Below are 72,089 nucleotides of genomic sequence, written 5' to 3'. Positions count from 1 at the left end.
TGTCCTGTAGCAAAAGTTTCCTCACTTTCCATTGCCAGGATTGTATATACACCATGTCTAACTAACCACATGGCAGCTGGGAGACAATTCTCCATGGTGGTCTCATGTTTCTGCACATATTAAGAGCAGAGGTACTGACTGTCCTCTGCTCTGGACTATTCTTTTGAAGGATGTTTGCATAATGAAAATCCTTGAAAGATAAAAACAATGTGTCTTTCTAGAGCAGAGAATAAGTTTACTTACATTTTTGGCAAATAAGGATTGTGTCCTCTTTGGGATTAAAGGCAGTCTGCTTATTGAATATCATAAATGGCTGAGATTCCTTAAGTTTGGGTTTCTTCTTCTGTAGTCTATCCTACTGTGATCACAGGCACCAGCTGGCCTTCTTTGTATCACCCTGTGGTGATCAGGGTGATGTGAAAGCTACTAGTATTCTGGCTACTGATAATGCAGTGAGTATTAAACTGTGCTTCATCTGACATAGAAATAACATGTCTTCTGCCAGAAAGTATGGAACTGTGGTGAGCTAACTTGTTAGCTAGGAAGTCAGGGAAACACTCAGACCTGCACAATTCATGAGACAGAGGGAATAAAAAGCTCAAAAACATAAAGATTTACTCGCTGAATCCGGTAAGAGTTTTAAACCATTTCACTTAACAAGAGCAAAGAAAATTACAATTCTATTTATAGAGAAGTAGGTATTTGGAGATGGCTGTTGGACAAATAGCAACGACAATAACTACAACAGGAACACATGTACAAACTGCTTTCCACAAGGCTAATGAAGACGTTGTAAAATCATTTTGACTATTAGATGTGTACTTAATAATTCTAGCCATTTGATGGATATTTAATAACTGCATAAATCCTTTTATAAAACTGTATTATGGCATGACTATTGCTTTTCAAAATAATTTATTAACATACACACTAATATATAAATATGTTAAAAGAGCAAATACACAATGTAAGTTAAATATCCAATTTTGCTTCACAATGGCTGAATAAATACAAGTTTTTAAAAATCTCTCTTCTCTTTCAAAATCTCATTGAACAAGAGAAGAAACATAAAATTTAAAATAAATCTTTAGCAATATTAAGAAAAGTGGAAGGGGCATTTGGGTGGCTCAGTGGGTTAAGCGTCTGACTTAGGCTCAAGTCATGATCTCACAGTCTGCGAGTTCGAGACTCAAGTCAGCTCTGTGCTGACAGCTCAGAGCCTGGAACCTGTTTCAAATTCTGTGTCTCCCTCTTTGTCTGTCCTCTCCTCCTTGTGCTCTGTCTCTGTCTCAAAAATAAATATTTAAATTTTTTTTTTTAAATTTCTTAGAAAGAGGTGCCTGGGTGCCTCAGTTGGTTAAGTCCCAGCTTCAACTCAGGCCATTATCTCGCGGTCCAGGTGGGCTCTGTGCTGACAGCTCAGAGCCTGGAGCCTGCTTCAGATTCTGTGTCTCCCTTTCTCTCTACCCCTCCCCCACTCACGCTCTGTCTCTCTCTCAAAAATGAATATATGTTTAAAAAGTTAATTTTTTTTTAATTTCCAGGAAAAAGTAATAAAACCATAACTATTCAGTTATCTATACTATATTAAGCACATGGAGTATAGTGATATAAAAAGAAAGATATCAGGAAAGAATACAGTCCTATACATTTAAGAACAAAACTAAATAGAACCTCTGAATGAGGTCACATAGATTTCTTTGTTTCTGTAGAAAACTTAATGACTCTAAGTTTCTTTAGAAAACTTAATTACTATGAACACTTATCTGAAAAATAATTCTTATCTATAGTGTCCTTATAAGTGATACTTGAAATAAGGTTTTGGTCACACACATGATTTCCTTTATGTAACTGCATTTCTATGATAAAACGAAGGACTCATTATAATCCCTCCTGAAAGTTTATTAGATGTATACATGAGACATTTTTCAAGCAATCAAATGCCAAATAATACATTTGCAAATGACATACTTATCATTAGGTAACACTGAAGTCTAGATAGTTTAATCATTCATAAAGTTAAATTATGAACTAGAAAACCAAAGCTTAGAAACATGTCTAAAGTAGTCACTATGATATGTGGTAATAGTGTCATGATGTGTAACGACAAATATGGTACTTGAAATATGGGTTTATCTTTAGTATCTCATTTATTTATTTTTGACTGACCTGTTTGATGGTTTATGTGAACTTCATAGAGACTTGCCATTTCAGGTCTGCCAAGGTTTACTCAAGTCCTTCAATTAATAGGTGTAAAGTTGATATTTCATAATGTCTTTCAGTTTTCTTTGTATTGGTTCCTTCTTTTGGTACAATAAGAGAAGTCAATATGTGCCTGCAGCAAATACCTTTAATGAGTTTCTACCAAAAGAGAGAGAGAGAGAGAGAGAGAGAGAGATAATGCTGTATAATCTTTATTTCCATAAAAATCTATTGATTAAAATTACTTTGAACTTGGAGATTGCTCAGGACTTGCAATGAGGATAACATTGTCATTTCCTATAGCTGTCATTTCTGAAGTTAACAACAGATTTTACAAAGAGAATGCATGACATAATTCCAAGGAAACATATTTCTGGAATGTCTATACTTAATAGAACCTGAGTTTTGATCTTTATCCTATGGCTTACAAACTTGACTTTAGTCAATTTATACAATTTTTCTAAGCTTTGGTTTCCTTGCATGTAAAGAGGGAGAATACACACTTTACATACATGCAGTTAATACATACATACGATATATATACTGGTTCCTATCAAGAGTTATGTATTAATGAGATAAATGAAGTATGTAGTGTGGTTTCAGACCCATAGTAATCAAAAACTTCTACCCATTTATATTGTCTCAGGAGTGGAAAAATAGATGTTTGCCTTCTCGGTTGCCTTTGAAAATTGTTATTTGTCTTTCACATTTTTATTCTCAGAAATTCTTTACTATTTATTCAGTCTATTGGCAATGCCAGAAACTAGAAGGGTATTCGCACCACTTTTAATGTTGCCAATCATCTCTCATTAACAGAAGATTCTTTTAATCCACACAGTTTTTATTTTAAGCATATATGATAGCAAAATATAATCTAATTGCATTGTTATTATTACTGTAAGTTCTAAACATTGAGGTGACTATCAAAATTGTATATAGGACTTTTCTAAAATGTCATAAAGTTCTAACAATAAAATAATGTTCATGACTATGAATATCTGAAAAGGCATTAAAGGAAATATTATTTTTCCTTCTGCATCTTTTGTCTCCCTCCTAATAGCTTCCAAGAAGTGTTGAAACCACTGAGTTAATGTTTGGAAAAATAAACAACCCTACTTCATGCCATAATTCAAAATAATTTAATTTTCAAAGGAATTAAATTTGTAAACAAAAACTTTAAGGAATAAAAGGAAATATTGGCAATTAGTTATGAGACTTAACAGTTGTAAATGTACTTTCTAAGTGTTATGGCTAATCTGAAGAAACAAAATAGACCCTCAACCATAATTTAGTTCAGATGTCAAGCCAGATGGTGCCACACACATTCCAAAAGGATATGAGTCTCTAAGATATGAGTTAGTCTCTAATGAGGCTTTTGGGGAAGGGTAGGACAGTCTTCCCAAGCTGATCTGAAAACAGCTTGAAAGAGCAAGAAAAGGAGATTGGCTTGGGGTTTTTATTATGGTTAGGGAGTGGGACTTGGATGAGGATTCCCATGGGCAAACAGAGACTTGCAGTGTTTGAGTCTCCCGTGCCACACACCAAAGGAGAAGTGCAAAGGCTTGGTGCTAAAGGAAGAACCAAAGGTAGAAGCACCCAGATGTAGCGCAGAGGGAAAAGAGTGAGATCTGAAGCTTGAAACTTGTCATAAGTCAAACACCACAAGGCAGAATCAGAACCCTTATTGTATTAAGGACTCATCCAAACATAGATATCATAAAAAAGAAATCACCGGTATATAGTTTTGTAACATTCAACAAACATGAAAACTCTCCATAATTAAAATGAATGGTATTAAAAACTGTAGTATATTTTCAATGTTTATTAAAATGTTCATAACAAAGATTCACCGCAAATGGATATGGAACAGATGAAAATTACTAAGGAAAAATAGCCAAAACACCATATATAGCTAATTCACAAAAGAAGAAAGGCAAATGGCTAAACACACACACACACACACACACAGGACACCCTCAATTGCATCAAAGAAATGTTTTTTAAAAGACTAAAAATTAGAGGGGCGCCTGGGTGGCTCAGTCGGTTAAGCGTCCAACTTCGGCTCAGGTCGTGATCTCACGGTCCATGGGTTCAAGCCCCGCGTCAGGGCTCTGTGCTGACAGCTCAGAGCCTGGAGCCTGTTTCAGATTCTGTGTCTCCCTCTTTCTCTGACCCTCCCCTGTTCATGCTCTCTCTCTGTCTCAAAAATAAATAAATGTTAAAAAAAAAAGATTTAAAAAAAAAGACTAAAAATTAGATATAATATTTTTCTTCTAGAAAATGGCACAGATATACAAAAAAAAATTAGGTCAAGTCATCATCCTGAGAAATGACTCTTGTAAACTACTGATAAAAGTTGTGATGGTGCACACTTTGGGGAGCAGTATTGGTACAAAGTGGCATAATTTTCAAAAGCATAAAAACTCTGTGATCTGGCAACTTCATCTTTGAAAATTTTACTCAAGGAAATAAAATAGATATGCATAATTATTTATCTTCAAGGATGACCAACATAGAGTTATAAGTAATAAAAACAAAATCCAGGAACATAGGAACAATGACATGCGCAGCAATACATGAATGATTGCATATAAAGTTTACTGCATTTATGTAATGTATATCTATGTAGTCATTAATATTATATTTTGGAATTAAATTATATAATTATGCTCATGCACCAACATAAGACCATGGTATGTGTATACATATATCCATATATATAAATATATGCATGTATACATATATACACATATATAGTGTGTGTGTATGTGTGTGTCTATATAGAGAGAACTATTTGATACTTCAATTTGAACATCTAACAAACATCTTTTGAATGTAGTATTTTAAACAACAACAACAATATCTTTGGATGGAATTCTACCCCTCCTAATTTTTTTTTTTCAATCTTACCTCTTCTCTGTAGGTGACACCACCATCCACTCAACCTAGGTGGCGTTCTAGATCCATCTTCTTTTTTAATGTCCTCCTGTCATCCATTCCATCCTTAAATCCTGTGATTCTACCTCTAAAAAGATATTCTTACCTCCTTTTCTTTACTTTCATTGATATTCCTCCAATTCAAGATACTTTTCTTCTTTCCTCTGGACTAAAGAATACCCCATAATTCATCTCTCTGCCGCTGCTTCTCTCCCAGCCCACCATGTTCCTGTCTCCACCCAGAAGTTACATTTTTTTGTAAAGAAAATCTAACATAACAGTCTTCTGCTAATAATTCTTTACTTTTCCTTAATTAATTCTTTTACTTTTCCTTAAATGAAAAGTAAACCATATAAAGTAAGTAAATCAGCAATCTAAAAGAATTAAAAGAGATATCTGTGCTGTTGTGTTTATTGTAACACTATCACAAATCCAAGACATGAAAACACCTAAATGTCCATTGGCAAACGAATAAAGAAAATATGGTATATACATACACTGGGATATTATTCAACCATAAAAAAGGAAATCCTGCCATATTTGAAAACATGGTTAATCTGGCTGATACTATGCTGAGTAAAATAGGTCACTCATAGAAAAAAAATACTGCATAATTTCATTTGTGTAAGTAATATAGAATATTCAAACTTATAGAAGCTGAGAGTAGAATAGTGGTTGCCAAGTGTTGGGGAAGACAGGAAATGGAGAGTTCTGTTCAATGGGTATAAAGTTTATTATGCAAGATGAGTAAGTTCTAGAGACCTACTGTACAACATTGTCCCCAACAATATTGTATTTTGCACATTAAATTTTGTTAAAAAGAAAGATCTTTTGGTAAGCACTCTTACCACAATAAATTTTTTTTTTAACAAAATAAAATCCAGACTTCTCACCATCGCCTACACAGTCTGGTAAAATTACTTTTGCATTTTCACCTCATCATCAGTCTCTCCCTTGCTCAATATTTTCCATAATTTCTGATGTGTTTTTTGCTGTTTCATTACATTGAAGACTATTCCCACTTCAGGGATTTGCTTTTTTTTTTTTTTTTTTTTTTTTTTTTTTTTTTTTTTTATGCTGCCAGGAAACTTTCTCTCATGAATGGCTACATCTTATTATTCTGGTTGTAGTTCAAACATCACATCCTCCTCCTTTCTTGACCATGCATGTGAATTACATGCCCTTGGCCCTTCTCCTGCGATGCTTTATGGTATCCTGGTTTTTTCTTCCTATTATAACTATCAGACATTTTGCTGTTCTTACATTATTTTATTTTCATTTTCCTTCCTACCAAAATGTAGACTCCAGAAGCAGAAGGTTGACTTCTAGAATAGTGTTTGCACATAATAGATGTTCAGTTAATACTTGCTGTTGAATAAATATGTAAGAAGCAGAAGTATTGAACATCTATATGTTATATTTATGTGTAAGTAGAGTAATTTATGTATAGGTAGTAAAAGAATAATATTTCCTTCTTTATCCAGTCCTGAATCCTCAGGATTTCCCCCAATCAATGCACAACATATTTGTATAAAATACATTATAATTTTTTATATTTTTTAATTTTATTTTTGAGAGAGAGAGCACAAGCAGTAGATTGGCAGAGAGAGAGAGGGGGACACAGAATCTGAAGCAGGCTTCAGGCTCTGAGCTGCCGGCACAGAGCTTAACGCAGGGTTTGAACTCACAGACAGTGAGATCATAACCTGAGCCAAAGTCAAAAGCTTAACCAACAGAGCCACCCAGGCTCCCCTGTATGAAACACATTATAAAAATTATGCAATTTAAAACCTTTAAAATGCCATGATTTATTCTCTTATTTTAAAATCCCATGTAACGAATTTAATTTAATCTCTTTTATTTATTTAGCACTATGAGTGTCTCAAAAAAAGAGAATAGTAATTTGATGTGCTTAATGACTTTTAAAACATTTTCCAGATATTGTGATCGGATTCCATAGTAGGTGATTAGTCTAGTAGGCGAAAGAGATAAAATTAATCTGTACAGATCATATAATCTGGATTTAACTTTTATAAATTACCAAAAATATAGTTACTGTGATTTCTCTCTTGTTCACATAAATTAAGGGAAAACATTTAAATAATCATTTGAGGATTTCCATTTTTGCTTCAAGGGATCACAAATTGTTTCTGTAGGGAAAATAGAATACTGATAATAGCACAAAAAGTATTATGAAAATGAAATTTAAACATTTTCCCCTTCCTTCTTTTCTTGGATCTGGGAATTGAGCATCTTGCTTTAAACTGCATATTTTCCAACATTTATGAAGTGAAATAAAATTAATAGGAAAAAATTATAGTAGCAAAATCCAAGATACAGTCTGTGAAAATCATTATTGGTGTTCTAATTATTGACACATGCCACATTACTTGGCCAAACGTATAATTTTATTAACATTGTTCTATATAATGAATCATTAGTTTCATAGAAATATGAATTGAGCCCTCAAAGACAATAAATATCTCAAAGTGAGTCATTTTCCATGCTTAATAGCAATTTGAGAAATGTAAATTTTAGAAATAACCTAATAAAATATATTGCCATATTACTGGTAATTTTTGATGTGTAAAAGGGATTTCTCTTCTATGAAAAATTACAGGTTGTTCAGAAAAACTTTCAACATACTCATGGAGATGAAATAATTTATAAATAAGAAACATTATCCTTATAAAATCTTCATTATTCACAGGAATTCTTTATACCCTTTATTATCAATTACCTTGATTCTCATTTGAATAGTTATTAATTTGGCCTAATAGTTACATAACTTCCTATTTACGCTGTATAATATGGAATGGAAGATTAATAAAATCGATAATGGATACAGCAGAGGAAAGAAGAAAAAAATGCATCCCAGCAAGATTGTTCATGGATGTCAAAACAAATCACCAAGAATACAGAAGGCTCTGTTTCAATTATATTTAGAGGGAGGGCACGAGAATGGGAAGGGAATTAGTTTCCTCTCCTTTATTGCTTAAACTATAAAACTATGAAGCATTAAATATCTTCTGGGAGCTCACCCAATTTTGGAAAAATAAGCTTGATTCTCTGGAATTCGATGCATTCATCTCCAGAATATAAGCTCATCCAGAGTTAGTGTGCTAAATAAATGCTGCAAACAGGGAAAGAGAGAAAGTGGAGAGAAAAAAATCAATAAAATAAATTATGATGAAAAGATAATGCACAGTGCCGTGCACATTAATAACACTTATTTTGAAAGGTAATATTTAAGTAAGCATGAAAAGTGAGCCGCTGGGGAATTGAGATTAAAATAAATCACATGCTTGTTCAATAGTTATTTGAGTAGAAGCTAAACACATTCATTAGCAAATGCAAATGATTCTTTTAATTAGACATCAACAAATGAGGTCCAGTAGCAGAAGTCATGCTGTTTGGTCTTGATAGGTTTTTATTCTAAAGCTCCAGCATCTCAGCTTTTGCTGAGTTTCCTCTATAGTTTCACGCAAAGAATGCGAATTTAAAACTTTTGAAAACTATATGTCTTCATTCCCCCAACTGAATATTTTAAGAATAATTTATCTTGTTTTTTCTCTTATTAGTCAAAGGGCAAAAAAAAGAAAAAGTGTTCATCAAGTATCCAATAATTTCCATGACAAAAAGTAAAATTATAGTCTGAATATTGCATGCTATCTGTGGTGACAGATACAATGAAAAGTATTTTATACAAAATTTATCATGCATGGACACTGATAATGAGTTTAACTCAAAGCAAAAGAGATTTGTTTGTTTGTAACCCACTGAATTCATATTCCACAAAGAAAGGAAAATAGTATATGTATATCTACATACAATTGATGTAGCATCTACTGTATCATGTGCTTATATTTTTTTATTTCATTACAATTTCTCAGTAACTATGCAACATCAGTGATATTACCATATTTTATGACTGAATAAATAGTATTCCATGAGAGTAAGTAAATTGCTTTAGTTTACACAGCTACTAAGTAACAGAGCTGAGATTTACAGGGCTATATGACTAAGATGGGACACCTGGGTGGCTTAGTCTGGTAAGTTTCCAAGTTTGGCTCAGATCACGATCCCATGGTTCTGTGGGTCTGAGCCCCGTGTTGGGGTCTATAATGTCAGCACAATGCCCACTTTGGATCCTCTGTTCCCCTCTCTCCCTGCCCCTCCCCTGCTCATGCTCTCTCTCTTTCTCTCACAAATAATAAACTTTTAAAAAATTACAAAAATAAAGGGTTGTGTGACTAAGCATCTCATATCACTTATCCTAGAACAATCTAACACAGAGAGAAAAATAACTTATTTTTTATCTGTATGGTTAGTTTTAAGCCTATTTAATCAACTTTACATTATAATGGGATCTCTCCCCATGAGTCTGTACCAAAGTGAACTGTCTCTGCTGGCGTATCTAAGACTGTGTCTTCTCCGACATCTTCTATCTCAAGAAGTGGCACCACCTCTCATCCGATTCATTAGTTCTGAAATCTCACTCTCCTGCTTTCTGAATTCCCCAAATAAGAACAACTCTTGTTACATGCCTCCAAAGATCTTTGAATGTCTTAACTGCCCTCTGTTCCTTATCTCTGCCTCTGCAGTCTAGTAGATAAATGGGATCCTTTATAATTACAAATTTCAAAATGTAGTGAAATACCAACTCTAGACAAGTTAAACAGTCATTTACTCTATTAAAATAATTCTTAATTTTTGCTTCCTAAGTCACTGTTTTCACTAAGTGCTAAAACTATTAAAATATTTCTTGGGGCGCCTGGGTGGCCCAGTTGGTTTAGCGTCCAACTTTGGCTGGGGTCATGATCTCATGGCTTGTGAGTTCGAGCTCTGCATTGGGCTCTGTGCTGACAGCTCAGAGCCTGGAGCCTGCTTCACATTCTGATTCACTCGCTCGCTTTGCCCCTCCCCCACTTATGTTCTGTCTCTCTGTCTTTCTCAAGAATAAATAAATATTACAATTTTTTTTTTACTATTTCTAGGCATAGGTATAAGTTTAATTAAGAACTAAATTGCTTTTGAGGCATCTGCATGGCTCAGTCACTTAACCCTCTGACTTCGGGTCATGATTTCACAGTTTGTGAGTTTGAACCTCACATTGGGTTCTGTGCTGATAGCTCAGACCCTGGAGCCTGTTTGCTTTGATTTCTCCCTCTCTCTCTGCCCCTCCCTTGCTCATGCTCTGTCTCTGTCTTTCTGTCTCTCTGAAAAGTGAATAAACATTGAAAACAAAAACTAAATTGCTTTCAGTATCCAGAGTAAAATGATAATTTCTAATAATTTTAAATTGTAATCAATAAAGAAGTTAAGGACAATGTCTCTGGCTAAAATTAAGATAATTAAGTAAAATTTACTTCACTTTTAAAAATTCTATTTTAAAATTATCATTTAAAATTGACTTTGGGTTGCCTGGGTGTCTCAGTTGGTTGGGCATCCAACTCTTAGTTTTGGCTCCAGTCATGATCTCAGGGTTCATGGGATCGAGCCCTGCAGTGGTCTCTGCTCTGACAGGGCAGTGCCTGCTTGGAATTCTCTCTCTGTCTCTCTGCCTGCCCCTCTCCCACTCATGCTCACCCTCTCTCTCTCTCAAAATAAATAAATAAATAAATAAATAAATAAATAAATAAATAAACATTTAAAAAATAAAAAATAACTAAAACGTGACTGTTTCTGGGTGTAGTACAAAAGAAATGGTGTACAGATAAATTTTAATATATTTATAGATTTGTTTCACTTCTACCACAATTAAAGTTAAAAGGAAAACTTTGTTCCTTTCTAACTAGTATTTTATTGTGCCTATATCCCAGAATTTGTTTATCCATTCACCCATAAAAGAATATTTGGAGGTGATTTCAGTTTTTGGTACTTACAAATATAGCTGCAATAAATATTAATGAACAGGTCTTTTTTGGAACATAACCCAGAAGTGGGATTGCTGGGTCATATGGTAAGTATATGTTTAACTTTGTAAGAATTGCCAAACCTTCTTCCAGAATGGTTACACCATTTTGCACTCCCATCAGCAATGTATGAGAGTTCCAGCTGCTGTAAATCTTAGCCATCTCTGGCTGTATCTTAGCTGTAAATCTTAGCCAACTCCATTCCTGATATTCCAAGTTTGCTTCTGCTATCATTTCCCTCAGTCTGAAAATTTTACTTTAGTAGTTTTTCTAGAAAATCTAATTGCCGTGGGGTGCCTGGGTGGCTCAGTCGGTTGAGAGTCCAACTTCAGCTCAGGTCATGATCTCACAGTTCGTGGGTTCGAGCCACGCATCAGGCTCTGTGCTGACTGCTTGCTCAGAGCCTGGAGCCTGCTTCAGATGCTGTGTCTCCTTCTCTCTCTTCCCCTCCCCTGCTCACAGTTTGTCTCACTCTGTTTCTCAAAAATAAATAAGTGTAAAAAAAATCTAATTGCCAAAAAATTCTCTCAATTTTTCTTTGTGAAAATTCCTAATTTCATCTTCATTCTTAAAGGATATGTTTTCTGGACATAAAATTCTAATTTCATTTTATCCTTTGAAAATATATTATTTGGTTTGAAGAATCCTTAAAGAAAGCTGGAATCATAGTAGTATAATGTTAGACAGCTATAAATTAATAATTGAAAAGAGCTTAAAATTTAATCAGAATGAAAGATTATAGATTAAAAGGATGTGGACAAGTTATTTCATATATAATATTCAGCATTCAGTAAAAGCCTATTCAAAAAAATAACCAAGAGAAAAACCAGAACATTAAAAGAGACCCATAGTTCACCTGGATAGTACCATTATCAGACACTGAAATAGCTATGAATAATATTTTTAGGAAAATGTATGACAAAACATAATCTGGAAAAGAAATACACATAAATAGAACAAGATTAACAACTAATTAAGAATTCAGGGGGCATCTGGATGGCTCAGCCAGCTAAGCATCTGACTCTGGATTTCCTCTCAGGTCATGATCTCACAGTTGTAAGACCAAGCCCCTTATTGGCCTCTGCATTGGGCATGGAGTCTGCCTCAGATTTTCTCTCTCCCCTCCTTCTCTGCACCTCCCCCACTCGCGCTTGCTCTCTCTCTCTCAAAAAAAAAAAAAAAAAAAAAAAAGGAATTCAGCAGATGGACTCCACATGGCCACTGTGCAGACTGCACTTTGCTCCATCCACTTCCTCTGCAACCAGGTCCGACAAACCCGATATGACTGAGATTCAGAATATCAATAAAATGAAATTGTAGAAGACAGAACACAAGAGAAAACTCCACTGCCTTTAAAAGAAGCAATAGACCAGGAGGAGCAAATAGGCGGAGTGTAATGAGTGCTGTGCTGCCAATATGCACTGTACATTCCACGAACATTGCCTTCTTATTTTACTATTTTTTAAGTTTATTTATTTTGATAGAGAGAGAGACAGAGAGAGAGGAGAGAGAGAGAGAACAAGCAGGGAAGGGGAAGAGAGAGAGGGGGAGAAAGAATCCCATGCAGGCTCTGCAGTTTCAGTGCAGAGCCCAATGTGGGGCTCAAACTCATGGACCGTGAGATCATGACCTGAGCTGAAATCAAGAGTCGGATGCTTCACTGACTGAGTCACACAGGTGTCCCTTATTTTACTTCTTTTAGTTAACTGTGTAAGATGCAAAGAGGCTAGATCAAATTTAAATGACTGCTGCCCCTTTTCTCATCAAAGAATATATGAACTACCGTCCATGAATGCGGGGACCTCTCTCCCATCTGCCTGGCTGGCTGGCAGGGAAGGAGAAGAATTTGCAACTCGGTGAAGGAAGAAGCTGAGTAGGGACAACCAGTAAAAAGTAAGTTGGTCCAAGGTGTTCTACAGGCTGTAAAATGCAGTTGAACCAGAATGCCATTTTTTAAAAATTGAAACGATTTTAATTATTGCAATGGGCAATTTTTAAATATGCAAATAAAAAGTTTAAAATGTGAAAAAACAAAAAAAATCCAGTAGCTGGATTAAAGCAGATTAAACCCAGGAAATAAGAATAATCGTGAGTTTAAAGCGGGATCAGAAATATTCAGACTGAAACAAATACGTATTTAGAAAGTAAGAGAATAATGAAAGAGACATGTGGGTCACAGAGTAAAAAGTTTAAGAAGTGTGACCAGATCCCCAGAAAGCAGCGTTGCAAAGAACCACAAGTTTAGGGAATCAAATATTTTATAATGAGCTGAAAGCAAGCCTGTTGAAACTTTGACTGAAAGGAGACGTTATTTTTTATTATACTAGACAGTAAAACATCTGCCCTTTAGTATCTCTTTCTCATAAGGCTGTTCGCTATGTAAACATTTGTGAAGCTAGTAGAGAACAAAAGTACTGGGGTCCCTACTTGCAAGATGTGCAGAAACATGAGACACCCAAGAATAACTGCCTGCCGACAAATAAAAACCTAAAATACGTATGAAAAAAAAAATTGCGTCCATACTAATTGTCCCTAAAAGAAAGCTTAGACCCAGATGTCTTACCTGATGAGTTATTCCTACATTGAGTAATTTTACACCAACTAGAGAGAAATGGAAAAGAGGAATATTTCACTCTTTATTTTGAGATCAGCACATTTTTGATACCATGCTAATATGGGCACTGAAGAAAAGAATTACAGAATGATGTTTTATCATAAACATAGATGAAATAATTTTAAGCAAAATATTAGCAAATGTCTAACAATGCATTAACAGAATATGATTTCAGGGGAAAGTGAGTTTTTCTAAACAGAAGAAAATTTGTTGTGATTCAAAATCCCTATCAATCACCACATCGATGGAATAAAGAAGAAAAATGCACACCAACATCTTAATAGATTCCAAACATCCTTTGATAAATTTCAGCAACTTTTCATGAAAACCTCTTAGCAAGCAAATGATAGCAACTTCCTTAATTAAATTAAGGCTTGCTACAAAACATTAATATGTAATATCTTGCTTATGGTAAAATATGAAAAGATGCTGCTATCATAACTTCTGGCTCATAAAATAAGATTTTATTTAATTTCTTAAATAGGATATGCACATCATTAGCATAAGAATATGACACTGATAAATAGGTTTCACTAAAATTAAAAATCTGTTCATTAACATCATTAGGAAGATGAAAATGTAAGTCAAAGTGGGAGAAAATTTGCAAACATATCTAAATTCAGGATGTGTATCAGAATATACAAACAACTGCTACAAACTAATAAGAAAAAGGCAATCCAATTGAATATAGGCAAGATACAAACTAATATGTACAAAGATTTCGTATAAATGACCATGAAGGAAATGAAAAGGTAACGATTTTCATCATGCTTCAGGGGGATGCAAAACAAAACAATGAGCTATCACTACAGTCTCCAGAATGGCTGAAGTTAAAAACAAAAATAGGTCACGTAAGTGAAAGGCGATGCAACTCAATCGCAAAGCGCTGATGGGAATGTCTTTGATACAGTCAGTTGGGCTCATTATTTGCCACTGTCGACGAAAACTGAACATATGCATACTGGCACTTCTACCTATAAGCTATTTTCCCAAGAGAGATGTGTCTGTCTATGTGCAAACATATATGTATAGGCATGTTCATAACCACATTATTCATAATATCCAAACTCTGGAAAAATCTAAATGTCTATCAATACTAGAAAGAATAAATAAAATGTATATTCCTGTAATAGAAGACTGAATAGTAATGTAAAAAATGTACTAGGGCTACATGCAACTAATTATGGAAATAGTTTGGTTCCATTTTAAGTATTTATTCTCCCTTTGCTTAGAAAAAGAAACGAATAGATTTGACATCTGTTTTTAATTACCATGAACTTCACATCAAGCATGTTAGAGATCAGTTTGGGCATTATTGTTATGAATTCTCCACAACTTACAATCCCCAGAATCAGCATTTCCACACGGTCCTTATTTTAGGAATTTTGGCTATACTTCAGTTTTATTTCAAATCATTTTTAGGGGGGAAATCCTTAGATGACTTTATCCCTTTATGAGGAATATCTGAGGCTGTATCCTGGAAGTGACAGGAAAACTGGTAAGAAAATTTTATTTCTGTTATTTGTCTCTTGCTTTCGAGCACTTGAAACTATTTTTGTAAGAAAGAATTTGAGGGGACTTCGGTGGGTCAATCGGTTGAGCTTCCGGTTTCGGCTCAGGTCATGATCTCATGGTTTGTGTGTTCCAGCCTTGCATCAGGCTCTGTGCTGACAGCTCAGAGCCTGGAGCCTGTTTCAGATTCTGTGTCTCCCTCTCTCTCTATGCCCCTCCCCAGCTCACACTTTGTCTCTTTCTGTCTGTTTCAAAAATAAATGAACATTAAAAAAATTTAAAAAAAATAAAGAATTTGAAATTATTATGCTATTTTGTTTACTCATTTATGCAATCTTATTAATTTATTTACTGATACTTTTATTAAAAAATTACTAATACAAGAGTATGGATTTTGTTGGTGTGCAAACAATTTATAGAATGCTAAGTTCTGCAGTATTATATGTGTATCTAACGGCTCCAGTTACAGGACATGACTTGACTGATTCACTATATTCCCCATGTCCTCACTATGATCACTAGCATATAAATTGCTAACATATTCTACTAAACACACTGAATTGCTTAAGATCACTGGTTACTATCTCAGGTAGAATGGCAATAATTATTTACTTACTACTCCCAACACAATTCCAGGATACCTTTTGCAAAGCAGAAGTTGAACCATAAAGTAGATATTTTTATTCCAAACTAAGAGTGCTTTAAAAACATTTTGATTAAACAAATATAAGGGAAGTTTTCATCATTGGTCTGGAATGACTGACCAAAGAGCAAAGCATAGCTTCCTGCTTTAACAACTAAAATGAAAAGGAACACTAGTTATAGGTAGAGTGGAAGATAAAATGACAAATCAACTTGGTACGACTCCATGTTAGCTTTCTCAGAATAAATCCATGAGGTGAGGCGTGTATCATATTCCTCAACCCTTTGGGCATTCACTTAAAATAATTGTACTTAATTTGGGAGTCCAATGGAAAATAATTTGTTGTGGACCCTTGGATGATTAAATTTAACAAGGATCAGATTTTTTTTAAATGCCACAATGGTGGCATGTATAATGGTGTAATGTATACAATACAGACATACCTATCTCTATCCATATGTGTATACATGTATGTGCATGTATGTATGTAAATGTATACTTATCCATCTTCATATCTTCTTGTTGCTTGTATCTGAGGTGTTACAATCATTGTTTTGTTTAAAAGACTTCATATACTTGAGAAAAAGTAATAGGCCCTTTTGAAAGAAACAGTATTTGAGCATATTTTCCATGATAATGTTTATTAAGTGGAATGTAGTCCACCTTATCTCTTCTTGAGATTGAGATTCGTAAGTCATCTTTCATCAGCAAAACTGAGGGTCATAAACTTACAATTCCTAGTTTTATTGAGGTCTTGGTTTTCATCTTACTTTCTTCTCCTGAGAATCCCTTCATGAGCTCTCACTGAAACTATTACTTAGTTAAATCGTCCCCAAACGTGGGATCATTGCTAATTTATTCATTCAATGGCTATTTATTGAATGTCAACTATGCGCTATGCACAATTATTCTAGATTCTGGGGTTATATCAATGAACAAAACAAACGGAATCTCTTTTTGAAGCTTGCATTCTTGTTAGAGGGTGGGATAGATCAGATGATGAGTGCCATCAGGGGAGGGAATAAAGTTGTAAAAGTAAGAAACTAATCTTACCAGCTTATCTATTAAAAAGAAAAATCTCCCCCTTTTTCATTCAAAGAGAAACATTTATGAGTGATAAATTAATTAATAAAACCTACAACTTTTCTAAAACACATGGTACTTCAATAAAATCCAGGTAACTATAATTCATTGAGTTTAGTGGAGAACGCTAAGAAAGACAGTGAGCATGCAAACAAATTTAAAACACAGTTCCCTTGCCCCTAAGGAATTTCTGTCCATACTGTATGGCATCATTTAACGATCCTATGAGTCTAGCTTTTCTGTTTCTTTAAGGCATACAGAGTGAGGAATAAGTACAGTGATGACCTTGCACCACCAGCACCCTGGATGGGCCATTGGCTCAAAACAAATGCCTTATTACAATGTTTTAGATATTTGGGGAACATTTATTTTGACTGAAAACATGTTTCTCTTCTTTGGCAATTGTATGGCTATCCCAATTGAAACTGATTTTGAGTAGCCTTTGACTTTTAGCTAAATAAAATGAGTTCTGCAAAATATGAAAAACAACAGTCATTTTGATTGAAGCCAATTGTGGTAGGAAATCAGAAGCTTTTGAGGTCTTTCAGTCTCCTGTGTTTGCTTGTTATCAAAATAGCTTTTGAGGCCTGATACTTAAAGATCGCTATTTAAAACAGATGTAACTGTTCTAAATCTTCATGTGAAAAGCTTTGTCTATAAAGAGCTCATTTAAATTTTTTTTAAATTTTTTTTATGTTTATTTATTTTTGAGAGAGGGACAGACAGAGTGCACGCTGGGGACGGTCAGAGAAAGGGAGACACAGAATCCGAAGCAGGCTCCAGGCTCTGAGCTCTGAGCTGTCTGCACAGAACCGGAGGCGGGACTGGAACTCACTAACCGCGAGATCATGACGTGAGCCATGACCTGAGCGGAAGTCAGATGCTCAACCGACTGAGCCACCCAAGCGCCCCTATAGAGAGCTCATTTTAAAATGTAACCATAATTACTTTTAATTTATTGAATAACCCAGAAAGTCTCAGAAAATTCTACCACCACCACCCCCCTCTCCGCCCCGCCGTGGAGAAAAGGATTGTTATAGGTCCATTAATCCATATATGAAGTATGTCATAAAGGATATGAGCAGTGACTCATTCATTTGCCACCCCAAATGACTTCCTATTTGGTCATTCCTACCTTGCATTTGAATCATTCTGTCAGAAAACATGACAAAAAACATATTTCTCTTTATATTTCATGCAGAAGTTTTTGTATTCATCGCGAGTTCATCTTAAACTATAACCCTAAAATCAGTTTTTAGCGGATTTGCAAATTCTGTGAGCTGCTTTTAGGTGGAAGTAATAAAATCAAAAGAACATTGAGGGGGAAATTCACTAACGTAGTATCAAGTATCATCCTTTCTTGCATGCTGGTGTGCAAGAGTGTTCATTCTGGGCACATTTGACTAAAAGCTAAATCTTTTGAGAAATCAACCTCTCAACATCAGCTAGCTGGACAGTAAATGTTTCCATGTGTGATGAAAGCAAAGACTCTTATTTTTCCCCCAGCTGATTAAGAAAAGCAAGTCTTTCTTGTACAATTCTAGTGGAGAGATTGAAAGCATCAATAGTTCTGTTCAGAAAGACTATAGTGAAAAACAGGAGAACACAGAGAAGATTAAATTACTTGAATATTGGATGCAATTGATTCACAGAGTAAAGTCACATTTTCTCCCATTCTACATTCTTTTCACAGTGCTAGAGCATTGTTCTGGAAATCATGATTTGACCACGTGGCTATAGAATCTGTAAATAAGATACTGAATGTTTTCAGTGCTCTCATTAGCTTGTAATCCTAATAGATAAGAATGCCTTACAATGTCGCATTTATCAATATTGTATGTTTTCAAATAATTTTATACTAGAGTTGAAATGATTCCAAAGTTTACATGTAATTAAAAAACAACTACTCTTCGTGATTTTAAGCAAAGTTCCAGCTTATTTGTATCAGTTCTACTTACACAGAAAGAAGAATAAAGTAAGCAATTTTTCCTTAGTAGTTCATAATTTATTCCAAATCATGGCAACTATTGAGCCAGGACTGCTGCCAAAAGAGAATTCGTGTTGATTACAACGCTTCATAGCGTCAGACAGCCACATCACATCTAAAGGAAACACATGAGCCTTTGTTCTGTGTCCTCTACGCAGAAATGTCACCTGTGGAGAGTAAACAAGGAAAGTCTACAGTTTTCAAGGATTTTTTTTTTTTTTTTTTTAGGAAACTGTGCTCATTATCTCTACCAATTTCCCTTAAAACGTTACATTCATAAATTGTTATGCAAAATTGAGGCAAGAATTTCACGGCATTGTAACATTATAATACACATGATAAAATAGGAAAGAATTGCTCATAAAAAGAGCCAGGAAAGATGTTTAATAAACTGCAAAGAATATTTATACTACCTAAAAGAAAAAAAAACATTATCTAAAAAATATTTTTAAAACTTCAATGACCAGAAAAAGTTTTAAAACTTCAGATCTGTTTTACCACTTCTGTGTTTTCACTTATAATTCTTTCATAAAGAATTCCAACCAAAACTTCAGCACACTTCTAACTAAGAGTGCACTGCAAATTCTAAATCTCTCTCGTGCTGCAAACAATATAATTAGTTCCAGGAAGCAAAAATGGGAAATAAATGCTTAGAAGTGAATAAAAACTGAAGCTGCAGATCTGCTGGATTCTGAGTCCAGACATAAATAAATAAATAAATAAATAAATAAATAAACAAACCAACCAACCAACCAACCAAAATAACGGCAACAGCAAAGCACAACACAGTTTAAAATATTTTTTTTTAATGTCACTGAAGTTAAAAACAATCTGTAAAAGAAATGAACTCTCTGATGATGTGTAGTTTCCACACTGGTTAAAAACAATGTACCAAATTGAAAGATAATATGGAGGAATGATCTTAAAGAGAGCTCAGAGGCAAAGAGAGAAGAACTATGACAAGATACCTAGACTCATTTGAAGTAAATCAAAAACACAGGGGAGAGATGGCAACAGACTAAAACTCAAGGAGATAACAGCTGGAAATCCTCCAGAACTGAGTTTTCATATTGAAAATACACCATGATCGTATCATTAAATTCTCCACCTAAAACTAATATCACACTGTATGTTAGCTAACTGGAATTTAAATGAAAACTTGGAAAGAAAAGAAATAAAGAAGGAAAGAAAGAAAGAAAATACATCATGATTATTAACTAGGATAATTTGTTTAATTGTTACCTAGATTCATCGCAATTAAACTGTAGATAATCAAAAATAAAGGGAAAATCTGTAATAGCTCTTGAGGATAAAAATCACTAGATGGATGGGGCACCTGGGTGGCTCAGTTGGTTAAGCGGCCGACTTCGGCTCAGGTCATGATCTCAACGGTCCGGTCCGTGAGTTCGAGCCCCGCGTCAGGCTCTGTGCTGACAGCTCAAAGCCTGGAGCCTGTTTCGGATTCTGTGTCTCCCTCTCTCTGACCCTCCCTCGTTCATGCTCGGTCTCTCTCTGTCTCAAAAATAAATAAACATTAAAAAAAAAATCACTAGATGGAAATTAGATTGCTATCAGATTTCTCCATAGTAACAATAATGCCAATATATGTTTTCAAAGTGCAAAGGAAAGATTTTAAATTATATTTATATATTCAGCTAAGTCATCATCTAAAAGGAGATAAGGACATTTTAAGGCATTTAGGAGTTTAGTATCCCCAAATTAAACAGTAGGAACTACCAAGCATGTATTTCAACAAGAAAAAATTAACTCGGAAGAAATGACAGGATCAACAAAACAAAAAAATGGAAGTCACAAATGAGAACAGAAATTGATTAAAAATGTTTCTGGGGTGCCTGGGCAGCTCAGTTGGTTAAGTGTCTGATTTCCATTCAGGTCATGATTTCACAATTCATGAGTTCAAGCCCTGCATCAGGATTTCTGCTGTCAGCACAGAGCCCACTTTGGGTCCTTTGTCCCCCTCTCACTCTGCCCTTTCCCCACTTGTTCTCTCCCTCCCTCTCTCTCAAAATAAATAAACTTTAAAAAATATCTCAAAGTTTGTTATTGATTTTGATCTAAAGAGTAAAACAAATATTTCATTTTTTTTGTTTTGAAAGGTACAGCTAAACTATAGATAACATGATAAGGATAAAGCAAGAGGATATTCAATGTATATTTATTATTTGTTGCTGTGTAAATTACCCAAGAACGTGGTGTATTAAAACAACATATTTTTTAATCTTAACAATTTCTGGAGGTGTCGAATCAGGGCGTGGCTTAGCTGAGTCTCTGCTTTGACGTTTCTTCTAGGCTTTAATCAAAGTAGTGTCCAGGGCTACAGTCATTGTGCTAAATGTGTGTCTCTCATCCAGCTTGTGAGACATCTATTGCCAAAGTGTTCTAAGAAGTTCTGTATAATCATTATAGGATGGGTGTATCTTTCTCTCACTGAATTAACATATCGATGAATGTGTTTTTCATCTAGTTATGAAGATTTATTTTTATTTCTAAGTTTTCTTGAAGGATTCTATGGTTTTAGTTCTTATATTTACGTTATTGACACATTTTACGTTAATCTTTTAATTTTTTTTTTTTTTTTCTGGAGAGAAGGAAAGACAGCAAGTGTGAGAGGGAAGGGGCAGAGAGAGAGGAAAACAGAGTCTCTGAAGCGGGCTCTGGGCCGAAGTAGATAGCCTGATGCGGGGCTCAAACCCATGAACTGCAAAATCATGACCTGAGCTGAAGTTGGTCACTTCACTGACTGAGCCACCCAGGCACCCCAAGTTAATTTTTTTATATGATATAAAGTAGGTGTTGTACTTCATTATTTAGGTAAATCCGGTTGTTCCAGAACCATTTGTAGGAGAGATTGTTCTTTCCCCCATTGAATGAATTTAGCACCATTGTCAAAAATCAATTGGTCTCAGATTTATGACTTATCCCTGCACTGTCAGTTTTATTCCATATCCGTGTTTATGCCAGTACCACATTGTTTTGATTGATTACTGTAGTTTTGCAGGAAACTTTTAAATCATAAAGTGTTATTTAACTTTATTCTTCTTTTTCAAGATTGTTTTGGCTATTTAGGACTCTTTAGAATTCACTGTGAATTTGAGGATTAGATTTTCAATTTCTGCAAAAGAGGCTATTGGAATTTTGATAGTAATTGTGTTGAATTTATAGATAACTTTGGGAGTATTGATTTCTTAACAATACTAAATCTACTGATATATAAACATGGCTTTTCTATATACTTATTTATGTCTTATCTTTTTTTTTAAGTTTATTTATTTTGAGAGAGAGAGAGAGAGAGCACATCTGTGAGCAGGGGAGCAGCAAAGAGAGAGAGAATTCCAAGCAAGCTCTGCACTGTCAGTGTGGAGCCCAATGCAGGGCTTGAACTCACGAATGCCGTGAGATCACGACCTGAGCCGAAATCAAGAGTCTGATGCTTAACCCACTGAGCCACCCAGATGCCTCTATTTATGTCTCCTTTAATTTCTTTCAGCAGTGGTTTGTAGTTTTCAGTGTACAAGACTTTCACTTCCTTGGTTAAATTTATTCCTATATAGTTTTCTTTTTTGATTATACATGGAATTGCTTTTTAAAATTTTCTTTTGTATTGTTCATTGCACATGTGTAGAAACAGAACTGATTTTCACTTATTAATCAGGTACCTTGCAACTTAGTGAACCTTTTTTTATTAGATCTAGTAGCTTTCCTATAGATACTTTGAAATTTTCTATATATGTGATTATATCATCTGTAAGCAGTTTTACTTTATCCTTTCCAATGTGAACACCTTTTATTTCCTTTTCATATCTGACTGCTATGGTTAGAACTTCCAGTACAACGTCGAATAGCAGTGATGAAAGTGTTCATCCTTTTCTGCTGTTGTTTTAAATGTTTTTTAATAAATATTGAAATTAAATATGTTAATCATTAAAAAGTTAGAAAATAAAGCAACAAATACATATAAAAGTGATAAAACTGGAAAAGACTAAAGGAATATAATAAAGATAAGAATAGAATTTATTAAAATGGAAAATAAATAAAAGAGAGATGAGTAGCTAGATCTTTGGAAAGGACTATTAAGCAGAATACAAACTAATATTAGGTTTTGTATTACTTCTGTAGAGTTATATAGGAGAATTGTACTAGAACATATTATGTTGGTTTTAATTACGTCTGTCATTTTTTTGTAATGACTAAAGCAAGTATGGTGTTTTTGTGAATATTTGCCATATAATTCTTTGTATTTTTTCTAAATGTTCTAAATATGTATGACAATAATCATGTGCGTGTATTTTAAAAGAAGATCTAACAGAATGCATAGTTTTTATGGTGTTCATAAATATATTTTAAAACACATTTGTCCTCTAGTTCTGTTACATGAAAAAAGATTATACATTGGGAAAAAGAAATAAAAACCTAAATAATATTATTTCAGAGAAATTAAGTAATAAGCACGGGAGTTGGGGGAAATCTAACATCATAACAGACTTCAAAGTGAGTTTTTTAAAAGTTTGAAGCATTTATAAAAATTAACTTCCATTTATTTCCAATCTGTTTACCTTTAGCAACTATTATTATTTTTATTTGATAAACTGTGAGGCTTGATTATAGGAGATAAGAAACTGAACATACTAGGGATTACCAAAGGAATGAATAAAAATAGCATATACTTCAAGACATCAAATCAACGCAACTTTAAAAAAATAAATATTTCCATCTGAAACAGCTTCAAAGCTCCATTGAACTTAACTCTCTTCAGATTAAAACAATTTATTTGTTTCTCTTAGAATAAATCAAAATTTAACATTTTATTTGCAAAAATCTCATTCCATATTTCTTTTTCAGAAACATATATTTTCATTATTACAGCATCATCAAAAAGCAAACTGTTAAACGTAAGGAATAACGCTATTTTTTTTCTCTTCGAAATTTTAATAATTTTCTTATTTTTAGTCAAACTCCCCTGGAGCAGAGTTACCAGTATTGTACAACAAAGCAATACACACTTGTAATGATGACATCTTATTTTATGAAGACGTGGCCGCATTTCAATGAATAAATGCATGAAGTCTCACCGCTCTGTGACCCCATATCTACAGTCTTTTTTCTCTGGTCCCATTCTAGCTCATTACTGTCATAACAAAAGCAGCCATTCTATTTCACTTCTGATCTTATCTGCTCTTTAAAGGTGAAGAAACATAAAAGCAACCACGGAAATAAGAACCTCATATTTGTCTTTCTTTAAATGGCTAGTAAACTCCCTTTTTTTTAGTCAAATTCACTCAGAATAACTGTACCTGTTTTTCCACTGAAGGAGTTTCTTAGATTATGAAACTGTACTGAAAATATAATTGCCCCATCTTCAGCTCATTTTTTTTCTCAAAGATGCCTTGCCAGTGGATGAAATCTCATTAACATTCAGAAATTATCCCACTGATACCCTGAAGATAGCAGGTAAATAGATGAGTGTGTGAGCTGAGTCTCTGTAAGGCATTCACAAGGTCAGAGACAACTCATTAAAATACTGCTAATGGGTCTCTTAATGACAAGGAGCTCAGCATATCATTCTTCATCACTCTCTTCTAAGTCCTGACCCCCAGAATCTTGCTAATTCACATTTATATACAGGTTGAAAGATACTATTAAATATTTAGGATCTGAGAAGTATGAGGTGATTTGCAGTGAAATTAGTCCACCAAAAGTTCTCATAGAAATCAGATAAATGTGGCAGATTAACTACAGAGAATTATCACATCTGATTCTCAGAAGCTCATAAAAAGAAAGTGATAAAAAATAAAATAAAATAAAATAAAATAAAATAAAATAAAATAAAATAATAAAATAAAATAAAAAAGTGTAAACCTACCACGACAGAGAGAAAAGAAATGACACAAGATATTTTAATAAATCTTTGGAATAGAGGTAGTTGGGCAAAAATTGGTAAGTTAGTTAGATAAATGGGAACAGTTGTTACCTAAGAGCCTTTAGAGTGGAAGAGGGAAAAGTAGCAAAAAACTGCATTTTTGAACACAAAGATTACCAAGGATTTGGAAGTGTAAAGGAACACTGGAAGGTAGGGAGGAGGTTCCAGACTGTAAACAGAGTGGTTTAAAATGCAGATTCCTTTCTCAACCAATGTAGTCTAGTGTACCTGTCTCCCTCACACCGACCTGCCTTACTTTTTTTGCAGCTATTTATTTTTAATTTCTCTTGCAGATGCTCTGCATTTACAGATGCAAAGTATAGCAGAAGATGGTGATGAAAGATGACACTAAAAACATGGGCAGTAAATGGGAATTCCCAGGCCTTTACCCCTTGTTGCTGCTGAAATACCTATGGCAGGCATGCGTGTCCCAAGGAATAAGAACAGAGGGAAAGCAATTAGTACAAGAACCACTCCAACTGGAGTAAAATAAAAGAAAGAACAATCAAGTGGGATAATCTTAATTACAATAAGACAGATACTCAAAACAATCATTACCATCACTTTCATTTTTTCTTTAGTTTTAGTATTGTAGTAAATAAGAAGTAAGCACTTTTCAAGCAAAAAGGCAAATATGTGCTATATAAATAAATCATAGAGAGCCCTAATAATGAATACCATATATTCCATTGCATTTTTAGCCAAATGATGTACAAAAGAGACATTTGCCTCTTTTTAGCAATTTCATGTGGTAACTAATGACCTGACTGTCTGTCTGTCTATCTATCTATCTGTTATTTTTTTCTTACGGTCCATTTAGAATATAAGCTATTGTACTGTTCATCTCATTATAAGGACACTTTTCTTAAAGGTTGACTGTTTTTTTCTTTTTAGAAAACTTAAACTTTGTTTAAGTGAAAAATAAGCTTTTCATTTGTCATATTTATTTTACAACTTATGACAAATATTAGAAAAATATGTATATTTATTGTATTATTACATTCTATTTCATCTCTGAAATGTCCTTTGCTTAAAAATTTTCAACCATCATCATCATAATCATCACATAAGCCTCTATTAGTCACCTTTTTTGAAATGGGGCCACAACAATTTTAAAAATATGAAAGCTCTGCCATTAATGACAACTGTTTTTATGTAGTTTGATTGCCATTTGTCATTAACGGCTGCTCAATAGGAGGAAATAAAATAGAAAGAAAGAAAATCTGTAACAAAACAGTCATAAAGTGTTATAAAAAGTGTATTTCTTAGTATTTTGTTTAAGTATTTTGTTAAGTACCAGTAGATACTTTTCATTCTATGGTGTGAATTTTTAAAATCACTTTTTCAAACTTATATCCTATAAACTTTTTGTTTGTCAAACAACAACAGTTCCTTGAACTGCTATTATAATAAAATCAATAGAAATACCTTGACCTCTGTATTATAGGCAAAGTAGAAAAAAAAATTTTTTTTTACATCTATGGTAACAAAGTCACATGTTTACATTATGCCCAAAGAGAAAGTTTAGGAAGAAAACACTTGCCAACCCTCCCCACGTGGATGATGCCTTCAGGGAAGAGCATCATCTAAATCTCTTTCTCAACCAGCCTAAGGAAAGGAATGCATTTACCTATCTGCCCAATCAAATAGCAAATAAAGGTTTGGCAGATTCTGGGGGCTGCTAAGGGTTGGAAGAGTGAAAACTATATAGGCTATTGATTTGATTTCCTAATTTTTCATCATGATTAATCCATTTCTTAGGGCATGCTACACACTTTAAAATCATTCGTAAGGTTTAGTCTCTGTTCTTCACAAATTTTATGGCCAAGCGATATAATAAGTCAAGGACAATATAATTAGCATCTCTATGTGTAGAATGCTATAAAACGCTAAGAAGTGCTTTTGCCTCATTTCTTATTTCCCCAGGGATTCAAAGGAGGAGTAGATAATACCATCCACCAGAGTGAGAATTGATTGGCCAGTACCGCTCTGGTGTAGGTGGTAGTAACTGCAACATCTAACGCTAACCCTTAGGCAAGCAGAGGTGTGACTCTTTCTGAGGGATTTTGATAAATATCTTGTATTTGTACTACTCCATAAATGTAAACTGTGTCACTGCATGCTGTTTCATCGGTAAATATTTCTCATAAGACTATATTTTCCTCTGATGCCAGAATACTGTCACAAGAATATAAATTTAGAAATTTTTCTTCAGGATTGACTTTTTGATATCACAATTCTGGTTTATTTCAGCTACATCCATGATTTTCTCAAAGGTAGATTTTTGTTAGCTAGTTTCTGTAGTTATTGCGAGGTTGGCAAAATTCCTGTTAATGCAGAATAAAATGTTCCTATCTAAATTTTACCCATATTTTTAGAAATATTTCATATGTCAGCATCATGGGAGTACTAATAATATAAATTAGGTGAGAACAAAAAACTTTTTAAATATTAACTATTAACTTCAAACATATTTTTCTAAACTCAAAAAAAGTTACTTTAGATTAGCTAATGAGAGCATTTTAAACATTATCTTCCCATTATATTCACCTATTGATTATACAGTGGTAAATTACAAAAAAGATACTCTTTTCTTCACTTTCAAGAACAATAGCCACCAATTTTTGAGTGCTTGCTATGAGCCAGGATATGGGCTGAACAATTCACGTATTTTTAATGTATGATTTATAACAAATGCATAAAGGTAGACTTCACTCCCATTTTTCAGGTGAAGAAACTGACATTTGGAAAGCTCAAGTTACTTGTTCGGATAGTTAGAAAAAGAAGCCAGAATTCAATTCCGCATCACATTAACCCTCCAAATTCTGCCTACAGACTATTCTATATTGTTCGTTTTTAAAGGGAAACACCATTCAGAGTTTCAATAGTAAGACTTATCATCATGCCAAAGATTGTCACAATACTGAAAAATCTTAAAACTACTTTTAAAATGTTTACCAAGCATATTAATAACAAAAAAACAATGTTAATGGTTTGCTTTAGGAAGGACACGTTTGACAATAATCTATATATAGGTAATATATTTTCATTCTTTTAAAAAAATTTTTTTAACGTTTATTTATTTTTGAGACAGAGAGAGACAGAGCATGAATGGGGGAGGGTCAGAGAGAGGGAGACACAGAATATGAAGCAGGCTCCAGGCTCTGAGCTGTCAGCACAGAGCCCGACGTGGGGCTCGAACTCACGGACCGCGAGATCATGACCTGAGCCGAAGTCGGACGCTTAACCAACCGAGCCACCCAGGCGCCCCTATATTTTCATTCTTAATACCATTTTTACTTCTTGATAGCCTGACCATTTTAAGAAAAGTTGACTTGATTCAGACTATACTAATTTGAATAGTCGATTCTTTCATAAATATTCTGCATAGAATACAGATTTTTTTAAAATAGAATTAAATTATATAAAGTGGTTAAGGAATAATTATTTTGATTTCCATATTACAGGACAGGAAATAAAATCTGAGGTCACAAATTACAAAGTGATTGCTCTAAATGTTTAAAGTCATCATTTAACTAAAGACAAGTTGCTTCTTTTGAAAAGATCTCAAAAAATTAAGTAATGTAGTACGTGACATTTTCTTTTTTTTTAAAGTTATTTATTTATTTTGAGAGAGAGACAGAGAAAGAGAGAGTGAGAGCAGGAGTAGAGAAGGAAAAGAGAGAGGAAGACAGAGAATCCCAAGCAGGCTCTGCATTGTCAGCACAGAGCCTGACACAGGATTCAACCCACAAGCCATGAGATTATCACCTGAACTGAGGTCAACAGTTGGATGCTTAACCAACTAAGCCACCCGGGTGCCCCAGACATTTCTTTCTTTAATCACATTTTAATTTTCCAGTGTCTCATTCTTTTCCCACATTTGCCTTCTGTTAATATGTTGAAGCAGACTTTATCTCCAAATCTTTCTATATAATCAAATCTACACATATGTTAAGTACATAAAAACATAAACATATACATTTCCCACCATAATAATTTCATGCACTACAATATATTATCACTATCCACATAATATTTTATTAGCAAACAAATCACATATATTTTTTATATTTATTATTATTTATTATTTATTTATTTATTTTGAGAGAGAGAGAGAGAGAGAGAGAGCACGAATGGGGTAGAGGTAGAGTGAGAGGGAGACCCAGAATCCAAAGCAGGCTCCAGGCTCTGAACTGTCAGCACAGAGCCTGATGCAGGGCTCGAATTAATGTACCATGAGATCATGACCAGAGCCAAAGTCAGCTGCTTAACCAATTGAGCCACCCATGTACCCCAAATCACATATATTTTTAATCGACTATTAAAGTTAGGCACAAATCAAAAGACGGGCATACCTTAAATGATGCTCATCTGAGTATGTCAAAAACAAAATCTGCTCTTTCTACATGGTATTAGTGATAAAGTATCAATAGTAAGGAGTATTTCAGGAATAGCTTTAAAAAATGTTCTCATATTCTTTCATTTGGTCTTATAAAAATCCTGAGTAGTAGAAACAACATGTGTTTTTACCTTCTATTTAAGGATGAGGAAACAAGAACTCAAGCAAAATTACTTATCTTGCACTGTGATTCCAGATCTTCTGATTCTTGGCCCTCGGCTCTCCCCACACACATATGAAGTATCTTTTAGCCATATTGAATGTCAGCCAGTTTTTCTATCAAATTTGACTTGAGCTTTTAAGAGGCAAATTTGCCTAACCTACTGAATTAGTTTATAAAACCTATTTTATATAAAACATAGAAGAAAAGATCTGGATACATGCCCTTCATGTTGGTAGGAAACATAGTTATTGATAATGGACTTCACATTCTACTGAGTAGGGTGTCTGGGTTGCTTAGTCAGTTAACCGTCCGATTTCAGCCCAGGTCATGCTCTCACAGTTCGTGGGTTGAAGCCCCACCTCAGGCTCTGTACAGAGCCTACTTGGGATTCTCTCTCTCGCTCTCTCTCTGCCCTTCCCCCACCTGTGCTCTCATCCTCTCTCCCTCTCTCAAAATAAATAAATAAACTTAAAAAGAAAAAAAGATTCCACTGAGTGTCTTTTAAAACTTAATGCAATCCATTGTCTTGGTGGATAAGTCCTAAAATGGGCTCCCAGGCCATTATAATTATTTTTTTTCTAGGTCTAAAAGTATTTCATATTATTATTTATATTGAGTGTTTTTAGAACTCAGTAAACCAAGGTCTCTTTCATTTGCAATTCTACTAAAGAAATATCAAGAACTATTGTCAGTAATTCTTCTAAAAATTCTGAAAGGACTCTTCTAAAGTTGTGATTGTAACACACAAAAATCCTATTAGTCTTGATATTGAAAGACAGTACTAGCACCTGTGTCTCACTTATTTATAAAAATGAGAGAGATAGCACATATCCCTCAGTCCACATAGTCATAAAGTGAAGAGGTAAAACTGAATCTGAGGTATGTAGGAAGCTCCATTAATATGTCTATATATCACCATATCTGCTTAATGTTTTAGATGCATTTCATTTTGCACAATAAGCATTTTCACGACGGAAGATTTTTTTCATCTGAATTCTACATTTAGAAACGAATAGAACTTTAAAAAAAAACACTCTGAATCTTACTATATACACTATTCCTGCATGAAATAAATAGAATCTACATGTTCATCATAGTCTCAGGTTTTAAATTTGTACATCCTAATGTACGGGTATTTGTTTATGGTAAATGTCCAGAGGTAGAATTGCTGGATTAAAGAGTAGGATTCAACTTTACCAAACCATTCTCCACAGTAATGCCAATTCACCCCGTCACCAACAGTGCGGGAGAGTGGTGAATGTAGATTGGCACCTCGTTTTGTCTTCTTATTACTACTAAAGCTACATTCTTTTTAAACCTTATTTTGGTTACATATTTATTTTTTTGTGAAGTGCTTATTCAAGCCTTCGTTGCTGGGAAGTATTCCACTATAAAGTTATAGGATGATATGTTTAATTATTTACCAGCTAATTGACACTTGAGTTGTATATTAGTTTGCTAGGGCTGCCTTAACAAAATGTCACAAATTGGGTGTTTAAACAACATAAATTGATTGTCAAACAAGTCTGGATGCTAGAAGTCCAATATCAAGGTGTCAGCTGGGTTGATTCATTCTGCAGGAATGAGGGAGAATCTGTATCTGTCTTATGCCTGGTTTGTCTACAGTCTTTGTCATTCTTCATGCTTGTAAGCACATCACCACAATCTCTGCCTTCCTGTTTCCAGGGCATTCCTCCTGTAGGTATGTCTGTATTTAAAGTTTCCCTTATTTATACAGATATCAGTTATATTGGATTAGGAGGGCCCCACCCTACTCCAGTATGACCTCATCTTAACTGATTACATCTTCAATGACCCTATTTCCAAATAAAGTCATATTCCTAGCTACTGGAGGGTTAGTATTACAACAAATAAATTTTGAATAAACACAATTCAATCTATAACATGTTGATTCCAATTTTTGGCTATTATGAATAATGCTTTTATGAAAATTTCTACAGAAGTCATTATGTGACTATTTGCAATCATTTCTCCTGGGTATATATTAAGGAGTGATTATCAAAGCTTTTTAATAAGTCTTATTATCTGAAAGAACAAGTATTCTAACTCTTATTTTCTTCAAGGATACCTTATTGTATTCTTAACATTTCCATTTGCAAAGAAATTTTAGAATTAGACTTTTAAGTTCTACAAAATAAGAAAAAAAAATAAAATGGAAATAAAAAGGAAAACAAAGTATTTTGATTGGATTATGTAATAACTATAGATCAACTTATGAAAAATTTATGTTTACCATATTGACTATCTCAGTGCATGAACTCTTTATATTTCTCCATTTCTTTAAGTCATATTTAATTATCTTTATTAATTATTTATATTTATTTGTGGACAAATTGTATAAATTTTTATTTTTCTTATGCTATGTTTTCATGATATTAAATATAGTTTTTATGAGGCTTGATTTTTAACTGTGGATTTCTAGAATATAAATACAATAGACTTGTCAAAGAGTGATTTTTCTGTTCAAAATCTTTCTAAATCCTCATTCTAATTTATTCATACATTTTAAATTATTTCTATCTGCACAGACATTAATGGCAAATAAAAAGTGCTTTTTTCTTTTATAATCTTTATACATGTCATTGTGTTTATTATATTAACACCCTGGCATAAACCTCTACTAAAAATGAATTAAATTAGAGGCAGTAATGAACATATTTGTTTTATTCCTCATGTGAAAGGTAAGATTTTCAATGTGTCATTATTAAGTATGATTTTGTTTAAGGTCGATTTTTTTTTTTTTTTTTTTTTTTTAATGCTTTAAAGAGAGAGAGACAGCAGGGGAGAGGCAGAGAGACAGACACAGAATGGAAGCAGGCTCCAGGCTCCCAGCTGTCAGCACAGAGCCTGATGCAGGGCTCAAGCTCACGAATTGTGAGATCACGACCTGAGCCTGAGTCGGACGTTTAACAGACTGAGCCACCCAGGCGTCCCTAAGGTAAGTAGTTTTTATAAGAATTAAAGAGCAATCTGTGTAGATGCTGCTTTTAGGCAACAAGCTTGAGCAACGGGAACCTGAGCGGGGCAAAAGGGTCCAGAGTGACCACGGATCCTCCTGCTCCCTGCAGTGTATTCAGTAAACTGCTATCTCCTTTGTTCTGCCTTGGGTGAATTCTTTCACTGCCCGCGCTGCCAGCCCCCACCCATTTGGGGGGGCAGGAAGACTGTCCTTTTAAGTACTTCATAATTTAAGATTTTTTATAGGAAGATGGGTGCCTGAGTGGCTCAGTTGGTTAAGTGTCCAACTTCAGCGCAGGTCATGATCCTAGGGTTGGTGAGTTCAAGCCCTGCGTTGTGACTTTGAACCCCACACTGTGAGTTCGAGCTCCTCATCAGACTCTCTGCTGTCAATGCAGGAGCCGAGCTTCAGATCCTCTGTCTCCCTGTCTCACTGCCTCTCCCCCACTCTCAGGCGCGAGCTCTCTCTCTTTCAAAAATAAACATTTTAAAAAGAGAGAGAGATTTCATAGGGGGGAATAAAAAATGTTAAATTTTAGCTATCGCTTTTTCTGCATCTTTTAAAATAATCATATACTTTTTTTCTGCTTTAATTTGTTAATGGCATGACTCACATTTATTGATTTTTAGGGATTAATCCGACTATGTATAGCTAGTATAAATTCTACTCGATAAACATATATTTGTTTTATTAGTATTTTGTTTAGAATTTTTGCTTCTATGTTCATAAAACTGGTTGTTAATTTTGTTTTATCATATTAGTCTTTCATGTTTTTTGCTTTAAGTTAAATTAGCCTCAAAAATGAATTTGGTGTGGGGCACCTGGGTGTCTCAGTCCGTTAAGCATCCGGCTTTGGCTCAGGTCATGATGTTGCGAATTGTGGGTTCGAGCCCTCGTGGGCCTCTTCTGACAGCTCAGAACCTGGACCCTGCTTCAGATTCTGTGTGTCTCTCTCTCTCTTCCCTCCCCGATCACATTCTGTCTTTTTTTTCTCTCTCTCTCTCTCAAAAATAAACATCAAAAATAAATTTTAAAAATGAATTTGGTGAATGTACCCTCTTTTTCTTTCTCATAGATACTTCATTTAAGATGAAGAATTATCAGGGCGCCTGGGTGGCTCAGTTGGTTAAGTGCCGACTTTGGCTCAGGTCATGATCTCACAGTTGGTAGGTTTGAGCCCTGTGTCAGGCTCTGTGCTGATAGGTGGGAGCCTGGAGCCTGCTTTGGATTCTGTGTCTCCTCTCTCTCTGCCCTTCCCCACTCATGCTTTCTCTCTCTCAAAGGTAAATAAACATTAAAAAAATTTAAAAACAGATGAAGAATTATCTTTTTCTTTATATCACTGGCAACAGCCTCATTAACTAAAGCATTGAATCTGAATCCCAAAAGTTCCTATCCTAACCACAGCAGAAGCCTCACGTTCCACATTTTCTTTTGGGCCTCAAATGCCAGGACTTTACCATTCCTCAAAGTTACTGACCATGCACTAATATGCTGGAGTTTTATAAATAAATAGCATTCTTCTTGTAATAATTGTCTACTGTGTTATAACAAATTACCACGAGTTTACTGTCTTACAGTTCTGGAGATGAGAACTCTGAAATCAGTCTCACTGGGTTAAATTTACAGTGTCAGCAGATTCTAGGGGAGAATCTGCTCCTTGCTTCTTCCAGCTTCTAGTGGCTACTTGCTTTCATTGGTCTGTGGTGATATCACCTCAATCCCTGCTTCTATCATTACACGTATGTCTTTCTTTCAGTCTGACCCTCCTCTTAAAAGGAACCTCATGATTATATTGGGTCCACCTGGATAATCTAGAATTAGGCTTCCCAACATCTTTAACTGATTGAATCTGCAAAATCCTTTTTGCTGTGTAAGACAACATACTTACAGATTCTGGGGAATAGGACGCAAGACGTCATAACCACTATTCAGCCACCACTATCTGCTCTCTGGCACACAAAGATTCACATCTTTCCCACATGCAAAATGCATTCGTTCCATCCCAAACTCCCCCCAAATCTTCAACCATTGTATTATTAACTCAAGTTCAAATCTCACCTAAGGTTTACCAGCTCTAAAGCCCCAAATTCTATGATCTAAATCATCTACACTAGGTACAGGGGAGGCTCTTAGTATAATACATCCTGGGGCAAGATTCCTTTCCATACGTGGACTTGTAAAAGTAGAATACAAGTTATCTATGTCCAAAATACAATAATGAGGCAGGGATAGGATATCAGTTGTAGACATTCCTAACCTAAATGGGGAAAAAATAGAAGGAAAACAGGAGTTATTGAAGAGGTGCCCAAGAGATTTCCAAATCCACAGGACAAACTCCCAAAGATTTCAAGGCCTGAGTGTAATCTTCTGTGTCATAAGTTTCTGTCTCCTGACCCTGCGTCTCTGCCTATGAAGTTATCTTTCCTTTTTTTTTTTTTTTTTTTTTTTGAAGGATAGCATGTGTTTGCAGCTGAGTAGCATTGTCAGCCCATTTCCTTCAAATAGAATTTTGGGAATATAATAGCCTTTTTTATTATGTCCTCTTTATGTCTCTTTCAGTCTAAGCTGGCAGTGTTTCTGCTGGGCTAACATTCTCATAGCCTTGTAGACCTCCCATCTGCATCTCCTAGATTCACTCAGTTAGACAAGAGGATCCTCCAAAGATCTTTGGTGGATAATCTCAATTGGAGTTTTGATTTCTGCTAAGATGACTGAGGGGATCCATGAGTAATAGACCCGATTTCTTCAAAGAACCCTCCATGTGATGGCATACTTTGAACTTTCAACCCTTCTGAGACACTAGAAAAAATATTGCCCAGCTATACACCTGGTGTTCTGTCTGGAGCATGCTTTTTGGTAATAAATTTCCAGTTTTAACAATCTGGGTGGCCTGAGAATTTCCCAAACAGAAAGACTTAAGACTTCTTTGCTTAACATTTTTTTCCCTCAACCCATCCCTTCCCTCACAGTTTATACTCTAAGAAGCAGGAAGAAATGAGCCACACCTTCAACTCTATACTTAGAATGCTCTGCTAGAGCGGAGTTCATCATTTCCCTGTCTTGTATACCATTTAACTGCAGAATACAAGTCAGCTAAGCTTTCTGCCACTATACAACACTAGATAATAATGGCTGATTTCATCATTGCATTTAAAGGAGAGATAATAACTTTTAGAATTTGATGGATCAAGAGATAGAGATTTCAGTTATGAAGATTATGAAGAGCAAAACAAAATAAAAATATTGAAGGAAGGGGGAAAAAGATATTGGAATAGAGAGGTGTTAGATATACTCCTCATTCTCCATAGTAGAAAATCAGAAGATACAATTTCAAAATGATCAAGCAAGAAATAGACTTGGAGCAACAGAAGATCCACCAGAATTATGCAAGCATGCAAGGGATGAAAACTGAAAAACCCTGGAAATTAGGACTCTGAATAGAGGTTTGTGGCAGGGCAAACTACAATTTTTATATCATATTTTATTTACTATGTTAATTTTTCTTTGCAACTGGTTTATCTTTACAGTGAATTGAAACCTCACATAGCTTTCTCTTACCATCTCCACAAGAAGATTTTAATTTTGGCCAAATTAGAAGATGCTAAATGCAAAGCAAAGAAGAAGAAGAAGAAGAAAAAGAAGAAGAAGAAGAAAGAGGAAAAGAAAGAAAGAAAGAAAGAAAGAAAGAAAGAAAGAAAGAAAAAGAAAAAGGGAAAAAAAGGGGGGCATCTGGGTGGCTCAGTTTGTTAAGCATCCAAGTTGGGCTCAGGTCATGATCTCACAGTTTGAGTTCGAGCCCCACGTTGGGCTCTGTGCTGACAGCTCAGAGCCTGGAGCCTGCTTCGGATTCTGTGTCTCCCTCTCTCTTTGCCCCTGCCCTGCTTGTGCTCTGTCTCTTTATCTCTCAAAGATAGAAATTAAAAAAAGAAAGAAAGAAAAGATCGGGACTAGTATGACTTTTGTTTTTCAGAGGGCTAGAGGATTGATGAGGTGATTTAATTTATTACTTAATTTATATTCTTCCAAAAGTATTTCATATATAATTATTCCATCTTTGCAAATCCAATCTCTCTTAAAAGACTCGAGATTATATATTTTAAAAATATTTTTAGGACTGTCTACCATCTCTAGTTTATGCACTGCAAATCCCACGGTAGGACATTTACATGCACTTATTGAGTAGAATTATCTTGAAGTTAATTGACACATAGGAGACAGACCAAACTGAATCTATAATACTGAATGAGCAGGATGAAAAGGTCATCAGGAAAGACTGGAGTCATCAGGAAAGAAGAGGATTTTGATCTTGATCCCTAAATAAGTGATGAGCAGAACAGACCATTGGAAGGAAAAATCCTGACTTCCTAAAAAACAAATCTGTTCATGTCATTCTAGTCCTTAAATATATATATACATATATATATATTTAAGGCATGGGTTCTTCTTCATCATTTCTAACTTAAATTTTAACCACCCTAGCATGATGTAGAATTGCTAGCATGATTGTGCTTGACTGCTGCCAATGCAACCTTATTTCCTTCCACCAGAGCCACTAGAAACGGTACTCCCCTGAAGCACCGAGGGAAAGGCTGGAGCCTTACTTCTAGAATCCCCCTACAGTAGGATTCCCATTCTGCCAATGAGCGGCACTAGTGTGAAATTTATAAAGTGGTAGAAAAGGTTATTCCACGTACTTCAGGGTAGAAACATAAGAATGAATAGACAGTGGGTAGGAGTTTTTGCTAGTGGCTTCCAAGTGAAATCTTAGAGCAAAGAGATCACTGACAATGTCTTCTCTGTGCTGGTTTCTGCATCTTCACTGCATTGCCTACTTCATAATCTGAAACAATGCGTGGAGAATATACACATATAAAATATAAACTAGGTATTTTGTTTCGGTACTAGAAAAATAGCTTTTAGCATATATTTTTAAATCGAACCTTTAACACTATTTTAAATAAGATTTATCCCCTGACCAAATCTTTGAAACTAGCATAGAAGATCACAGGTACAAGAAATTTCTAGAATATTTAAATTCTAATTCTCAAATTGAAGTTACTCCTCTTTTTTGATAAGTCTGAAATAAGAAAGCTCAGGTTCTCAGTTTGTTTTTACAGTTTACCTTTTTTTATAACATTCTTTATGCTGTAAAATCTACCTTGTCTAATCATATTCCCTTAGAATGAAATTACACAGATACAGTTAATATTAACCGAACAAACTTTTGTCAATAGTACCTCCTTTAACTGAAAGGCTGTAATTAATTCACTTACTAAAAATCTGAAATTCTATTTTAAAATTTCCCAAAAGAAAAGAGCTATCCAAAAAAGCATTGAAAGTTTGACAGCTTAATCTTCTCAATATGTCACTGTAAGAATTGTAAACTGCTGTCAGATTTTGCTGCTTTTGAGACTGACAGAACTGGTATTACAAAGATCAAGTGCTGGGAGAAAGTGTCACGTTTCGAGGTAGTTTGGAAATGAATATTGAGAAGAAGAATAAACAGAATTGCACTTAAGAGATTAGATCAGTTAAACGTAACAATTTAGAACCACCTATGCAGAATTACAAGGATAATGTTAAAAGCTGATTGTTTTTGCAAAGCATGCAGTCTGTTATCATTTGAATTCGTGTCAAAAGGTGCTCTTCCAGATTCTAAAGTCACACCCCGTAGAGAAGTAACTGAATTCCCTTTAGCATTTCTTTCTTCAGCTGTTCTAATGGTACATTTATTCTCGGCAAAACAAAAAGCAGATAACAAAATATGTGTATGAATACTTTTTCCAGGTGAAAGATCACAATGCCTGTTCATTTAACCTGATTTTACTGTCCATCCTGTTACAGAGAATGCCATTAGCTGATGCTTCCATTAGTAGATTCAGCCTCAGCTGAATACTTTGGAGTGAGAGTACCCTTGTCTTCCATCAGTTTCCTCTGAGCTCCACTTCAAAGATTGCACAAGATTTCCATTCAAATAGATCAATTCCATTACTGCTTTGTGAGTTGTTTGCTGTTGCTTTTCTTCCCTGAACCCAATCTCCCTACCTCATTTCCTTCCTGATTCTATGTCATTAGAACATATGTCTGCCCTTTCTCTCTCTCTCTCTCTCCTTCAACCTAATTTCTGTGAGCTGCTTTGATTTTCTGTCATCAGTTGTGGATTAAGGAGTGGGTCACTAAGGCAGACGCCTGAGGCAGCAATCTTGAAGGAATGGATTTCGAAAGAGAAAATTGTATTTACCAGAACTCCTCCCCAGAAGTGTGCAGTAGCACGGAATTGGAAGGAAAATCTTGACGAGCCCTGTAGTTAGAGGATCAGATTACCCAGAGACTTGCTTAAGACTGGTAGTTGGTCAATCACTTGTTTTCCACCAAGGGTAGGGCTTGTTAGACGCAGAGCTTTTCTTTGCTGCCTTTTTTCCCCCCTAGCTTTATTTTCTTCCACCAAAGCCATTGGAATGAAGCTTCCGTGATTGCAGAGGAGAAGCCTGGAGCTTCATTTCTAGAATTCCCTGCCAGCAGGATCCCCATTTATCAAACGAGTAGCACTAGTGTGAGATTTGCAAATTGGGGTCTTGGACTGAACTGACTGGGGCCATTAGAAGGCAGTAACCTAGTGTTCCTTCATTGTCTTCAGGTACACTCCATGTCCTTAAAAAATACTCATAGACCATTGGAATGATGGGATGTAAAATTATCAGCAAGCCCAGCTCCCATGAGTATCTTTCTGTTCCTGCCCGCTATTACCTGTTGTCCTTTGGTGTTCAACCTGGCAGGAGAGTGATGCAGTTGAGAACCAACTGTGAAGAAACTCTTTCAAATGGAGTCCATTTTAGGATTCATATCATGATTGCTCTACATCTTAACAACTTTGAGAGAGAAGAGATCAAACAAATCAAAGCTCTTCCTGTTATAGAGGGCTAATGAAATTTGAACCCAGTCAAATTAGTGGCATATAGAGGATTATAAGCTTTTTTCCCAATAAAATGTTCTTTAATCTGTGAACAGTATGTGAATAGTATGATCTATGTAGATACCTGGACAATAATATGGCCAACGGTATATTCTTTGGAGTTTGACACCATATTTTGTTGTATTCACAAAAATTACCTTCCAGTAAAACAACACTAAACCAACCTTATTTACATGCTTTTGCTTTATTTCATAATCAAATGATTTATTTCTCAGAATCCTTACCAGGTGTTTGGTGACACCATCAGTTTCTAGAATGTCAATACATTCTAGATGGCTTTCAGTGTTTCCTGATTTTAGTATTATTTAGGTTTTTATCTGTAGTACTACAACCAATACAAAATACAGTAAAACCTTGGTTTGTAAGCATAATTCATTCCAGAAACATGCTTATAATCCAAAGCACTTGTATATCAAAGTGAATTTCAAGAACCATTGGCTCAGTTGTGATCATGTGACATTTGGCACCAGATCCTACTCATATTGCAAGACATCGCTTGTTTATCAAGTTATAATTTATTAGAAATGTTTGCTTGTCTTACAGAACACTCTCAGAACAAGTTACTCACAATCCAAGGTTTTACAATAGTTTGTATTCTCTCTACCTCTTAATCTGAATTTTAATTTAGCTTCCAAGGGTATTGTTATTACACAAAAATCTTAGGATAATAGCCTCCATACTCTGAATCATTGTGTGTGTGTGTGTGTGTGTGTGTGTGTGCGCATACGTTTTGGGGAGACAAGTGTGAATTTCATATTTATTGTTGTATTATTGAGAATGGAAATATAAATTCAACTTAATAACAATAGACCAAGTATATAAATTTATCACTTTCATTGACATTGAGAAATAACCAGGTTAGATGACACTGATATTCCACATAACTATGAAGTGATAATTATAGAATAATCCTAGAATCTCTAAAGTTAAAACTCTAAATCTATATAAAAGAAAAATTATTATTCATCAAAGTATTTCTCAAAGACGACTGTGAGGTATCAGGATACATTTTCATTGTTAAAAGTTGTGGACAATATTTTTACAGATATTTTAAATTATATATTTTATTAATTTTATTTTACTACTTTTGTTTATTGTTATTTTATCCTACTATGTCTAATTTACACGTTAAAATTATATTTATATTAATAGTTGGTAACAGTGGCACATGAAAAAACTGTGGTAGCTATTATCATATGCATATGATTATATGATTATATGCATATGAGTGAGTGATGGACCTCTAGGAAAAAATGTTATTGAATGAATGAATGAGTGAATGAATAAACAAATGGAAACGCTCATTTTCCAAGGCAATGTTAAGTATTTATTATTTACGTTTTAAGCATTCTAGGGTCACTTGCAAATGTTTAAGAAAACTTTTTTTTTTTCATTGATAATACAAAAAAGCATCACTAATTTTGAAATACTCGTCTTCATTGAACTGAATACGTAAAACAGCTTCTCCCTGGTCACTTTTAGAATGAAGTGGCTTTCTTTTTTTTTGTTTTATGCAGGGTTAAATATATTTTTTCACTTATTTTCTGCTAGTGTGTCAACATATGCATGCAGAATGTACATGGCTATCCAATACACATAATTATTTTTAACCATTAAGGAACATGACATTTTGTTTGTTTATTATTAATTATTTTTATCTCATCTTATTTATTTTTTTCATCATCATAAGTGTACTCTCTAATCCTCATCACCTCTTTCACACATCCCCCCACCCACCTCCCCTCTGGTAACCATCGGTTTGTTCTCTATAGTGAAGAGTCTATTTCTTGGTTTGTCTCTCTCTCTCTCTCTCTCTCTCTGTTTTTTTCCCTTTACTTGTTTGTTTCATTTCTTAAATTCCACATATGAGTGAAAGTGTATGGTATTTGTCCTTCTCTAACACATTACTTTTTTTTAAGGTTTTTATTTATTTTGAGAAAGAGAGAGAGAGAGCATGTGAGAGAGTGGGGGAGGGGCAGAGAGAGAAAAAGAGAGAGAATCCCAAGCAGGCTCCATGCTGTCAGTGCTGAACCTTACATGGGGCTCTATCTCACTGAGCAAAAATCAAGAGCCAGAAGCTCAACCAACTAAGTCACCCAGGCCCCTCACATAATTTATTTTTAAAGCATTTTCTTACACCTCGAATAAGCAGATGTATACAAAATCAAATTTTTAATAACACTTTGTATTATTGTTTCTATTCTAGCTAAATTCAGCACTTGAAAAAAAATCTCAAAGATGCCTTCCAGTACTATCTTTTCCCCTTCAACTCAGTGATCTCTGTCAGACTTTGACAGCTTAATCTCCTCAATGTGTCACAGCATGAACTGTAAACTGCTATCGTGTGTCAGTCTGCTTCTGTGGCAGATAGAAATGGTATTGAGTCAAGTGCATGAAAATGAAAACATTAAATAATAGTTAAATCTGCTTTCATTGCTAAAATGTATAATTCCATACTTGATAAAGTACAATCTTAATTATTTCAATAATTTATTTAGTAATTCAATAATTAATTATAGTACAACAACTGTAAATATAGAATCAGTGTCAGGCCTGGGAAAAATATGATGCAAATGGCATTTCCTTCAACATCTTTCTGATTCCTAATTCTATTTCCTTTATCCACTTATGTTATCTTATTCTCCTGCTACATGCATCATTGTCCTCTTAAAAGGCCATAGTTTCCCATATGACAAATTGATTATAAGGCAATTTCTTCCTTAAGTACAAACCAGTCAAAATGTCCATGTCTTAGACTTTATTCTTAGAGAAAGCCCTTAGTTAATTGAGTGCTTTATTGACACTCTTACTATGATGGAAAAAACATAACTCTTACTAGAATATCAAATATTAGTTGCTACCAACTAATATTTTAGTCTTCGTGGAGTTTTTCACATCCTAAAAGACAATTTCTGAAAACATTGTAAATGTGTGTAAGTAGCATTTCAGAGACTATATAGTTCAATTGGAAAAGCATCTCGGTATAATTAATCTTCATGCACTATATATTGTTACGCTTGCCATATCATACGTGCCTAGAGATTTCTTCGTCTTTTTCTACGTGTAAATCTTCCCTTTCCTCATTGCCAATTCTTCCCATTAATATAGAAATTACATATAGCAAATATACATCATATATATGTCAATATAGATATGTCCATCAGTTATCCTTGACACCCTCTATTTCTGTTTATTTCTCCTTCAGCATTTTCAATCAATCAATAAGATGTCTCAGTTTTCAACTTATACAACTCTCTCTATTCCTCTCCAACAGCACCTCCACCAGTCTTGCCCAAGCTTTCATCTTTTTTCCACACGATCTGCTAGGATAAGTTCTGAAATGGACTTCCAGCAACCTACTTTGTTCTGTTCCATTTACTTCTAACAGTCACAAGACTGCACAAGCACTAAATGCCTTTAGAGACTCTCCAAGCTACAGGGAAAAAAAAAAGAGAGAGAGAGAGAGAGAGAGAGAATTATACATATGCAGTAGATAATTATGTAATGAAACCCCTCCTCTGTATGACCAACAACAATCATGTTGTAGTCAATAATTATTTTCGTTATTCCTTCTTTAGCTTAAAAATTTTAAATAAGAATAAATTTTAATGTCAGACGTACCTTAATTCAGTTTAACTATTTCAAATGTAAATGGATATTTGCACTTTAATCTTATTAATCATGCACCTTTGATCTTGTTAATCTATAGTCCTAATTTCTTTCCAGTTTGAAAAACAGTTATAATCCTTTATCATTTTTTATATGAAGTCAATTCAGGTGATATTTAAATGATAAATATGTGACTTAAAACATTGAACAGTTCTAAATGAAAGCAAGACAGGTTTTTCTAAGCAAAGTAAAAACTCATGAAGAAAACAACTTACTGCATACAGGAAAAGAATTAATTTCCTATGGAAAAGAGTATGATAAAGAGTGAGGAAAATAATAAGCTGGGGGAAAAGATTACAATATACATTGCAGGAAAGTAAAAATAAAGACATTATAATCCTTATTTAAAAAAAAATGGACAAATGAATGATTACCAAAACAAAATCATAACCATACAGATGGCCAATAAGCACATAAAATTGTATTTTGTCTCATTCATTCTAAAAGATGTAAAGCAAAATAAAGTACCACTTTCTTTTATCAAATTGAATAATATTTTATAAATTCTGATGATGCCTAATAGATTGGCAAGTTTGTGAAAATAAAAAACTGAAGTTGTGCGAGTTTTCCTTAATGGAATATTACAAGTAGAGTATTTTACAATATATGTGAAAACTTCTAAGTGAAACAGCTTATAATCAAAGTGTCCCATCATCTGCAATGACTAATGAGAATGTCGGAATGCATAGCATGTGTCTCCAATTTGCAAAAGTAGATGTAGAAGTAATGGGGTTAGAGGATTCTGAAACACATTTATTATTCATATGAATTTAAAGATTACCTGATTTTCTCAATTAAAGAAAAATGCTTATGAAAAATGAGAATATTGGAAAGTTTAAAAATTCAAACTTAGATGACTATTTAGTAAATCTAATGTGGAACTAAGTATACTCTGTGAATGTAAACTATCTGTTTTTACTTAATGGTTTTAACTGCTATGTGTTTATTCTTTACTTTTTTGTTTGAAAGAAAGATTTTTTGCAACCCCCTCCAAAAGAGAAATTAGAATACAATTTCCTTAAGAACTAGATATTTAACTATTGACTTTTTTTAATTGACATTTCTCTAATATCTAAAAGACCCCTGGAACGTAAGAAAAGCTCTATAACTTTGTTAAAGAAATAGATTAATGAATAAATTAAAAATAAAACAAATTCCATAGACCAGATATATTTTATTAGAGTGGAAACATAATAAAATGTACTTAGATTATATTAAATAAAAGAATTCTAGGAGCTTTTATAACATTGACAGTGGTTATATTATATATATATACATATATATACACACACACGTATTGGTATATAATATACTTAATATTATATGTAACACATAAAATATATATGTATAAAATAGATATTTGTATATAATTTATTATATATGATATATACATTTTATGCATATTGTGTATATAAAAAATAAGTGCTGTTCGAATTACTTCAGCATTTCATAAAATGGCACAGAATTCTAACGGCTAATAAAATATATCCTGGAATATACATAAAGACGGAAAAAATGCATCTTTTAGGACAGACACATGAGGGCAACGTGAGGATGTACTAGAGAGATAACAGGATCAAAATTCCAGAGGCTCAGAATCTAGCTCCAACTCTGCCATGAACTAGTTTTGTGACTTTGAGCAAATCAGCTAAATTTTTGGACACCATTTTTTTTTTTTTTCACCTATACTTTGAGCAGAATAGATTTAATTATATCTTTAGGTCTTTCCAGGTCTCACATTCCATGTCTACTGGAAAGTTTGTGCTTCTGCCTCTAATCAGGTTAATTTTTTTAAAGTTTATTTATTTATTTTGACAGAGAGAGGGAAAGAGAGAGAACACAAGCTGGGGAGGGGCCCAGAGAGGGAGAGGCAGAATCCCAAGCAGACTCTGCACCATCAGCTCAGAGCCCCACGTGGAACTCGAACTCACAAACTGTGAGATCATGATCTGAGCTGAGCTCAAGAGTTGGACACTTAACTGACTATGCCACCCAGGCACCCCACAATCAGGTTAATTTATACAGTAATATGTGGCACCTGGGCATCCAGCTTCAGCTTAAGTCAGGATCTCAAGGTTTATGGGTTCTAGCCCTATGTCCAGCTCTGTGCTGACATCTAGGAGCCTGGAGCCTGCTTCAGAGTCTGTGTCTTCCTGTCTCTCCCTGCCCCTCCCCTGCTTGTGCTCTCTCTCTCTCTCTCAAAAATAAAAAAAATATTTTATTATAAATAATAAAAGATAGCAATAATGATTATACTATACACACATAAATTGAGACCAAGGTTTATCTTTGTTTTAGTATACTCCACACATAATGCTACATTAGTTACAGGTGATTTGACAAGTTTATACATTATGCTAGGTTCACTACAAGTTTAGTTACCATGTGTTCTGTTAAATCAATGTCAAAATAGCACTGATTGTATTCCTTATGCTGTGCTTTTATACCCTTGATTTATTCATTACATACTGGGAAGCCTGTATCTTTCTCTTCCCTTCGCCTGTTTTTCCCAAGTCCCCACCCCACTTCCCTCTGTCAGCCACTTATGAATGAAATTATATGGTATTTGTCTTTCTCAGTTCAATTTATTTCACTTAGCATAATACCTTTTTGGTCCATTCATGTTGTCACATGTGTGTGTGTGTTTGTGTGTGTGTGCACGTGTGTGTGTGTGTGTGTGTGTGTGTGTGTGTGTCGTCTGTACCAAATCTTTATCCACTTGTCTGTACATGGACACTTAGGTTGCTTTCATAGCTTGGCTATTGTAGATAATGCTGCAATAAACATAGTGGTCTTAAATATAGCTTTAAAATAATAAATTTCAAAACAAATGTGAATAAAATAAAGTTAGCAAACAGATTTAAATTTGAGAATACATAATAGAATTATTAGGCTAACCTTGCTGTCGCCAGGCCCTGTAGCATCCTCTCTCCAAAGCGGTAGTCATTTTATTTACTTTTACAAACAGATCTATCTTAGATTGATCTGAGGACCAGTTGTGTCCTTAATCGGAAGAAATTAAAGAACTATTAATTTTAAAGTCAGGTGATTCAGAATTGAATTTTATCTTATTCCTCTCCTGCCCTTGTTTCCAGTTTTAGCAATATGGCTTCTGTTTATTTTGTTTGTTCTGTTTCTGTTTTTTTTTTCCCCATGGGATTCTAGAGCCAGTAATGGGAATTTTTTTGCCCCATTTCATACCACATGTTCTCAAAAAACAAATATTTTATATTTCTTTCTGTGAAGATATCCCAGATGACTCCCAAGTTCAAATAAATTATTTAGTTTGAGAGTATGACATTTGAAAAGGTTAATACTGACTGTAAAAGATCATTTAGCAAATGAAAAAATATATTTGGGTAAGCAATGACATCTATATAAGACAGAAAAATTATGCATGTACCCATATATAATATATATGTGTGTGTACATAGACACATATAGAAATATACATGCACAGACATACAGGTGTATATATATATATATATATATATATATACACTCATATACATACTTATATATATATATATACATATATAAGTATATATATACGTTTATATATATACTATATATATACTTATATACATATTTATATATATACATATATAAGTATATGTATATATATATATATACTTTTATATATATATACTTATATATATATGCTTATATTATCAGTACTTTAAATAAAACAAAATAGGATGATTTTTTTTTTTTTCACTCTCCTTCAATTCCAGGGTATTTAGTAAGAAACATTCTTTGGAGCAAAAAATGGTAAATGCAATGTTTCAGAATAGTTTCTATTTAGAACAGAAGGATAAATGGAAGCTGGCTAGGAGGTAAAGTGGATACACGTTAAACATAAAGAAAGATTAAATCTAAAATTTAAAATAGAATGCCACCCACCATATACCTATGGCACCAATAGTTTTGTTGCCCCCTTATAATTATTAATGGTGCCCATCTTTTAACTCTTGAAAGTATCCTGTTTTGGATGATAATTTATATGCTTGCTTTACTTATGCATTATACAGTGTTAGGAAAATGGACAAAGTCCACTGCTGCAGGTATAGAGCAAGGGCCAGGCAGGGGGAAGTACTCAGATTCACTGTGGGAAAAAGTCTCTTTCCTTTATTCCATCTCTACCACTCTTCAAATGGCAGGACAAAATTCAGTAGTCTTGTCTCTCACCAAGCAATGTCTATAGGCTCTCCTGTGGGTGTGATATAATTGAGTCTACTCTTGCCTGTTGGTGAACCATTATTCCTAGCACCATGAAGATACATGATTTCAGTCTGTTCTAGCTCAATGCTATAATATGTTGCATAGTTCCTATGTTTTTATATAATCCTCCATAAACTAGAGAGGTGGCTTCTTCAAAGATGAGTTATGAATAGCTGTGTTTAAATTATATAAAGGTCATAAGCCCCATATAAAAGTAGAACATAGCAAATGATCATCCCCAGACTCTTGCCGGCTCCTTACCAGGATTGCAATAACACTCAGGGCAAATTCAGAGAGCATAAATTGAGAGTATAGCATGTCTGAACATAGAGGATTTGCATTTGTTACGTGAGTTCATTTAATGTTTCTCTAATTCCTCTGAGTTTTGCATTTCATAGACAGCCAGCTCAGTATGAAAGCTATGAAGCTGTTCCAGAATCATCTAAAAGAAGCATTTAGTAACAGATGGCAATAAAAACACTAGAATGGGCCTTATTTTGTTTTATTTTATTAGACCAAGGTTATGGCCACAGTTATGAACTTAATCTGCCTTTTTTTTTTATAGCCATGATAGTGTTTTACATTGCATTCGTATCACCAGCTGCCTTTGCTGAATCAAATGCTCTTTCCTGCTTAATGCAACTAAGCAGCAGAACAAATACCACAGTTAGTGTAGCATCTTATCAGTCTGAAAATAGAGTATTTCTAAGAAGGCTGTTTGGAGCATGGGTAACAGACATGCTTCATTTTAATTTAAATGCATCTCTAGAACCAAAGAACAAAAATAAACATCAATTTTAAATAATGAAGAATCTTTAGTAATATTCATGACTAAATCAAAACATGTCGGAAACAAGGGGAGGAACGATACAGCCATAGCAAACAATGAAAAGGGTAAGATAAGTGAAGAGAATCTGGTCGTATAAAGTGGTCTCTAATCTGTCCAACAAATTCTTCTTTAGTTCAATTTCAGATTTGGGTTATTCTATTTCCTTATGAAAATAAACAAGACGCAGGATTCAAAATAGACAAAGGACAACTGAAGCTCTCACAAGACAGAGTCCACAATGTGTAAAAAGGTTGTATTTTTCATGGCTTACTCAGATCCAAACACATTTCCTTGTGTAAAAAACAGAAGAGTAAATTAGAAATACTTACAGTAGGCTAGGAGATTCTAGTTAATCGACAATACAGTAGAATTTATACCATTAGTACTATTGATTTCAGTAACTCTAACTTCCTTAAACACCCTAGCTTTGTCACACTTGTGCCCATATTAAATTTCTATTTATTTCTTGTGCATAGCAGTTTTGCTCTTTTTTTTTCTCACTGCCACTATCCCAGCTATCTTTTGATGCTAGTTTGCTTTCCAGGTACCAAGAAGGCGATGGCACGAATATTGTGCGTGAGCATTTAACCCGTGTCAAAAAAACTGAGGTGCAAAGTTTATTGGCATTTTGATACATGCATCAGTCATGATTGAGTTTTGTTAGAATGATTTAGGATGTGAAATCCAGGTAAACTCTGATTATACTATGCTATGTACTATACACTTTAGACTCTCAGCCCAGAAAACTGAGGATCAGATACAGTGAACTTACCTGCCACCAAGTCTCATTCCTTAATTGTAACATGAAACATCAGAGATTAAGAGAACACTAAGTTGGGGCACCTGGGTGGCTCAGATGGTTGAGTACTGGACTTTGGCTCAGGTCGTGATCTCGTGATTCATGTATTTGAGCCCTGCGTCAGGCTCTGTGTTGGTAGTTGAGAAACTGGAGAGTGCTTCGGATTCTGTGTCTTCCTCTCTCTCTCTGCCTCTCCCCTGCTCATGCTCTGTCTCTCTCTCTCTCTCAAAAATAAATAAACATTAAAAAAAAAGGATACACTAAGTGTACTCATTACAAAGCAATATCCAAATTCTGTTAGTTACTTTTTATACTGGTACCTTAATGTCCTTTGCAGTTGATTACAGAAAAGTTATTTTTTTAACTATTGATAAGTTTTGAGTTTCTAGTTTATATCCACCAGTTTAACTTACAACTACCAGCTTCTGTAAGATTACAGGGAAAGCATGGAGACCACTTGATAATATGGGCCTATATGTCGAGAGTTTCTAAAAATATTGAAAAATTTCAGTGTGAAAAATGAAATGCAAAATAGTTCCCATGTCATATCTTTAAAACAATTGTTTCAGAAGTATTTTTATCATAGATGATAGAATTCACAAGTTGCATTAAACAAACTCACTTTACTGGCAACAGAAGATTGACACTGAATTTTGTGATAAAATAAAATGTGGGTAATAAAGGTGCAATGTCAGAATGGAAATCATGTAAATTTTTTCCACTAGTCTCAAAATGCATGTGACTATGAGTTATGCCAACTTCAATTAGTTAAACACCCCAAATTGTCTATGTTACATAAAATAATAGTGAGAGTTTGGCTGTCTATTATCCTGGTCTGGTCCCCTAACTGCAGAGACGGACCTGGGCAGAATGGTGTTATTTGAAAGGGGGAAGTGGGCAAAGGGACATTTCTAACAACCTCCTCTGTCCCCTCCTATACCACTTTTACTCTTCAGCTAAATTCAAGCCTCCTTAAATAGAAGCACACGACTCAGGCAGATCAGCAAAACTCTGATTCTGCTTTAGAAGCTAAAACTAAGACTGTAAGGAAACTAAGCTTTCACAGTTGTCCTGACTGAACATTTTTTGCTAAAGTTATGACAGACTGAAACAGCATGCAACTGGAAGTTCATTTTAAGTGACTGGAAGAGTCAATTCCTCAACCTTGTGTTCCCACGGACCCACACCAGTGTACAGAGCTGTTTGTTAAGAGATGTTCACTCTACTTGGCAAAGGGGATGAGACACCTCGATTTAAATCCTTCCATTGCTAGGTATTAGGTCCATGAGCTTTGATAGGATACCTGATTTCTCTGTCCATAAGTTTAATCATCTGTTAAGTGGAGAAATGGACCTCACTTAACTTTTTCAAAAGTTAAAGTAATCTCTGTTATAGTATCTAAGATGGATTAGTGCCTAATAAATGTTGCAAAGGAAATAATTTTCTCCCTAGGACTGATGAGTAACTTGATCCCCAAATTCTCCTTATTTTTGATGCTCCTTTATATAACTAAGGTCAAACACAGTCTCTGGATTCTTTCCTTACATATGGTGAAACATACAGCTTATCCTAGCTAGAATGAACACTTTGGTCATTTCTGAAATAGTGGACATTGCTTAGAGTAAATTCCAAATTTGGCCAAGACATACACATTTTTCAGCTGAGATATACACAGGCAATGAATATAGAATATAGGCATATTTAAATCTTCAAAAAAAATTTAATAGTCTGATTACCTAAATACCTGTTATTATTGTTAGAATTGTAGATTCACTAGAGCTAGAAGTGGTTTACTGTGGCCTGTAAAGATGGTGGCTCCTGGGCTCGGCCTTGAGTAGGGTTTTGATAGGATGATATGCTAACATGGGCTAGAGACGTCCCAAAACCCAGAGTTGGATGGATCTGTAGCACTAACATATGAGAAATCTGTGGGATAGCCAAAAATGGTGGGCAAAGATATAGAGTTGCTGGGTCCATGGATGCACCCTTAGGTGGAAAATGATTCTGTTTTCTTGTTCACATTGCTCTGGGTGGACCACTGCCATCTCAAAGGCCCTACAAGTGAGAAGTCTCTCAGAAGTCTAAGTCAGTGAAAAAACTTCATAGTGATTGCAACAGAAGTTTTTAGCACTTTTTTTATGTTTATTCATTTTTGAGAGACTGAGCACGAGCAGGGTAGGGGCAGAGACAGAGGGAGACACAGAATCCAAAGCAGGCTCCAGGCTCTGAGCTGTCAGCACAAAGCCCAACGTGGGGCTCGAACCCACCAACTGCGAGATCATGGCCTGAGCCAAAGTAAAATGCTTAACCAACTGAGCCACCCAGATGCCCCAGGACAGAAATATTTTAAAACAGGGACAGGTAGACCAGCCAACACTGAGCATGGATTCTTTTCGGCATGCCCTTTCACATCATAGAGTAAATAGATATAATTCAAGGAGAATATCTTGGGGGTTGGGGGTGGGAAATGAATCTCAGCAGAAGTATGTGTTAAAACATAAAAGCTTCTCTGCTGAGACGTATTCTCTTCTCCTAACACATATCCTAAATTTATCACAGGACCATAAGGTAGGGTACAAGTTTTATAACCCTCACCCAGAATCACGTTATCGACTGAGGTGCTAAAACCTCCAGGGTACTATGAGTTCTCAAGAAAAATAACAACCCATTAGCACTGTGAACTCTGTCATGAAAATACCACAACTTAACACCTGATTTAACAAGATGGAATTAATGAGTGAGATTAAGTAAAGAATATAAAACACATATTTAAATCTTCAAAACTTAAGAATGAATAATTGAAATGTGAAGCAGAAACAAGAAATTATAAAGAACAGTTTTCAAGTATAATAGTTACATTAAATACTCAGTAGATGGGCAAATTGCAGAGTCATGCAGCAGGCAAGCAAAACAAAACAGAACCTGAAAAAGATTCTATAGAATTATTTTTCAAAATAGAAGTTAATAGATATGGGACATAAAAGTAAATTTATCACAATGTGTATTAGATGTGTCCCAGAAGGTGAGAAAAAATACACAAATGAATGTAAAGGAAACCTTTCAAATGAAGACCAATAACTTTTTAGAATTAGAAAAAATTTCCAACATTTCCGACTGAAAGATATAGCAAGCCCAACAAGATTAGTAATTAAAAAAAAAATTTTTTTTAACGTTTATTTTATTTTTGAGACAGAGAGAGACAGAGCATGAACGGGGGAGGGGCAGAGAGAGAGGGAGACACAGAATCTGAAATAGGCTCCAGGCTCTGAGTGGTCAGCCCAGAGCCCTACGCGGGGCTCAAACTCACGGACCGTGAGATCATGACCTGAGCCGAAGTCGGCCGCTTAACCGACTGAGCCACCCAGGCGCCCCAAGATTAGTAATTTTTTAAATCGCACACTACAGTGAAATTCAAACCATTAAACAGACATAAAATTATAAAATGTGTTAGAAATCACGTATAAAGTGCTAAGAAAAAACATTTTCAGAATCATTATTGGATGAAGACAATAAAGTAATATTTTCTATTTGTTGAAGGAAAAGAACTTTAAACACATAATTTTATTACAAGCTAAATCATTTTATTAATCTGGAGACTAGTGAATCTATTATCAGGGACACACTAAAAGTCTCGGAAAGCTTATCACAAACAAACCGTCTGATAAAAGTGCTCCCTGGGGCGCCTGGGTGGCTTGGTCGGTTAAGCATCCGACTTCGGCTCAGGTCATGATCTCACGGTCCGTGAGTTCGAGCCCCAAGTCGGGCTCTGTGCTGACAGCTCAGAGCCTGGAGCCTGTTTCAGATTCTGTGTCTCCCTCTCTCTCTGCCCCTCCCCCGTTCATGCTCTGTCTCTGTCTCAAAAATAAATAAACGTTAAAAAAAAAATTAATAAAAAAAAAAAAAAGTGCTCCAAAGCATACTCCAGCAAGAAACAGAAGTTCAGAAAGATGCCATGCCACCTGTGAGGTCAGGGTGAGTAAAGAACTTAGAACAGGTAATCACATATCTAGATTAGCAAGAAACATAGGTGCTGGGGGTAGGGGTATGGTATGAAGAAAAAATAAAGTCAAGCAATAGTGGAAACTTGCACAGACCAAATAGGCGTCTATGTAATGAAATAAGATGTATGATTAACTGTCTAAGAAAGAAAGGAAAAAGGAAGACAAGGAGAAGGAAGACCAAGCAGAGAAAGAAGAAGAGGTGATGGAGATGAGACAGATCATGATGGAAATTCTATTTAGAAAGACTGAGTAGCCCAGATTAGCAAGAATGTCAGTTTGATCTTGTATCACAATAAAAAATAAGGCTAGGAAAGTGAGGGGCAAGCTGGTGGGAAAGTGAAAACTGGAAAGCAAACATTTAATCTTGAGGGCGATGGAATTCACTGAATGCTTTTGACTAGGCAAGTAACATAATCCAGTGATCTTTTAAAAAGATAATTTGAGCACTAATATTCAAATTGATTGATGAAAGAAGCCAAGAAGATGTTAAAAAGGTATGGAAACAATTCAGTCAAAAAAGTTATAATACCTTGAAATAAAATGATGGTATAGCTTCTATGACAACGACAGGAAGAGTTAAGTAGAAGTGTCCCCTAAATTGCCTTATCTAGCGTAATGCTGAATTAGATCACACAGTATAGTCAGTTTGATAGACAATGGGGAAATACATTGTTTTCTCACACTCCAATAAGAAAAGTTCTCTTTTGGCAACAGGAGTAGAATATATACCTTTTCCACCAAACTGTAAAAGAAAACACAGAGCTTAGAAACAGAAATAGCACAGTTCAGGAGACAGGCAGAAAGAAAGGCAGAAAAGCCAATCCCAGATCCACCAGTGGATAAGATAAACCAGATTCCAACCACCCTTCTATCAGGGGAGTTGACTGGAATGAAGAAGGAATCACTGGGGCTGGCACAATTTACAGCTGTTATGGCTGAGAAAAAGTCAAATACTTTCAGAAATAAATTATTATTAAAGCCCATGGTTAAAATCACATTAACAGGAATAATTTGTGTCTTCATTCGACACTTGCCCAGTGATATGGGCTTCTTCTCAGGTAACAGGCAAGGCCACAGTTCTAACTGGTTAGGGGATTGAACCAGAATCTGAATATTAACCATTTCCCACTCAGAAGACTGGAGCCCACTGTCATCTCCCTTCAGAATCAGCCTGAGTTTGAGCAGAGAGCTTCCTCAGCACAAGCCTAAAAAAGCCTGAGACCTTTGAAATGATCTGCTAAAGAGCATTTCTTCCTGTTGGGAGTATGAATACTAAAGATAGAGCCATGGGCAAAGATGCTGGAGAAAAGAGATGATAAAGAAGGAGGAGATACAGGAGAAAGGGAAGAGGCTTAAATGGGAATCTTCCTTCCCCAGGTTTGAAAGTAAGATCAACTTCTATTGTTTATCCTACAAAGCATTGTCTTTTGAGATCAATCAGTTCAGAAAAATGTGTAATGATCTTGCTCTAGTCTATTGTGGGTTTTGTTTGGAGATGAAAATGGATTAGATGGAAGGTATTTAGGAAAAGGAATGTGTTAGGAACTGAATAGTACCTCCCCCCCCCCCCATCCTACTCCCCACCAATTTCATATAATAAATCTTTAAAACCCCAGGTAACTTTAGGAGATAGAGCTTTTAGGAGGTAATTAAGATTAGATGAGGTCATTGGGGGGGGGGGGGGGCTCCTAAGCTAACAGGATTGGTGGTTTTATAAGAAGAGCAAGATCTTTCTTTCTATCTGTCATGTGAGGACACAGAGAAAAGAATGCTGTCTGCGACAAAGGAGGAGCTCTAGGCCGACCGGCCTGACCTCGCCGGCACACAGATCATAGATCGAAGACTTCCAGCCACCAAAACAATGAGAAAATAAATTTCTGTTAAGCCACCCAGTCCATTGATATTTCGTTCTGGCAGCCCGAACAAACTAATACAGGAAGTAACCCAGGGCCTATTCTGTACACCTTCATCCCTGATGTTAGAGAGTTTCTACTGAAAATGAAAGTATCTGATCGTTAACCAGCCTCTTCCTGAATACACACACACTATATCTGAGCATTGCATTTGTGTGTGAAGCCTGTGGAACATTGTACTTGCTTTGCACACTAGGTTGTATTCATGCAGCCTGACACGCATAGCTTTGTCTACATCAATCCCGATATAAAATTTAAGATATTTGATTAACTCAGCAGGTTACCACAAAAAGTTTGAAAATCTTAATTCAAACAAATAATGTTTACTTTTGGCAAGTAAAATAAGAGCAGGCCATTTATTCTCACTTGCTACAACTTAGCGGCTACATTATAATTACAAAAGACTCTCCTTGTGTGCATAGTGGTGTGTGAGTGTATGTGTGTGTGTGTGTGTGTGTGCCTACAGCTAGAACCTCGTGTTGCTTCACTTCAAAATGATAAAGTATTATAAATATTTTATAAAATGAAGTTTTATGTATAATGTCAGCACATACTTTATGTTTATTTCCTTTGGCAGTGCTTAAAATACGTGTTTTGCTATTTTGTTTTCCTGATAGCAATTCCCCTTAAAATTTATCTTTTACAGTGAAATAAAATACTGGCAATACAAACAAGTTTTAAAGTTAGTATTTTTTTCTCCACTTCAGGCAATTTGTTTTAGCTACTGCATACTTTTAAAAGAAGAAAATAGATCCTTCTCATCCCTGATCAAAATTCACAGTGGATTCAGCATAAATTAATCAGCATATGGAAAATTAGTATCTACTTACTCACATCAGATCACAAAAGAGCATTCTTTTTTAGGGGCACTAGTTCACATGATAAAACAGCTTGCAAAATTTTATATTGTCTATAAAAGCCACATACACTTAGAGGAATTTTATAATAACATATTGGATATTCCTACAAAATGAAAAAACAAAGTGGATATGTTTGTAACTGTATTCTCCACCTAATTTTTTGTTTGTTTTAAGTCATTGATCATAGATGAGTTTCTTCACTCTTCTTTGAAGCTCAGATTATGATAAAATTGTAATCGTTTATGTAAGACTCTGTTTAGAAGCCACAATCCCCGGTAGATTAGCATTACTTGCTTTGTACTTTTTGTGAATATATCTAAAATAATACTTGTACTATTTTTGTATATGTGTTTATTTTGCCTCCCTTTATCAGACTACAAATTCTTTGAATGGAGGGATTATGTTTTGTTCATTCTTTGGCCCTGAAACCCAGCACAATAACTGACAGTAAGCATCTCCTCAGTAATTGCTTATTGAAAGAACAAATACTCAGGAGAAATGGGAACAGGGGCTCTGGAGCCTTACCCTCTGGGTTAAATCCTGGTTTTGGACTTACTCTATTACCTTGACAAATTACACTACCTTTTGGGGGAGTATTAATGGAGCTCAGTTCATAGGGTTTTACTGTTGAGGTAAAATTTGTAAAACATTTAGACTAGTGCTAGAAGCTTAGAACTCAATCAACATCTAGTATTATTATTCAATATAGGAAACAAAAAATTGTTAAAACCATATTTTTTTCATAAATTGTGCTAAACTAAATAAAGGAATATTTTCTTATTTATGCACAGTGCAAAATGATTTCTACATTTTGCAACTCTCCAGATGTTATAGACTTTTATCAGCTTGGTTAACTTGTCTCAAATTTAGTTCAGTGTATCCATTCAACAATATTTCATGGAATATGAAGTAAAAATAACTTGGCCTTCAAGATTTCAGTTTATATGAGGGTTTGACAGAGATACTTACAGAGGAATAGTACTTTATGGAAATCTTCTTTAGCATTTACCTAAATATCTTGTTATTATGTTGATGCGTGTCTTTTCAATAGAATCTGAATTCATTTATGAAGTATTAAAAAAGATATTATATTATTCTTATATTCCCAGCTCCTGAACATTTAACAAATGAAGTACGACAAAATAACATATATGTAATAATACAATTGCTTGAGAATCATCTGAGGGATTAATGTAGGAAGTTGATTAATAAATATTTTTAAAGCAAAGAATTATTTAAAAATACATATTCACCTTAGATTAAGTTCAATTTTAAACAGCTAAAGGAAAACTAGCCTACATTTTAACACAGTTCAGGGATTATCTATTACTAGGGGTATCCTATTCATGTTTTACAATATTCATGTTTCATATTTCTTGTATAAATAGTAGTCATAAGCCACTAACTCGAATTTTCTGTTTCTGTTTTTATAAAGAATTCTAAAATACTAATGAAACAACCTGAGTGCAGAATAACTCGATTCCACCCCCTACCACCAAGTTCTTATATCCAAGTTCTTATATTAGTCTAATCATCAATTCAACAGCTGTGTTTTCAATTATTCACTTTCATATTTCAACAAAAAACCTCAATCATTTAGCAAAAAATTTAAATCTCATAATTACAATAACAAATATGATGGACATATTTTAGGGAACAAAGACAATGAACTGTTGTAAACACATGAGTCCATCTGTGTAAACTTGGGGGCTTGGGCATGTGGATGCTACACAAGCATGTAGTAGTTGAATATTTTAGAGAGAGAACAGAGAGTGTTAGTTAATTACATTCTGTCATTAAAGATCTATTAAAATAACTTCCATTGTATGTCTGGTTGTCAGAAATCTAGAAATTCTTTACAGAGCAAATGTTATTTAAGGTAGACCTAAGGAACAGGAAACAGGCTGACAAATGACATCAAGTCTAGAAAAAGCGTGACACTGGAAAACACCAATTAGTCTAACTTGAACATATGAACATAGAGGCTTTGAAAGAGTCAATTTCTGGAAGGCCTTGAATACTAGAATGTTCAACAGATTGTAATTCTTTAGCAATGCTGGAAATGGAAGATTGGTGAACAGAAACATGGTACATTAAGAATTAACCTTTTATCAGGGCACCTGGTGGCTCAGTTGATTAAGCATTCGACTTCTGCTTTCAGCTCAGGTCGTGATCTCATGGTCATAAGATCGAGCCCTGTGTGTGCCTGAGGATGGAGTCTGCTTGGGATTCTCTCTCTCCCTCTCTCCCCCTCTTTCCCTCTCTCTCTCCCTCCTTATCTCTCTCTCTCTCTATCCCATATGCGTACTTTCTCTCTCTCAAAAATAAATAAATAAACATAAAAAAAACCTAATATTTCATCAACATAAGATAATTTGGATGAAATGAGATACTAAAACAAAGACAAAAAGTTTAAACAAAATGATGATAGGAAAAAAATCAAGATTTTTGTTTGAGAGATGCTTTAAAGATTAATATATATCCTACAACCTATATAATCGATACACATACATATGTACCATATATCAAAAGCCTATCTCCTAATGCATTTAATTGGTTTGATTAATAATAATAATATAATTAACATTGTTCTAAATGATTTACATCAATAACTCATATAAGCTACATAATAATTTTAGTAGGTGGTTACTATGTTTATGTACAAAACAAGTTTAAGAGACGGAGGCACAGAGAAATTAAGTAGTTTGTCCAAGATCACGCAGCTAGTAAGTGATGGAGCCAGGCTCTGAACTCACACTACTACGGCTTTAGACAGCTTTTAATCACCAAACTACATAGCCATTCTATAAGAAAGATGCAAAGACAGCAAATGAAAGTAGGAGCTGAGGCTTTTATTCCAGTACAAGCCTGGGGAAAATTTTTACTCAGACCCAATCACGTCTTCTGTGCTATGGTAGATACCTGCTACTTATATCCTCCCAAACTGTTTCCCATTCTTGTGCCAAATGTGTCCAATATTCCATGGAATGCTGCATCCCTTTCCCACTGTGCAGAGCTGATGACCCTACTTTCAACACTAAAGGAAGGCCCTGATTGGTTTAAGTCATTCAGCAAAGTCCATCCTCATCCCATAGTAATAAGTCGGGATTGGACAATTGACTCCACTGATGTGATGAAATATTTAGGAAAGTGGCTTCGTTGTTCTTCAAGAGAACTACTGAAAACTTCTCTCTCTGCCCCTGCTCTTTGGATATCGGCAAGGAAACATTTGGGCAAGGTATCAATCTTTGCAGGTACTTATGGACATGAGGGAGCCTGACTGAGACTGAATATTTTATCCCCAAAGACAAAGCAAAAAGAACCAAATCCTTAAGGATACTGCTAAGTTGCTGTATTTATGAGTGTCAGTAGACCTCCTTTTAGTATGTAAGTCATTCTAAATTGGATTTTAGGGTATTTGCAACCAAAAGTATTCAGTTGTATTTATAATTTCTGTAGCTTTTTGTGTCTAGACCAATGTCACTTAATTACCAAATTTGTGACATTCTCCTTTTATGATCCATCTACTTATAAAACATTTACAGAATGATATCATTGATTCCATACTGATTTCTTCTCCTGAAGGTATGCAACAGATTTTCTTGTTTGGACTACACAGTCTCACCTTTGTTGGCCTGCATCCTAGCTAAGGTGTCTTCCTTAATATGTTCTAGGCTAAAACATTTGATAAGTTATTATGCTTGAAGTTACTGGTATTAAAAAAAATCTGTCAACAATATTTACTTTGCTCAACTGAGTCACAAAAAAAATCAAATCCATAATCGCTGGTTTATTGAATTAAGTCTTAATTTACATTGCTCTTATATCTTATAAAAAGATGTTAGTTTCTATTTACATAGCTCTTTAGTTTAATTATCCCATAGGTTGCTATAGGTTGACAACAATCTTTATGTATATTATTTTTATATTTAATGGAGTTGTCTCAGTCCTTCAAATAAATGATATTTTAAAAAGATCTGACTATAATCTGGCATGTTCTGTGAGTATTGAGGTCAGTCTCCTCTAGAACATTCTGATGTAAAACAAAGTCCAAATTATGATACAGTAGCATGCATTTTGGTATTAGGTAACTTTAAGAATGATGAGACCCGGGGCGCCTGGGTGGCTCGGTCAGTTAAGCATCCGACTTCGGCTCAGGTCATGAGTTCGAGCCCCGCGTCGGGCTGTGTGCTGACAGCTCAGAGCCTGGAGCCTGTTTCAGATTCTGTGTCTCCCTCTCTCTCTGACCCTCCCCCGTTCATGCTCTGTCTCTCTCTATCTCAAAAATAAATAAACATTAAAAAAAATTAAAAAAAAAAAGAATGATGAGACCCACTTACTGTATCAAGAATGCTTATATCATACTTCCAGATTCAGTTATCTAGAATACTTTCCAATATATAGAAATACAAGAGTCATGTTTAAAACAAAGTGAATGATATGAGTATGTCCAGGAAGTCATTGCCTTCTACAAAGCATTAAATCATTTTTTGTGAGCCGAACGTACCATTTTAGGACGGGTCTGTCCCCATCAGACTCAGAAAGGAATTTACAATTCACGTTTGTATGCTTTTGTAGCTCAGTAGTCAGTGTAAGAGAGTATGATAAACAGATTTGAGTTATCAGTATGCAAAGTTACAGTAATGTAGTTTCAGAGTTAATAAAATGGACAGAATGGGAAGAACCAACAGCTTGTGAAAGAAAATAAATGTTATTTTGAAATAATTTAAATTGCTTTTTGAAATGCATTTTTTGTTTCTGATAAAAGCATATGGAAATGTCAAATAGGAAATTGGAATTCTGCAGCTGAATATCAGAAGAAAATTCTCAATCAGATACACATCTTTTGAAAACACAGAAAATAAATTTATCCAGATTAGATTATCCTTTCTGACATTATGGTGGTTTAGAAAGTCTAAGAAGCCTCCTGCTTCAAGAAAACTAAATCCTAAGTTAAAAAAATATTCCACACTTGCAAAAGGTAGAGGATATCTAAAACAAAACAAAAGGAAACAATACAAAATAAAAACAAACCATGCTACTTTACTTCTGCATCTTTTCCCCAAACACCTGTATCTGGAATTGGAGGTAGGGCATAAAACTGTGGATAGACAGGAAAGGAAGAATTTCTCCCAAGGCAGATGCTCATAGGAGCCCAATCATAGATATAATAAGTCTTAGGTAAGAGGCTGAGTTTGGGACCTCCAATTGACTTGGACCACTCTGTTGGGGATGGGAGTAGAATTGTCCTGGGTCTTTGGCAAATCTTAGCTGTTTGCAAGAGGCAGACCAAAGTCTTTTCTAGAAGAAAGCATCCCCAAAGAAGGCATGGTAGAGAGATATAGGTTAGCATCCACCAATGAGCATGCACACAAACCAGTGGGTAAAATGAACAACAGATTTCCACTCCCCAACCCTAAAACGTGATGATACAAACTGCAAAACATAGATAACACTAAATATGACCATGCTTAAAGAAGTAATGGATGACATTGCAAAGATGAATGGATAATTACAGAGTATGAGGACAGACCATTAAACTTGTCAAAAAAAATCAAACTGAACAGAAGTCAAAATCACTACTGACTGAAACATAAAACTCAATGAATAAGCTACATTAGCAGGTGGCATATACTCTCTCCAGATTCAGGAGATAGGGGCAATGTTCTAGTTCTCGTGTTGACAGTTGTAGTTCTACTTCTCATATGTTTGTAGTTACTCATATCAATACTATGCATCATAATGTATAAAGATTTAATATATGTTTCTGTAATATTAAAATTGAGAGAAAATTTTATATATAATTTAATATCATGTAACAGGTGAGGCAGTGTCTTGATTTGGGGGAGGAAAATGAGACTGCTGCAAAAGTAATATGAACGAATTTCAAGAGGGCAAGTTGGATAATAGCAAGGTGCGTAATAACAATAACTATTATATTCCCGTTGTTTATTAATCAGTTTCTAGGTGCAGTGCTTTTTTTTTACAATCTCCTTTGACATCAGTCAATGGACTCAGCATCATCTGAGAAAAGTCAGCTGTCCATTCTACAAAGAGTTTTTGTGTGCACAAAACAAACACACAAATTGCTTAAAATAAAATGAATGTTTTATTTTGTCTGTGATTTTCAATCTTTGCTCTTTAGAACATACCAGGGCCCCATAAAATAGGGGAAAAGATCTCAACTTTGAGCCCTGCCCTTCTATTTCCAATGATGCAGTCATTCTGCAGTAAAGTCCTATACTTTACTAACTGTAGTTCCTGGTGGGTATCAACATAAGTATCCTTTGAATAATCCAGAAGCTAAAAAAAAATCTTGATCGCTAAAAATCATTTAGGTCTTATATATTCATAAGATTGTTGTAGTCAAAAGTTAAAAGGCATCTGGGTCACTCAGCTGGTTAACTGTCTGGCTCTTGGTTTCTACTTAGGCCATGATCTTACGATTTGTGAGTTCAAGCCCCTCACCGGGCTGGGTTCCTCACTGACAGCATGGAGCCTGCTTAGGACTTGGGATTCTTGTCTCCCTCTCTCTGTCCCCCCACCCCTCAAAATAAATAAATAAACTTAAAAAAAAAGAAGAAAAGAAAAGAAAAGAAAAGAAAAGAAAAGAAAAACACCAGTGATCTGATAGGTCTTTGTCAAGGAAATATTCTACATTACAGAAGAAAAAACCGGATTCAGTAAAAGCAAGTGATCTATTTGATGCCAAGAACTAAAGTGTGTAGAGCTACAAGATGTCAAAATCAAAAAAGACCTTAGAGGTCATCTAGCCCAATACTCCTCCTGACCACAAATAATTTCACAGAAGTCAGAAAAAATTAAAAATAAGTAAATGTATTGGGTAAAGTAAGAGAAAGAGAAAAATGTTATTAAAATATTTTAATAGCTTTTAAAAATTGAGAATAAACAGCCATAGCTGACAGAATACTTAATCACATTTTTGACAATAGGATATTTTTACCCTTGGAATTGTTTCTAACAGTACAGTGAAAAAAGTAAAAATTGCATGACAATAATAACATGTGTTTATAGTTTTAGAATAAATCAACTAATGCAAACAAATAACTAAAAAGTATTTTTTTTAATGTTAGATACTCAGGATAAATAATTGTAGGGCATTGTGTGAGTAGATAATCAAGCAGGAAAATATTATTTATACTATATCAAAGAATGGCAGTCCACCAAGTCTTAAGTTTTCAAAGAGTTAGTTATCCATGAAAACTAGTTTAAAAAGTGTTTATATATATATATATATATATATATATATATATATTTGCCCATATATATATAAATATATATATATATATATTTGCCCATATATATATAAATATATATATATATATATTTGCCCATATATATATATATATATGTATATATATATACTATTTGTATTTTAATATATAATATCCAGCTTTATATTCTATTAATATTTTACTATATAACATATTGGTAGTATGTACATTTATCTTTTCTATAAATATAAATTGTTTACAGAGAAAAAAGTTGGGATACACACTGATTTCTATCAGCACTTTATGTAACATGGAGAATTTTTAAACTTCATAAATAATTCATTTCTCCATGGATGAATGTGACTTTTTTTGTCCTCAATTATAGTCTAAAAACATTTCCCAAGAAAATGTTGGCTGGTATAGCATATTTGATTCAATAAATTAATTCATTTATGTTTTCTGAACTTATAAGTCAAAAAAGTTTTCAGTTTATAGGGATAAGAAATAAGGACAAGTTAGACTAAAATATACAAACACAAAAAAACTGCATGTTACAAAGCATTTATGGCACAAATGTATGTATGAATCTAAAGCATCACCATGCTTTCAACATAAAATAATGATTTTAGTATATATATGTGTATATATATATATATATACACATATATATACATAGATATATACATATATCTATGTATATATATGTGTGTGTGTGTATATATATATATATATATATATATATATATGCAAGAAGATGTAAGAGTGAATCTAATTCTAATTTCTTCTTTTGTTATAGAACCCAAATTATTGTATTAAGAGACATGAATAAAATATGTGTTTGGGCTATGAACTAAAACAAAGATTTCATGCAAATGACAAACATATATTCTACAATATAGATAAAACAAAAACTAACTTTCAAAGGTTGTCAAATCCTTTGTCAGATGTAACTGTTTTTCCAAAGCTTTCGTCTCACCTTTGTCTTTGTGAACCATTCTTATCTTGGGACATTCTGCTCAACTTGCTTATGTTCCTTCTATCTCTCTGAACTCTCCTTCTTTTAGTCTTGAAGACAAACTTGAAGTAATGCCACAATTATGCCCTTCAGACTACTGGGGAAAATAAGCCTTATCCAAAATTCCACAGGTAAGAATCTTTCCAATATCCCACAGCTCTCCGTTAGCAGAGCCAGGAGTGTGTCCAGGTCTGCATGGGTGCAGATTTCAGAATGTTCATCCCTGGGGCTGCACTATACCATGTGAAAGAGCAGAATCAGTGGTTAGGGATTCAATTATAGACAGGTGAGAGCAAAGTACAGAATAAGCTGTCTAAGGAAAAAGTGCATTAACCAGTTGAGGCACTCTATAAGAACGCAGAAATAACTCTCATGGAGATACTATTTGAAGAACTAAAGGAAATAGGGAATTTTTAAAAAAGGGAAAACAGCAGGGGTACCTGGGTGGCTCAATCTGTTAAGCATCCAACTCTTGGTTTTGGCTCAGGTCATGATTTCACAGCTGGCGAGTTCAATCAAGCCCCATATTGGGCTCTACACTAGGAGTGCAGAGGGATTCTGTCTCTGTCCCTCCCCAGCTCGTGTGCTCATGCACTCTCTCTATTTCTCTCTCTCTCTCTCTCTCTCTCTCTCAAATAAACATTAAAAGAAAAAAAAGAGCTAAAGACTGGATGTCTAAGAACAGAGAAGCCCTAGGTCTAGAAGGAAGAAGAGAAACAATGTATTCAATGAGATGCCAAAAACAAAGAGAAGTATTTGTGAACTTGAAAGTCAATAAGGTAAATGATAGTCAAAAAACCACTCAAGTGATAAAGAAAGAAGAGCTAATTAACATTACAAAATGTCTTAGGGAAGAAAGCAAAGGCCCTGAATATCTGTAATTTTGCTAATTTCAGGTAATGCCATTTGATTAGTGTATTTGTTTGAAAGAATAAATAGGAAATGGGAACAGAAGGAAGTATTTCTTCCTTTTTTATTTTATTTATTTATTTATTTATTTATTTTAGAGACTAAAACAATTTGGCATGAAATGTTAAGGAAAGTAGGGTATTTTTATGTGGGAAACCGGTTTCAGAAAAAGTTTGTTTGGCTAATGTAGGCCAGACCTGAATGAGTAAGACCTAACTGAGTAAGAAGAGTGAAGTGGGAAAAAGTATAAATATAACCAGGGTGCAGGGTCCAAGGGCATCTGTCTCAGAAGATCCCAGGCAGATGAGATTTAGCCATTCACTGCTGACAAAATCCAAAGGCAGGGAGACAGTGGTGGTGAAAGTTAATTTATTTCAGTGAGACTGATACCAGGAAAACAGTGCACCAGTGTTCCAAAGGCTGTGTCCAAAGTGCTGAAAATACTTCCAAGTTTTGAGGAAAATGTGGGACAAAAGTCCATGGGTATATGCAACTGGACAGTGAAGGTCAGGTGGATCATTGTCTTGGAGTCAGTCATGAAGGGTCTTGTTGGCATCGGGCAGTCATTGTTGCTTGAGGGGGTGGTTTCAGTTTCCATCACTGGTTGCTTTGCCCTCCTGGTCTTTTGTGGAGTTAAAAGATAAGCTAGAAGGGATAACTTAATCAGTTAGGAAGTACAGACTGAGGTCAAAATGGAGGTAGTTCAAATTATCTTTCACCAAAATGCAAAACAGAGACAGGAATTAGACTTTTTCTCGGCGATATAGTGTATAAATTCTTATTTGCATGTGTAGAGCCAAGATATTTATTAGGAAGAGGGATAAAACATAGTTCTGGACATGAAAGATACAATAGGTGCAGAATTAGTGTTTATTATAGTTGATTCAAAAGACAGCTATAACATTCTAGAGGTTATAAGAAGAATCTTTCCCACTGAGTTTATGAGGGAGAAGACACTCAAGGAAAAAAAAAAAGTCTAGTTAATCATATTCAAATGAATTCACAAATATATAATAAAATAAATAAAGTGGAAGAAGTAGTACTGCAACAAGCAAACAGCAACAACAAAAAATAAGCCTTGAATATCTGCTCTTCAAAGAAAATGTCCTGGACTAAAGGAGGAATATCAAATCTTGTCACAAAATTTTATACTTGTAAAGAAAGCATATTCTGTTAATACTATGTATATCACCTACTCTCTTTTAAAGTTTATTTATTTTGAGAGAGAGAGAGAAAGAGTCAGGGAGGGGCAGAGAGAGAGGGAGTGAGAGCATCCCAGTGAGAGCAAGGGATGGAACCCACAGACTGCAAGATCATGACCTCAGCCGAAATCAAGAGTCAGATGCTTAACTGACTGAGCCACCCAGGTGCCCCACTCCCTTTTAATTCTAATCTGGCAGCACACGTCTTTGTTTGAAATGTTAGTTCTTTCATAGAATTAACATTCCATCTAGCAATCCTTTAATTTTTACTTAAAGCATCCCAGATGTAAGGAGTTAATTGCCTTAGAAATAATGCATTCAATATCAAGTTAACTTTTGTCAAGGACAGTCCCTTAAAAGGCAGGAAGCAGCAACAGTCTTAAAATAGCATCAGTTAGCTTTGGCTTTTCCCAACTGTTGACAAAGTGAAAGAATGTTGGTTCATCTTTTGTTGATGTCAACAATCTAATTCAAATTAAAGTATGTAAATTAAATTATATTAAGTGTTGTAGATACTTTCAATCAATATTGTTGGCTGATAAAAATGTCTTGTCTAGTCTTAAAGATAACATAGCCCTGTCTGTATAAAAGGTTAACTTAAATTGCCATAATTTATTTTCTTTCATCAACTGTAGGAGATTAATGCAAACCTCTCTTTCTTTGTCTAAAATACATCAAGGATGCACTAGCTGGTTTGGCTGGTCCTTTGTGGTTTTAACATTCTGGCATCCATGCTAGTCTTTTGCTTTTTCCAATTATTAATTAAAAGAATGATTTTAAAGGATACTTATTTTCTACCCTACTTCTTTCATCTGCCTTCATTAAAAAAAAGATTATTTCTTTAGTCAATGTTAAAATTATTCATTTCTCAAGAAGGAGTAGATAATTCCTGGGAAAGTTCTACAAATAAGTTCTATATCTTCTCCATGTTTTTTCATATCAGTTATATATCAAAAGATTCAAGAATAAGTACTTCGTCAGTCCACTTCACCTGCATTAACATTCAGATATTAATTAAAAGAATTATCTTTTACACAAGCACAATTTTAGTTTTTTGGATTGACAAGTAATTTCTTCTCGATTAATATATTTTATGCAATCCAGTTACTTGCAGAGATAAATGGATAATCTAATTTTCTGCTATATTGCAATCATGGTGTATAAATGAGATCTGAGAGGCCACTCTTTCAAATATACTTCTCTGCATTTTTAGAACACAGGCAGTAAAATTAAGAGAAAAAAAGAATCATTTGCTTTCTTGTATGGTAAGAATAACTTCAGCGTAAGGCCAGTTTGTAATGTCTATGACTAAAACCTTGACTCCCTTCCCCAACACTTTTGTAACAATGAACTCTGCCAGGCACAAGTCACAAATTGATAACTTTTGTATTCTAAAATCATGCAGGTAAGAATGATAATGGAGAAAGGAATAAATTATGCTTTTTTTATAATCTCTAGGTATTAGAGATTAACCTTAACAATAAAAAAAAAGAGCAATCAAAATCTTTTAAAAAGGCACTGGCATTTCTCCTTGTCATCGTGCTTGGGAATGATTTTCCTCACTATATCACATAATTCGTTCATTAATAAGAACTCTGAGGAACAGGGGCACCTGGATGGCTCAGTTTGTTAAGCACCCAGCTCTTGATTTCAGGTCAGGTCATGATCTCATGGTTCTTGAGTCTGAGCCCTGAGTCCAGCTCCGTGCTGTCAGCTCCGTGCTGCTTGGGATTCTCGCGCACTCTCTCTCTCTGCCCCTCCCCTGCTTGTGCATGCGCAGCTTTCTCTCAAAATAAATAACACTTTTAAAAAAAAAAGGACTCCGGGGAACATTATTTATTCTTTATTAGCAATGTGTATCATAACTGGTCATGTTTTCTTCTTCATGTTGAAAGTTTAAAACTTAAAATCAGATACGTACTCCAGCTTGAGTCAGAATATAGCTTGTCTAAGTTAAGGTGCAGTCAGCAACAAATAAACAGTTAACTTTGGTTTAAAACAGCAGACGTGCATTTTTCTCCCATAATGAGAAGTCTATGGTACATAATCATGGTGGAAGCATTACGATTTCAAGACATGGGGCTGATATCATTGGTGTTTTCATGGCCACAAAATGACTGCAAGAGCTCCAAACATTGCTTTCTCATTTCACATTCAAAGGCATAAAGCAAGGGAGAAGGGTCTTGTTTTTTTTTCAGGGAATAATATAAAACTGTTTCTCGGGCACCTGGGTAGCTCAGTTAAGTGTCTAGCTTCAGCTCAGGTCATGACCACACAGTCTTTGAGTTTGAGCCCCCAATCGAACTCTGTGCTAACAGCTCGGAGCCTGGAGCCTGCTTTGGATTCTGTATCTCCCTCTCTCTGCCACTCCCTCACTTGTGCGCTCTCTCTCAAAAATAAATAAACATAAAAAATAAAATAAAATAAAATAAAATCGTTTCTCAATTATCAGAAAGTAAAAATTCTTTCTTATTAGTCATTCAAAATATTTCTGCTTAACTTCATTGACCAGAATTACATCAGTGACAACCCTAAGCAGAAAGGCAAGGAATACGCAGAAGAGAAGGGGGTTAAAAACGGTTTTGGAGAAGCAAAGGAATACTTCTCTGCCATGCAGATTATCATAAATGTGGGGTTTATAGTGTCCTTATTCTTAGCTCTATTTTTCTTTTGTACTTTTATTTTCTGTTTAACCTAATTTTCCTGCTTCATGTGCATTTTTATCTTTCTTCATTTCATGTAATTTTATGAATCCTCTTAAATCTTTGGAATGAGATATGTGTCTATACATATGTGCACATGCGCATACACAGTGGGCTTTTTCTAGCTGCTTCTCTACAACACATTTTATAGAAGCTTATTTGGAAATCTTTATTGATTTGATTTCCACAGGCACTGATAAAAATCTTTCTGTAATGCCACAGTAATTTTATAATAACAAATGGCATGGATAGCTTTACAGTTTGTGAACAGCAAAGAACAACATTCTTTTAAAAGTTAGTAAGGTTTTCACATATTGTTTATAAAACGGTCTCATGACAAGAATATTTTCATTTTGTTTTCTTTCATCGTTGTTCATTGATCCCTGTGGAATTGCCACTGAACCATGAGATTACTGATCTAGGAGAAACAGCTCCCTTGCACCGGGCCATCAGTAAGTCATAATTCAGCACAGTAACCCAGGACCACACCAGCTCTCCTCCTACTCCTTCCAAATGGATGGTTAGTTTTGGGGTGTGTGTGTGTGTGTGTGTGTGTGTGTGTGTGTGTGTGTGTATTGTGTGTTTGGTGTATGATTGTGTGGGTTTGAATAAGAGAGGGAGGTGATTGAAGCAGAAAGAGACAATGGGAGGATAAAACCAAGAGTTTTTTAAAAGATACCTGATATTTTGTGATTTGACTGCAAAAATAGAAAGAGTGCTTAAAAGACTGCAAATATCCATTGAGAGGAAAAAACTAGCACACACAGTCATTAGCAATCTGGAAAAATTCTTCCAATTTAACTAAATGTTAATAAGAAATACTGATCATATAATGGTTATATAGAAAAATATAGCTATAAGTAAGCTGAACCTGTAAAGAGAAAATACCATGAAAAATTGTTACCAGTACAACTCTCAAAGCTTTTGTTTAGTTGTTTAACTATGATGATAATTTTTTTACAGTTTTTTTTAATAGGGAGAGAACACAAGTGGAGGGAAGAGTAGAGGGAGAAAGAAAGAGAATCTTAAGCAGGCTCCACTCTCGGTGCAGAGTCTGAAGTCGGGTTCCATTCTTGAGCTGAAATCAAGACTCCGATGCCCAACTGACTGAGCCACGCAGGTGAGCAACTATGATGATAATTTTAAATTACTTTATGACATTGGTGTTAATGTTACAGAAATTAAAAACTTTTGAGAACATTTAGATTCATTTAACTTTGATTATAAGTGTTGTTTTGAAGGTTCTTTTAAATGTTCTTAGATTTAAAATGATAATAATATATTTAATAGAATACAATTGAGATAACATCTAAGTGATGATTACCACTATGTAAAATTACTTCTACATATAGACAAGAATTGGTAGAAAATATTTTAAAAAATCAATATTGATATGTTAGGGCAACATGAATACATTTTTATTTTCTGTTTGTTCTTGAAAATTATTGTGCTTCTATTATAATTGCTTTATTGAAGTAGGTAAAATATAATTTTATACACTCTACAATAACTATATTACTCAGTTGATTTAGCGCCCTACAACTAAAATCTAAAAATATTTGAAAATATCTATTTTTATATAAAATACAGAGATATAAATTTTCTTTCTGGTAATGCACAGATTTAAATATCTCTATTCAATGTAGAGAATTCATCTATGCAATTAAAAACGGAATAGGGGCACCTGGGTGGCTCACTCGGTTAGGTGACTGACTTCAGCTCAGGTCATGATCTCACTGTTCAAGAATTCAAGCCGCACATCGAGCTCTGGGCTGACAGCTCAGATCCTGAAGCCTGTTTCAGATTCTGTGTTTCCCTCTGTCTCTGCCCCTTCCCTGCTAGCACTGTCTCTGTCTCTGTCTCTGTCTCTCTCTCTCAAAAATAAATAAACAGAAAAATTTTAAAAGAGGGAATAAAGTGTCCTGGGTGTACCAATAAGAGACATTTTACCTATATGATCTTGTGGTTGTATTAAAAGCTATTATCTACGTTTGGGCAGGAAAACTAGCTCACTCGACATTGCTGAGTAATGGTAAAGAGCCGTCTTTTGAAGGGGAATTTGAGTTTTAGAAAGACTTCCAAGTCATTGGTATCCAAAGAATAAAGGATGTGATTAAACTGTTAAACCTTTTCTACATACAATTGAATGGACTTCCTTTTGAAACTGACTAGACTTTCTGCCTGTAAAAAAGTTTGGGCAAAAGCTCCTTCTAAGAGGTAGCTTAACAAGTTTTGGTAGGTGTTCTTGCCTTTACAAGGAGTTCTGCTACAAGCTTGTCCTCTCCAATTAGTTTTGGAAGTAGAGTGGTGAGGCTGTACCTTCAAAGTGACTCCAAATAGAATCCTAAAAGAAATGATCTCCCACTGTCTTGGTAAGTGGCAGTCATGTTTTTAAAAACCTGCATAAACTACCCGTGTGACAGTTTTGAAGGCAACATTCTTGGATCTTGGAATTCTGGTTGAGAGACCCTCCTAACTAAATTTAAAAAATTAAAAAAATAATAACAAGAAGCTCATGCCTCAGGCTAGCAGGTGTCAGTTATTCAAATACATTTCATCTCCATTATAGTGGCTGAGAGTCAAGAGATTCCAATCTTATCAGAGCAGAAGGGGAGAGGGTAGTGAGAAGTGTTGTGCTGATTCTGGAAAATCTCTCCAAAAGTCCTCTAGTCTCATTGGGTGGATCATACTTTTGGTTTGTCTGGTTGACAGGTGCCTTTTCAGATCCTCCTTGTGGAAAGTGGTGGCTCACTTTCTGGATTGTTTGGGAAACTGCTACATACACCATGCTGTTCCTTACTTTCTCTAAGGAAAGAGGCAAATTTTTGTTCCTTTCAGTATCTTTTCTGTTTTCTCTATAAAAAATTATTTCTCCTATAGTCTTTTTTCTATTATTATCGTTATTGTTATTATTGTTTTGACACTCATCCATTGTTTTGTTGTCCAAGGAGATGCCCTTGCTTATTTCCATCTGAACTGTTTTTAAATGTTTCAACTTACGACTTTGTATTAAATGGGAAGAAACACCTCTGGATATATTTTACATTTAAATATACAGCACAGTTAGGTATATTCTAATACAGTCAGCATAATTTCTGCCCTTAGGTTTCCATGAATTAAAAAACAAAAACAAAACCATTGGTTAATTACTTAACTTGATATGAAGGGGCCCTACTTTATTTGATATGGGCTGGGGTAAAAAAAAATTAGACATTTTGAATAGAACTCGTGAAAATAGTCACTTCTCAAACTTTTGTCACTCTCAATACAATTAAAGTCACTTAAACATAATTTTATAAGAAAAATCAGCAAGGTCTTGCAGCTGTTTGGCAAAACCACTTTTAATTTGGTTTGTATCTTTGTATAAGTGTATCAGTGGGGG

This window comes from Panthera onca, chromosome B1 (assembly GCF_046562875.1).
Source record: "Panthera onca isolate mPanOnc1 chromosome B1, mPanOnc1 haplotype 2, whole genome shotgun sequence".
In the NCBI taxonomy this organism is placed as follows: Eukaryota; Metazoa; Chordata; class Mammalia; order Carnivora; family Felidae; genus Panthera; species Panthera onca.
This window is presented reverse-complemented; position numbering follows the sequence as displayed.